Genomic DNA, 72040 nt, shown 5'->3' with positions numbered 1-72040 from the left:
AATAGTTAAAATATATACACAGATAAGTGTATCCAAATGACACTGATTATAAAAATACCAATTTATAAAATAGGGGTGATTAGTGGTGGAGCATTGTTTTATATCTCCAGAGCTAAAGACATAGCCACAAGTTCAAGTGTATTTGAACAGAATTCACAATTAATGTGGTGCCAGTCCATTTCCATTACACAACGCATTTGCCTGCTGGGAGAAAATGTGGCGGAATATATGTTGTCTGTTCGTAAATGGGATGCCGTGAAGCCAGGAGGAAGGAGACGCCTGCCTTTGTAGTCTACCTCAGGGGCTCATGCTCTGCACACCTTGAAGCAGAAGCAGAGCCAGAAAAGGGAAATGCTGTCCTCTGAGTCTTCAAGTTTGGAGACAAAGAGTTCTATTTACAAAACAGTCAAGAATGCAGGATATTTACCCTGACTAATGTCCTCTCTCCTGGGAAAACAAGCACCCGTGGATTTTTGAAATTAAAAAAGTTGATCTGGGCAACTGTGTTCTTTAAACAGACATGAACCATTATCCTAAGCCAGACACCAGGCACATTTCGGGGTGCCAAGGCAAGACACCCAGACCTCTGCTCCCTCGCGACTTACTCCTAGTTGGCAGTAGCCCAAGAGACAGCCCAGAGGTAGCCCGTGAACAGGGAAGTAGAAACGGGGCAGCGCCATGAGGGCATAAATCAAGAAGTGGGTAGATGAGTGGTGCAGGAGGGTCTCCCCAAGGGATGGCCTTTTAACTCTGACCTAATGATCAGAGACAGTCATGAGCAGACCTGGGGATAGGGATTTCCAGGCTGACGCCAAGGTCTCAGCCCAGGAATGGTCTTCTGCACTTCAGTGGGTCTGGAGACCAGGCAGTGAGTTGCCCCCGGTGTGAGATGAATGAGCTCAACAGGCAGCCATGTTAAGCTTAAGGGCTGAACCCCTTTGCCCCTGGTAAGGTCCAAGGCCTAAGAGGACACAGCCCTGCCTGCAACCCTGCTGGTAGTACTGACTGACATTTTTAAATAGGTTTTAATTAGGAACTCTGCCAAGATCATTATGTACTTCATTTTTATGAAGCTCTAGGAGATAAGAATAATAACACTTGTTTTATAATAAATAAAATGTGATGTAGTAAGATTAATTAACTTGTCCAATCACAGAAAGGAGACCGTGCTGTGAGCCCAGATCTGTAGGAACTAGGCAGAAAAATGAAGGTATATGAGAACAATTTTAGCTTTTTAATTACAAACTCAATTGAATTATCAGAAACTGCTCTGAGAATTGGCAGTGAGTACACAAAATAGCAACAAGAATGAGAACAGGAATCCATAGATTTTTGTTTGTTCAGAGGACATACATTTCATTTTTATTTCTGAGGTATACTGTCATTTAGCTGCTTTCTGTCTTAATTTTTTTTTTTTTAGAGAGAGAGAGAGAGAGATTAAAGTCCTAAGTAAATAAACTACCAATTCTGAGTTCTTGCGTAATCTTGACCTTTTAGCTGCCATGAACCAAAGTGTGATGGCTAGGACAGGGACACATGTCACCTCTGCCTTCCCCTTGTTGACAATTTGGCCTAGACATCACATTCATGGAAAGCAAGTGGCCCTGGTGCTTAGCCCATCCCCCATGACTCTTCCCACACATTAGCCCTGTCTGTGCTTTATTTATCTATTATGATGGTCAGGTTGACCCCCAATGAAACTCAAAATAATTCAACAATGAGTCGATTCAAACAGTGTGGCTTCTTTGTTGACTAAATTGGAAAAGCATCCGAAGTACTGGTGACACCGAAGACCACACCCAGTCTATGTCCTGGTGATGGTTTCCTTGGTTAAAATAAAACCGTGGAGATCTTGGGGCTCTTCCTCTACCTGGAGTTAAAGCTCCTTCCCTTGTCGATCTCCACCTGTCCTGCTTAAAAGGCAGGGTCACCGCCTTCCTTCCCAGAGAGAATCGTGTCCTTCAAGTTGGGGAAAGGTCTGTCCACAAAATTCTGTGGATTTCTTTCTTGACATCACATGCCTGCATTTGCACAGAGCATTCCACCCTGAGAGCAGCTTTCTAATTTCATTTACTTTCACTATTGTCACCACGTTTCCACAGAGTAGGCAGGAGCCACTGTCCTTTCTGCACAAATCTGAGAAGCTGCACAGGCCAAGATCTCCCCTTGCCTTGGTTTGTCCTCTCCCTTCCCTAATCCCTGGCCCACCCAAATCCTCAGGAATATAAATCATTCTGGTTCCTATTAACCTCTTATCAGTTTGTGGAACCAAACCATCAGTTCAGCCACAGGAACCCAGGAACCAGTCCTCCAAGGTAAATCTAGTAGAATGACATTCCATCCATCTTCCTGTTCAGCTCCAGTTCCGAATCATAGGTGGTGAATTATATACTGAGTTCTTGAATGTGAGAAATGAGTTTGTCCAAATCATAGTAAGCCAAGAGTATGATTAAAAACTTGTTAGTGACACACGAGTAGTTTTACTGGTATTTGTTTGAACCATTGAATTTGAATTAGCATGTACAGGCTATTTTTATATCACCAAACCTGCCTGGGTTCCATACATGTGTTTGTTTCTGAACATAATGGCCTTTGTTTATTTGAGGGAAGAGTGCACATCGAGTAGTATATTTCTGGAGAGAGAGCATAAAACCAGGAGAAATGGGCCAGCAACATGGCTTTCTGAGGAAAAGATGGTTTGCCATACCTGAAATCCTTCAGCCTCTGGAGCAGGGCTGTGATGCTCCCCTTCCTGGTGTCTTAGGATCAGGGAGAGAGTGACATGGGATGGAGCAAGAGGAGGTAAAAAGAAGAAAGGGAAATGAATGAAATCTAGTGCCATTAAAACCCAAGATAAATGACCTCTATTTATCTGACCATTGCTGGACACCATCCTGAAATTCTCTCTCAAAGGGAAGACTCCCCACAGGTAATATAAAATAATGGTACTCGATGAAAATAAAACCAAATCATGGGGATCTGTGGTACCCTGAATGAAGACTCTTCTTCACTCATCAGGTATAATCCCAGGTCCTTATGTCCCAAATTGTCTGAGACATTCCCCGTTATGTTGGCTGTCCCATATAACTTCCATCAACAGCATCCCTTTCATTCTCTACAGTCCCCTGGTTTGAATGATAAATGATATGGTTACCTTAGGTATAATAATGGCTATTCACAAATCAATTTACACTCAAATGGATGTGACACCTTAGAATTTTTCAAGATACCCACCCAGCTGGAAGAAGCACTAGGTAATGCTACTCCTTCTGCACTTCCCTATTTAAATCTGCCTGCTTGTCTTGAAAAACATCTGGAATCAAAATTAGAATCAAGGATCCAAAAACAATCATGACATCACCCAGTACCCTCTCTACTCTCAACTCAAAAGGCCCAGTTCTAAACACGAGCCTACTTTCATCTCAAAACAGATCACACACTTGCAACGTGACCCCAGGTGATTGACCCTTACTGGTGTTCAAACCATTTTGCTGGATACACCCAGTGGAAAACCACTGACAATTGGCGCTGTTCCAGAAGTTGTATTTTCGCTCCATTTGCTGCTGCCGAGAGATGTAATTTGAGGCTCATTTTCTCCATTTGCCAATCTTAGCAGTCCCAGAACAACTATAAGCAATTTCTTTGGTTTTTTTTTTTTTTTTTTTTTAGTTACACATGTGATTAATTTCTTACCCCTGTTGCTGAGTCGGCCAGCTATACCAGATGTCTCCTCTGCCCTGCCCTAGCACACAGGGCCTGGGACATTCGCATCCGTTGGTATCAATCGTTTTCTATGTACTAAATGTAACCCCACCCCTTTCTCTCCCACTCAAAAGAGCAAACCAAAACTCAATACAGTAACAGGCATGAGGTTATCGTCCAGATAATGATGAATCCACTCCAACTTTATAGAAAGTCATTCACAGATTCTACTCATCCATTCTTTTTTTCTTTTTTGGTGGTGGGTGGGGGAGGCAGGCGGGAATTGAACCCAGGGGTGCTTAACCACTGAGCCATATCTCCAGCCCTTTTTAAACATTTTACTTAGAGACAGTGGTCTTGTTGAGCTATTAGGGCCTCACTAAATTGCCGAGGCTATCTTTGAACTTGTAATCCTCCTGCCTCAGCCTCCAGAGCCACTGGGATTACAGGCATGTGCCATCGCACAGTTATTATTTCTCATAAGCTACTTGTGATACTTTCCATTCAATGCCTCTACTGCAGTCATAACACCCTTATGATGCTCCACTTGTCACCTGGGATGATGTATTCCAAAGAGAACAAAGTATCATTTCAAAAGTGCCACCTACCCAACACATAAAAACAAAAACCTCTTAGATTGATGGCCAGTGTCAGAAAGGAAGTTACCCTTTGACTCACTCATACAGCCGTTCATAGGATGCTTCAGGCTTCCTTTTGCAAGATTACCAATTCCTAAAGATATTCTTTAAGTATCAGTTGGGCACAAACGTGTGCATTCACATTGTCTACAGAAGAGTGACGAAAGTTTCTACTAGAATTTGGAATATTATACAAGACCCATGGGTCTAGCCAGAAATTGCAATTCAATTCACACATTTAGCACTTAGAGCCCTGCAGTAGGACCTTATGTTTGAAAAGTTACATAATTGATCAAGACACCTTCTCTCCTCAAGGAGAAAATATGACACCTACTAAAGACTGGAACAAACGCAACACCAACAATAACTAACCTGGGGATGGTGCAAAGCCCTTCCCATATGTTAACTCATCTTATTCTAAAAACAGGACATTCTAAAAAAAAATAAGATAGTAGCTACTAATGTTGTTCTAATTAGATGAGGAAACCGAGGTGATCCTTGGTTAAGTTAAATGACTCACCCAAGGTCCCACAGAGCTAGAAATTAGCAGGTAGAAAAATGGCAGAGTTGCCAGAGCCAGAGGCAAAGCACTCTGCTATGTGGTAGCACAGTGAAGGAAGAGCCTGCCTTTGGAAATACAAGTCTAGTGTGGGCTCCATGGCAGGCAGAGAACACAACAAATAGTCAAGGGTCATGCCATTTCCATGTATGCTTTAACAAGGCCAGGATGTTAAAAATGTGTCTTCTGCCTATGTCCTGGGGCCTGGGAGACTGCATAGCTTTAGGAGGATATACACCAAGACTTACACACCCACATAGAGATAATTATACATGGGTTAGAATAATTGTTCCAGTGGGAACCTGGTTTTAACCCCACTCCCTAGACCCCAAAGAAACAAGCAAGGCAAAATACTGACCAGCAGAGCGCATGCCCCATCCCAAGTTCCTGATGATCTAAGACAAGAAGACAAGCCACAGAGGCTTGGCGCTGACTGTTGGGCTCCCTGGGCCCCCCGACTGGATTAGCGCTTTAGAACCACATCCCCATTTACCACCCTGTGTACAGCACGCCATTATCCAGATGCTACCAGAAAACACCTCCTCACTGATGGAAATTCTTCTTCCTGCCCAGCCCTGCTCCAGGCCTGTGGGGCTGGGGAAGGAGCAGAGGGCTGGGAGAGTTCTGATGTTTCAGAGATGGAGCTTGACATTTCCTCCACCGCCTCAGCCCGCACCGCTGCCTGTGGTTCTCTCTCCACTTGGCCCTGAGCCTTTATTAACCCAGTATGGAATATGGCAATTTCCTAAGCCACGGTCATTAAAGTAAATACCATTGCTCCCCGTAAGGCTCCTTGTAGCTGCTGTGTTCCTCGTACTTGTTTAGCTCATGATATTCGGTGCCAGATTATTTTAGAGACAGTGTTCAGAAATCTCCAAGCAGCTAGACCATGACGTGCGCTGTTTCCCATCCCTCAGGGCAGGAGTCAGACTGCAGGGATGTTGTGTTTTGTGTTTGCTTTACATTCATTATGTGTTTCTTGCTGAGCCGGTCTTACCCACAAATATTGAAGACCGAGCTGACTAATGAGTCTCTATTAACACTGACTCACGTTGGTGATTATGCGTCTTCAGAAAAAGTACTTAATAAATACTATTAAAAGATTTTGCTTTACAGCGATGGCAATCATGCCAGATGTGATATTGTGTCATTAGACAAAGGCAGTCTTGAAAAGCTTTCAAGGTAACATTTAAAAAGTAATCCTTTATTAGGTTGCCTAGCTAGATGCCCCATAAGCACTTAAAACACAAAAGAGGTGTGAGTTCAGACAAAGAAAGCGCTACCAGATGGAGACAGTAATTACCCTGTCCCCAAACTCTGGGATTGTATTTACCTTGCCTTTTGCCTACAAAGTTGACAATACAATATCTGGCATTTCAACTGGAACACTCTGCTTCATTTTTCCTGCCGGTCCACATGTACTAATGAATGGGGCTTTTATTAACAGCAGTGTTAAGACAAGAATATTTCAGTCATGCTGTTACTCCTACCGCCTGATATAGATCATAAAGGACAGGAATAAAATTTAATTTGCAATAACTCTTTGGAGTCAGAGTAATAGTTGCCCAGGAGTGCTTTGTCAGAGCATCTTGGCTTTCCATTAAATAGTCAGCCACTAAATTCTTTTCAACTCTGGCAGAAGCAGCCAGGGAACACTTGGGAGCTCTATAAAAAGGCATTTTCCTAATCTTCAAATTGTTGGAAAGACTCTTTAGCATCTGTTAAAATATATTTTTTTCCTCCTAATCTGCTTGAAACTAATAGGGACAAAATTCTGAAATGTTTCTTAATTAAGCAGTAAGAAATGGCGAAGGTTCTGTGTGGACTCCCACATTGTGAACCATGAAAAGGATAAAGAATAGAGAGTTTCTAAATCCTCAGGTTTCTGGTTTTCCTCTGAATGCGTCTTTTTGCGATTATTAGGTCTTTTCTTATTTCAAAACAGTAAGATCCAAATGCAGAAAAGTCCAAACTAGGGAGGGTCAAGATTGTGAGAAATACAGGAAAATACAGCAAAGCCCCTCTGTCCTGGACAGGGGAGGGAAGAGAACTGCAGGGACAGTGCCAGGAAGAGGGCTCCTGCTTCTGCTCTGTTACCAAGAACTCAGTGGCTTCTGGAGGTGGCCCAGAGAACTGCCCCCTTGACGGCGCAGATGACGCACGTGTGAGAACTGCAAGGTGAGAGGTGAATGGTAGCCTGAAAGGTGAGCCAGGTGCAGGTGCCAGTTCTGCCTGAAGAATTTCTGTGCAGTTCTAAAGAATGCACTCAACACACAGCTGGTAAAGAGCAGGAGTCCCCTTCCTCAGAACCAGTTTGCAACCCCCCTTTCAAAACCCTAAAAATAGGTGGCTAAACCCTCAACCTATTCTCCAATCCACATTTCCAGCGAGAATTTAGCATCCCTACAAAATCCTAACCAGCAAATCCTGGGACCTTAGCAAGTGAGCCTCTCAATTAAGGCATGTTATCTAACTCAAACCACGGATCTGGAAAATTTCCCTGCCATATTTATTCAAATATGAGATCAGCAATAGAAATGAACTCTGGAATAGTCCTTTACGTTGTTGTATACACTTTTCTTTTCTATGAAACATGCCCTCAGGCTTTGGCCTAATTTTGCCCAAGAGGGTCAGGGAGAAGTTTTTTCTTCTCCCACATATCCCTTCAAGAATTACATGGAATAGGGTGTCCTACCTCCTGCTCCCTTCACGTCCTTTAGTTAGTCCTCGTTATTCATGGATCCCCTATTTTCAAATTCAGCTGCTTGCTCAAATTTATTTGTAACCCCCAAATCAGTTCTCATGGTGCATTCAGTCATTCATAGATGTGGGGAGGCTCCGAGGAGGGAAAATGAGTTGGCCAGCTCAGCCAGGGGGTGCCTACCTTCTCCCTGGAGCTCTCCCGTCAACCTGTCCTCACTGTCTACTGGGCGCCTCGTTTTTCACATTTTCATGTTTTTTGTTGGTGATTCTGTGGTTTAAAATGCCCCCCAGCGGGGCTGTAGGTAGAGTGCTCATCTAGCATGTATGAGACCCTGGGTTCGATCCTCAGCACCACATAAAAAAGAAACAAATAAAATAAAGGCACTCTGTCCATCTACAGCTACAAAAAAAAATTTTTTTTTAATTTTAAGAAACAAATAAATAAATAAATAAAATGCCCCTCCTCCCTCCCGCCAGCATGGTGCTGAGTGCTGTCTGGAGTTGCTAAAGTCAAGGAGTCTGTCTTGGGTCTCACATGGTAGATAAGCTTTGCTCAGGAATGTTCTAGTGTTCTTGGCAGGGAGTTTAACGTCAGTGAATCAACTCTGTATGTATTCAGAGTTGTCTTTAAATAGGAACACGCATAAAACAAACTTCTGTGTCAATCGGTTGCTGAAAATATCATGATCAGAGGCTCGTAGGCCGCTAGCCCTGAATTTCCCCTGAGGACAATGATTCGGAATTCACCAACTCAGACTTCCCAGGACTTTACAGAACTACCCTGAATGATGGAATCGACTCTATCTATCGTGAGAACTGTTGGCTTCATGCCTTCCCCGCTCAGCAGGCTCTGACCCTACCTGACAACATGAGCAGGGTCCCGAGGTCAGATCATGTCCATTCTAGGGGAGGCAGCTTCTCTAGGCTCCTCATTAGCTTCTTAGATTACAGGTTTTGTAAAAATGTCTTTTGATCTCAGCCACCATGGGACCCGAGGTGATGTTTCCCAACCTTGCCCTCCATGTATGTGGCTGAGCCTGCTGGGGCCCAGCGGAGCCCCGCCCAGGGCTCTTCACCAGCTTTGGCCCTGAAAACAAGCCTGAAGACTGAGAAAATCAATACCTCGGCTGCCTGTACCTCTGCTTTAAGGAATAAGAGGGAGGGCGATGAGCTTTCATAAGGAATATTCCAGAGTCTTCATCTAGATTTTTGTTGGTAGATGTCATCAATGCCTTTTTGAATGCAGGGAATTCTACTCCTACCTCTGTCTCCGTCGGGACCCCTAGCAGGCACAGTGACACCACTCACCAGGCCCACTGAAAGGAAAGGGCAGGGGGACGGAGAAAAATATAGGCAAACAGGTATGAAAATAGAAACCATTCACCTTTCTTCCGTGGTCTGTCTCTCACTGTGTCATAGCAGGAATTCTCAAAATTCGCTCTGTGGGGCTGTTCTAAGTAAATAAATAAATATTTGTGTGAATTCTATTGTCCACCTTTGTATTGGGCACTGCCAGCTTTAATGAAAATATGAGCGCTTTTAACTGAGGAAATAATTGAGATGACATGACCTGCGTCCTCTGGCAGGGACATGCCCACGTGTTCTGTCCTCGCCAGAACAATGACAATGCGGCCTACAGCCAGCTCCCAGTTTTCATTTCACTTCTTGGTACACGTTCTACCAATGTTTCCTACCTTCAGTTTCTGTGTGAGTAAAAAGGACTGAGAGGGTGGGAAAGGAGGTATGTCATCATTTTCAGGGTAAGTTGTTGATAAATGAGTAAGAAGAGAAGCAGCCAGGTTGCCTGGTCATTTGTGCACTCAGAACACTATTGCTGTCCTTCTGCATGGGACGCCAGTTCTCATGCAGATGGAAGCAAGGTCTGCCATGCACCCGCACCCCTGCTGACTAATCCATGCATGTAAAACGCTTACTAGTATTTATTTAGAGTCTCACCAAACCCCTGTGCATCACATAGGTCCACTGGAATTTTATGCACACAGGGCATTGCACGTGCCACATGAGAGAGGTGATAAGGGACAGCAGATGTGCATGCTCTCCATATATCCCCTGCTCACAAATATATTGTATTGTCCCATCAGACTTTACATACGAAGCACAAATTCAAATAAAAATATCAAGACAGTGGCAATAGAGCATTAAAGCTAGTACGGGGTGCTCTGAGCAAGGGACTCTTTGTGACTTGTATTCAACCGATTTGTGTTACTACAACAAAATACCTGAAGCAATTAACTTATGAAGAGAAAAGATTTATTTATATCACAGTTTGGAGATTCAAATCCAAAATTGGGCTGCCCCATTGTTTTGACCTCTGATGAGAGCACTGGGTGGCAATTGCCTGAGTTTATTTTGGAGCAAGCGCTCATATCTTAAGCCAGAAAGCCAAGAAAGACTGGGAGATGGGGGACCCAGAAGGTTCTACCACCTTCCCGTAGTGCTGCCAGGGGTCAAACCTTTAACACTTGGGGTCTCTGGGGACATAATCCATATTCAAACCATAGTACAGTAGTACAGGTCACACACATGAAGCTGGCCCTGGCACACGACCCAGGCTGGACCACGTGCCTGGAACCCATGTGGAGCTTCTATAATTATTTATGGAAAACACTCCCTAACCTAGACAGGGAAGTCATGAAAACAAGGCCCCGCTTCCTGGAAAATAATGAGCAACTGAAATGGTGAATGTGGTCATTCAGCCTGGGGAGGTGCCAGTGATCCAAAAGAAAGTTCTGGACCTCAACTGAGAGCTAACTGAGCAAATTACAGGAAGTTTCTTTAAACTGCACTGAAGTCTGGGACTGCAGCTCAGTGATAGATCCCTTGCCTAACACGCATGAGGCCCGGGATTCCATCCCCGACACTGAAAAAGAAAAAGAAAAGCCAAGCTCCAAGTCTTTGGAAAGAGACGAACATCCGCAGGTTTTTCAAAATCAATGGTGCCTACGGGGAATGATTGGAAGAAAAGAGGGAATCTCCAGAGTCTGAAGTGGAAAACTCTTCAAAGCACGAAGACTGAAGAGGGGCCACGGAGGTAAACAGAACAAGAGAAGGAAGGCAGAAGGCAGAGAGCCTGTTTTAGAAGCCGCCACGTCAGGAGCTTGGAGAAGGAGGGAGAGAGGTGCTGCTGTTTGAACTCGGTCAGTGAGAACAAGAATTTAAACTTCAGAAAAAATGAGAGGAAGCAATTTCCAGAAACTGAGTGCAGGTAGGGAGGGAAGAAGAGCCCAAAGTGATGTCGGCAGAAGGCTCCGAGGGGTGGATGAAAGAAAAGAGAGAGAAGCCAGAGGCCAGGACTGGTTATTAATTGATTGCTGGCTTTGCAGATTTGATTGTCAGTTGAAAAACCATTTGCACATCTTTTATCTGAAATGGATTGTGACTCACAGATGTGGATGGTGAAGGACAGACTCTAGGGTACTCTCAGGTGGCCCCCATGGCCTCTGGTTTCATGCCCCTAGGCCCCACTCTGCTCTTGGGCAGGTGGCGCCTGTGACTTGCTTCTAACCAATAAAAAGCTTCAATGGTAAAGGGAAGCACCTTATATGAAATCAAACTGCGATGCCTGTCTTCCTCAAAATTTCTCTCCCTTGAGGCTTGAAGAATCCAGCAGCCATATTGGGAAGCCCAGGTAGGAGGAAACTTAGGGCAGCATCTAGATACAGCCAGCAGGAAACTGAGGCCCTGGACTGGGAAGTAGATTCTCCCTGTGTCCAACCTCAGGTGAGACCCCAGCCCCCGCCAAGGCCTTCATCACAGCTTGGTGAGACCCTGAGCAGGGAAGCAGACTCTGCTGGGCCTGAACTCCAGACTCACAAGAACTATGAGATAATAAAGCCTCCCTGTTTTGCTCACTTGTAATGTGGTGTATATAACTAGTGCGTGTGTACAGAACTTTATAAAGTGGAAGTTGACTTTTGGGTCATCTCATTTTCCTCCTGATTTTATCTTTTCTTCACATTCTGCTTTCTTTTCCTTGCAAGGATAACAAAGTCCTAACTCGAGAGTCTGGTAAGAACCTGCTGTGACATCTTTTCTTAATGCTCGAAACATAATCATAATATTTTTTTCTGCATTTAAAAAAAAAGTATGAAGTACAGTGTGGAGGGGAAGGCAAGAGACCTGTTAAATCTTTTCATGGACAAAAATGGAGACAACTCACACTGTGTCTAAAGTGTTCAGTTATATACAATCTTTATTCCTTAGGTAAATTGTTTCTGTTTTCACACGACAAATGAAATTCTCACAATCTAAAACAGTGTAGAAAAATATTGTTTGTTTGTTTAAAAATATAAATTGTCCTGTAATCCCAGAAGCTCGGGAGGCTGAGACAGGAGGATTGCGAGTTCAAAGCCAGCCTCAGCAGTGGCGAGGCACTTAGCAACTCAGTGAGATCCTGTCTCTAAATAAAATACAAAATAAGGTGGCGGATGTGGCTCAGTGGTTGAGTGCCTCTGAGTTTAATCCCCGGTATCAAATAAAAATAAAAATTGTGTGCTAAATAGGAGAGTCTGTTCTGTGTTCAAAGTTAACATCAAGAGTCATTGAAAACTAAGGGGAGGGAAGTGGGGCTATGGAGTTGAGTTTTTATTTCATTCTTTTTTCTATGCCTTGAAGCCCAGGCTAGTTTACTATTGAAATCACTCGCATCTTCCCATTCTCAGAACACCAAACCTGACAAACAATAAATAAAAAGCTTTACTCCATCTTTGTGGGTTTTCTGGTTCCCAACAATTATCAAATCACAGTTGAAGACACTGCCCAAGGTTGCCTGTGTTCCCTGCACAATGAGGTAATAACTGGCATGACCAGCTACACACCCGCCACACACAGAAACTCCTCTATAAACAAGTGTGTGTGCTTTCCTGAAGGTTCTGTTGCTAATTATAAAAGCCAAAGTATTCCTAGGTTTCATTTAGCCACTAAGAAACTCAGAGCTAGATGTGGTGTCCAAATGTAACTGAATTACATCAGGGATAAGGGATCATCAATTCTTCTTTCCTTCTACTTGACGTTTGTTCTTTCTAAGTCTCCTTATACACGTTGCCTAAATTGATGCTTGCAACTCTGCAATAGTAGAAACTTGAGGGTCAGAGAGCATACAAGATTTGTCCAAGGTTAAAACTAAAAGTTTAGTAAAGAAATTTAGACACATCCTTCAGCTTCTTAGTTCAGGGTCTCTGCTGTTAAGCATGTTGTTTCTCCTTTTAAGCTTTGAAGGGGTCTTGAAGATTATTTAATCCCAAATCCCCAATTTTACAGATAGGCAAAGTGAGCTCAGAGAGGCCAACTTGGTTCCTCAAGATTACTCTACCAGCAAACAAAAAAATTAAAATTAGATTTCTGCAGTCAATCCCTGGGTCCAGACTACAGTCTACTGCCCCCTTGTGGTTTAATTGTTCCCATCTTCCTGACTTCTAGGGCCATGTTGCTGATTTCTTCACATTTAACAAGGTTTGGTGATCACCACCTGCAAGTTATTCCCAAACTACCATGGTAGTTCCAGCTGTGAATTTCTTCCTAAGTGCAACTTTGTATCTATAATTCCTATAGGTCATTAAATCAAATAAAGCCGTTATTATGTATTCATTCTGTTATTCAACCAATATTTACTAAGAGACTTCTTTGTTCTAAACACCATTCTGGGCACTGCAAATGAACAAACATCTGTGTCTTCATGAAGCTTACACCATTTTTTTTCTTCTCCCATCTCAAAGGGCAATGGTAACCAACTGTGCATGGATCCTTCCAGAACAGTGAAAGAGAGCTATCTATTGAACCATTTACCATTTTTCTTTTTCTTTTTTTTTAAATCAATTCTGTGTGTGTGTGTGTGTGTGCGCCACTGTGGATTGAACCATTGGACCAGGGGCACTCTGCTACTAAGCTACCTCTGCAGCCCTTTTTATGTTTTTATTTTCAGACAGAATCTCCCTAAATTACTAGTCTGGCCTTGAACTTGCAATCCTCCTGACTCAGTCTCCCAAGTAGCTGGGTACCACCACTTTCAAAATCCATACCACAGGATAATGAGAATTATAGCAAGAATAGATTGAGAAATTACTAGTGCTTTTTTTAGGGGTGAAAGTCAGACAGAGTCACATAATCCCAAGGTGATTTTTTAGTAACTCAAGAAGGTAAAAGCTAAGAAAGAAATTCTAGATTTTTTATTAATTTAGCAAGTGGGTCACATAGCAATTAATAGGGGAAAAAAAGGAGATATGATCATTTCTGGACCCCAAGATTACAATCCCAGTTGTGCCTGGTACTTTTGGAAAAATGCTTTTTAATTAGGGTTAGGAATTCAACTTTCAAGTGTTGAGTTGGTAACATCCATGACTGGTAAAATGACCCAGTTACATCTGCCTTTGATTTTTTAAAATTTTGTTTGGCAAAGAGAGAGAAAATTCAGTTTAATTTACTTAGATTTAACAGTTTAAATAAATACACATTATTTTGATGATTTCTCACAGAATGCAAAAGAAAAGTTCAGATTGGGGTTATAGGTTAAAATTAGCCTCAGCCAAATACCATGGGTCTGAAAGTAGCCATTTTAATTCTAGTGATAATAAATAACCAAAGAAGCTGGAGATAAATAAATATAAATTCCCAGAGAGTTTAAGAGAAACTAAAATTCTTAACTACTGTTGTAGACAGATTTTACATTTCTTTGACCAAAAGACCTGACAAGAACAATGTAGAGGAGGAAAAGTTTATTTTGGATCACTGTTTCAGAAGATTAGTCCATGGTGGGCCAACTCCATTGCTCTGGGGTAAGGCAGAACATCATGGCAGAAGGGCGTGGAGAAAAACAGCTCAGGACATGGCAACCAGAAAGCAGAGAGCCAAGGCTCATTCACCAGGGGCAAAATATAAACCCCAAAGGCACATCCCCAAGATCTATGTCCGCCAGGTACACCCTATCTGCCTACATTACCTCCCAGTTAATCCATCAGTGAATTCATTCACTGATTAGGTTATAATTCCCATAATCTGATCATTTCACCTGTGTACATTCCTGAGTTGTGTCACACATGAGTTTTGGAGGGGACACCTTTTGTCTAGACCACAACAATACACTCCACCATTTTGATATACTTGCTGATGATGTATTTTCAGGGTTTGTGTTGTATTTACCACTCTTTTCCTTTACAATTAAACCCACAGTTAACCTGCTTCCATTCTATCTACTGAGGCTAAACTTCCCCCACTTGATTTCCATTTTTGTTCTAAATGTATTAAGTTCATGAAACTTATTGGAATTAACGCCCCCCTTTCCTGATTGGTTTATTTGTTTTGTTTTTGCTCCATTTTTATTTGCTTTTTAAAAATATTGAGGAGTAAACATGAAATTAAATATTCAAATAGGTGCACAATACTGCAGGAAGGGGGAAACCTCAGATTCTGTGGGAACAGGTGCTGTGCGGCAGGCAGATGGAGACTGGTGCTTTGGGTTCAATGATAAAACCCAACAAGCAACCTGTAAAGGCAGCCTGAGAGTGTCAATGCACGATTTCTGGAAGAATATGTTTGTCTCCAACACTCAGATGTGTGAAAGGCAGCAGACAAAACAGCGAAATCAAGTTCACGACCCCTGGAAAGTGAACACCGCCAATCAAAGTGAGCAAGTATCTGGGCACACGGCTAAGCAGAGAGGGGACTCTGCTTCCTGTGAGTGAGGTGGGGGCTAGTCAGCCCCTGTCCTCCCTGTCCCACATGTTTTCTGTTGCTGTCTCACCCCAAATCCAAGCCAAGAGAAACAAATCAAGAAGAAGGCAAGCTCGAATTATCCAAGGCGCATCTGTGTTAAGTGCAACCTGAGTTCACCGTTGAAGTTCTTCATCTTTGGGAAAGAACTAGAAACCAGGAACCTTTTCTCTGACTTCACTAGCAGGAAAAATAAAAAAAATGTAATCGGTAATGAAGCAGAAGCACCATGTCAATTGCTTAAAGTTCACTCACATTTAACATTTCACACACCATTTACATTCCAGTTCTCTCTCCACCAAGTGAAAAAGGTAACGGCGCCCTTTGGGGCTTAGCTGGACGGTTGGCTCTCCTTGAAGCACCTCTCTCTGTCTCTCTCTTCCTCCTCACCCGGCGATGAGATGCATCCCCGGTGACCCACGTGAGCAGCAAGAAATCACACAGGTCCTTCCACCACAAATAGAGACACGAGATCAGGTTCTACAGCAGAGCCCCTGTTCAAGTTCTAGAGCCAGGTTTTCCTGCCTTGATCAGTGGAATTTAGCTGGCAGTGTTGCTTCCACTCCAAGCACTCCAAAAAAGATCTGACAAATCAACATTCACTGAGCAACTTCTCTTTTCCAGGCTACTGCAGGATGCATTCTGTTCCCTCAAATTCCTATGTTAAAGTACTTCAGACTGTACCACATTTGGAGACAGGCCCTTGTAAAGATGTGATTGAAAATGAGGCCATTAGGGTGAACCTTAATGCACTCTGACTGGAGCCCTTATAAGAGGAAATTTGCACACAAAGACACAGCAGGGACGCAGACACACACACAACACACACTGGGGAGGGGGACAGCAGAAGGATGGGAATCTACTAACCCAGGAGAAAGCAACTCTGCTGGTAGCACCTACATTTTGCATTTCCAGCTTCCCAGAAGTGAGAAAATACATTTCTATTGTTTATACTACCTCACCTAATATGCAGGCACTGTTTTGAAGAAGCTACATATATTAACTCAATTTATTCTAACAACTTTGTGTGTGTGTGTTAACAAGAAGAGCATTATTAATATCCTTTGCAGATAAGGAAATTAAAGCCTAGAGCGGTTAAAAAAATAAAAGTTTGGAAAAGATTACATGGTAAATAAGCAATTGAGCTAGAATTTAATTGCTTGTACTCTGTCTGCCTCCAGAGGCCAGAAGCTGAACCACTGAATGCTGCTGTGCCTGTATATTCTGAGGCATTCTTCACTGTGTGTTAAGGCATTGCTCTCTCTCTTCGTGTGCTTTAAAAAAAAAAAAAATTAGTTAAAGTTAGGGTTTATGGTATCTGGAAATAATAAATAAATACACAAATAAGCGAGCACCACTGTTTCTCCCTCTCTTTCTTATTTATTTATCTACTTATTTATTGGGTTGTTTTTGTTTGTTTTGTTTTGTTTTGTTTTGTTTTGTTTTGAGATTGAACCCAGAACGCATCTCCTCTCTCAAGCAGGCAAAATGGCTGCTGCAACACCAGAGCTCTCATCTTCACACATATGATTCAGAGGTGACACCATGGTCCTTTTGGCTTTATCTCCCAGAATTCTCAGCAAAGAACCCATCCCTTGGCTTTCTGTTTCACATTCATGACCTCATCACTGTGACCAAGGAAGGGTAAGGAGCAGAGTGACTGGTTTGCCACAATTAGGTTTCCACCCAAATCAAAGAGCTGAGGGTCTCTGGGTGGAGGTGGGGGGACATTTCCACCCCTTGTTCGAGGTTGTCTGTGGCCGGGAGAGAGAGAATGGGGAGTTAGCATCTAATGGGCACAGAGTTCCGATTTGGGATGATAAACTTCTGGAAACAAGTGGCGGTGCTGGTTGTAGCACGTCTACTGAATGCCACTAAATCGTAGGCTGTTTCAAATGTCAGATTTTATGTTATCGTTATTTTGCCACACACACAAAAAAGGAATTAAAGAGTAAAGGAAAAAATTCTCCAAATGCATCTCAGCAGCTGAAGCCAGTTGGCATCTCACCCCCTGAAGTGCCCCCTTGCTCTTGAAGGCACCCTCAGGAGCCCTTCCCGACCACTGAAGCAGTGCCCGGGCCCCCGGGCAGGGAAAGCCACCTGCCAAATGTCCCCCGAGAGAATCACCTCCACAGCGTATTGCACAGCACCTTGTGATCGGGCTCAGGAGACATGATGCTATTCATGGGAGCGGAAGACCCTTATCTTGGACTCCCAGAGATTTCATACACGGGAATGATTAAGGTCAAATTCCTTTTTGGTGGTTTAAATGGGGGGAAAAGTGCCGAGCTGCTTACCTGATATTTCCTAGTGGCATTTCAGTGTTCTATGGAGGGAATGAGTTGGGGGATGGTGGGGAGGCTGAGAGATACAGCAGCTGCACCTAAAGAGTCAGCCTTCTCCTGTGACTATGCACCGTGAGGGACATACCCAGAAGCCCCAGCAAACCTGGAGGACACCAGGGGCTTGCTTTCGGACAGCTACAACAAAGGCCAGCAGATAGCTCTGGGATAAAAGCCCCTCGATTGCATCTTTTCTCCAACCAGGGGAAAACCAAGTCCGAGGCAGCCATCTAGCTGCAAGGCGAGTTCATGGTAATCGGACAGTCTGAGAGGGAGTTGTCTAAAAACAGTGAATTTATATCCTTTATGCCCAGCAGAATGATTTTTATCAGGCCTGCTTTTGTGCAGCTAAACTGGAAAACGTAGATGGTGACAGTCAGGCAGAAAAGGAACAAATTTGCATGTTACTGGCTTGTAAGAGACCTTTGATGGTTGGAGAGGCCTGATAATGCTGTCAAAAGCCTGGCAGCCTGAGCGGCACCTGAAATGCACAAGATCTTCCCTCAGAGTGGCTGACAGCAAAGGGTGCAGTCAGCACGGGATCAAAGAGTTGAGAATATCTCAAGTAAAAATGCTAAAACACAAGGCACAGAAATGCACAGAAAGACAGTGACCGTGAGTCTACAAACTTTCCCACACTCAGAACCCTAAAATGATGAAGGAGAGGAAACGTGCAGCTCACATACAAAGTTTGGAGCTGGCAAAGGCAGGAGCTGTGAACTGAAGAAGAGAGTCACCACTACACAGAGAGCTAAAGGCACAGATTAAGATTGAGATTACCGCCTGGCATGGTGGCACACGCCTGTAATCCCAGTGGCTCAGGAGGCTGAAACAGGAGGTTAGCGAGTTCAAAGCCAGCCTCAGCAATAAGCAATTTAGCTAGACCCTGTCTTAAAATAAAACATAAAAAGGCCTGAGAATGTGGCTCAGGGGTTGAGTGCCCCTGGGTTCAATCTTGGTACCGGAAAAGAAGGAAAAAAAAAAAAAAGATTGAGATTACATTTCTGTTTTCAAGGTTAATCATTTCCTTGTATAAATAGGTCAAGTGACAATACGCCAACATGTAGGTTTCAGCAAGCTTAGCTCCTTGATTCAAAATGGAAGACTTCTGGGACCCAAAGATATTTTTTAAGAAAGAAAAAACTGCCAATAATCAAGACAAAGCTTACCATTTAAAAAAGCAGATGAAAATATTAGAAATGAAACTTACAATAAGAATGTCAATAATAAATTTGCTGCTTTCCACATGGAGTCTTCAGCAAAATGTGGCCCATAATTCCTTAAGTAGCCACAGGAAGGAAGTCAGTGGTTCTCCCTGAGGGAAGACTGCCTCTGCAGGCAGCCACGTGTTTTGAATTTGGCCCCCTGCTTTCTCCTCTTACGCAAAATTTCTCAGAATTGGCAAATAAATGATCTGCCCCTGGGTTTCCCCTTCAATCTTTGCCCATAAATGTGTCCTAGAAAGGAAAGCTTTACAAAAACCAAATAGAGGCCGTGTTTTCCTTATCATCCAAATCCCTCTTTTGTCCATCTAACTTAACTCACAATCGGCACCCAATAAATATTTGCTTTTGCCACCATCGTGACAGTAATCCAGATTGGAAGAGTGAATTTCCTCAGTGAAGAATGTTTTCTGATACTGCACACACTCACACCAAACTGATTTCAGTTATGGTTAAATCAGATATAGATGATAGATCAGATAGATAGATATCATTCCCAATTCATTGATCCAATATTTATTCTAAAAACTTTTCAAAAATTTTGCTTCTCCATAAGTTTTTAGGAAAGACGTTTTCCAAATTTCCAGCTACAATACAGTCATGTAAATAATAGTTAAATAAATTATACCTTCTGAGTATTTGCCAAGAATAAAAGAGCTTTGTCCAGCAGGTTGAAAGGTTACCCCAACTTTTATGGCTTGCTGCAAACATTTACATTTCAAGATAAATGACAAATGAAATTCTGAGAGCCAGCACTGGAAATTTCTTCCTTCTAAACATCATGCTTTGTCTGTTCTGATTTCTGAATTTAGGGCAAATCTTCCAGTCCTCCCCTATCCCTATTTGGTCAGGCAATTAACCATTGTGGAAGAGAGCAATAAGAACTTGACCACATTGTGCAATTTTCTAATCAAACACAAGAGGGCAGGTTTTGCTTTATGGTAAGCCTAATTCCATCTGCTAGTAATCAAGATGGTCATTGTGCTAATTGCAAATTCAGAAACACTCAATAACATACAGAGTGAATGAGTATTCATGCTGGGTAACTTTGGCAATGAAAAGTCTATTGTTTTAATAAAGCCATGCTGAAGCCTTTCTCTTTAGCCTTATTTACAAGACAGAGAACAATTACACTTAGAAGACACTGTAATAGTTTTAGTGCATGATTATAAACTGCCATGGGAGCATAGAAAACAAAGAAGAGCCAAATTCCATCATGTTATATCCAAGAAGTCTGACTTCAATGGATGTGGCAAAGAACACAAGTGGGCTATTGGTTTCTCCAGAAAGGTGTAGTACAGGTGAAAATATACACAGCCTATAGGCCTTGAATAGGCACTTTATATTTTCATCTGCTTCATTTTGTTTAAGGAAACTTTAACACATTCCAGAGCTTACAATTTTCTAGTGTGTCATTTTCAAGATTTCTGTAAACTACCTGCCAAAACATAATTAAATTCACAGAGGTTATTTTCAGCTTGAACTGCTATTACAGCTGAAGTCCAAGTACACTTGGCCCTCTGCATCTGTGGGTTACACTTCAGCAGATTCCCTAAGGATGGAAACTATTTGGAGAAAAATTGCGCCTGTACAGAACATGCAGAGTTCTTTTTTCTTGTTGTCATCATTCCCTAAACAATACAGTGTAATAACTATTTCTGTAGCATTTACATTGGACAAGTAACCCAGAAATGATTTCCAGTATACAGCAGGATACCAGAAGTTTATATGCAAATGCTATGCCATTTTGTATAAAGGACTTGAGCATCCTCAGATTTGAGTATCATGGTGGAAAGGATCCTAGAAGGAATCCCCACCCACATACCCAGGGAAAGCTGTCCCAAGTGTTCTTGGAACCAAGTTTTCCAGAGTGTTGCTGCTTGGGTCCATCAGTGTGAGAGAGGCCCTGGTTTGCCTGAGTAAATGATTCACCCATTAACTCTCTCCACTGAAGGACATCAGACAACGGTGGGCCCTAAAGTGACATGTGTAAGAAATTTGGGGAGAAGTTAGTGAAGATCTTAATGTTCTATTCTAGTCCCTCTCAATGGAAAAATTAAGACCTGCCAGTGGTGGGAAGGAGATGTATTTAGAGAGAAAATGAGGCCAAAGTGTCCCCTTGTGTTAGGTTGCATGGAGTGAAATGCCACCCCATGGAAGTACAACTCAAAATCTGAAGAATAAGTGGTTGTTAATTTCATAGCTGGGAAATAAGACCCCACTCTCACGTTTTACCCAGTACACATTAAAACACATGCCAGAGACCCTCAATGTAAAGTTCTACTTTGTGACTGGCTCATGTATCCATTCATTCATTCAAAAAATACTTATAGAGTACTCAGGATGTGCAAGGCAGTGTAGAAACAGAAAGACTTAAACTTTGGGATTTGCCATTGCATTGGGCTAAATGATTACCTGTCACTGGGCAGGGGAGGTAACTCTTATGCACCCTGTATCAACTGGTCATTGGAGCTGTAGAGTGAAGTGTACCACAGACCTCCAAGTTCACATGGAGATGTGCAAGTGAACACTGTACAACCATCACCCACTGGCCCCACCTTCCCTTTTCTGGAGGTCTCCAACAGATAGATAAGTCTCACCTGGAGGATCAGCAGGGAGCTGCTCCTATACTCATCCTCCTTCACCAGTGACTTGAAGCAGCTGCCCACCTCAGGATCAGTCATTCAACCAGGGGATATTGAGCAAAACCCCTCACCTGGGAAAGGCTGCAGTCTCCTTTTGTGACATGAACAGTTGACATCCAGAAAGCAGCCATTGCTCAGAAACTCACCCAAGAAGCAGCAAATCAGTTTGGGAACTAATTTTTCAGACGTGAAGTCATGATTTTCTATTTTCTACATATTTGTATTTCAATATATGTATGAGAAGTGCCCAAAAGATGGAAATTAATCAAAATTTTAAAATTAAACTAAAAAAATAACTTCCAAACAACAAACACAATGTGTAAAACAACATTTATTTTTATTTTCCTCTTTAATAAGTCTTCTAATACTTGTTAGTGTGAGATTAAAATTATTCATCTGAAGTGTCATAACAAATAATGTTATATCTTAAGCAAGATACAAATAAACGTCAAAGTTTTAGACTTAGAAGATAATTGAATTCATGAAGGAAAGATGTTACTGGATTGCATTTCACTTCTGAATCTCACCTTTATAAAAGCATTTCTATTAAGATCATAATTTATCTACATATAATTTTCCCAATACTCAGGATAAGCATATAAAGTGATCTGTTCATTTTCTTCAAGGTTAAATATTTTTCTCCCTCATTGAGAAGTACAGTCCTGCAATGCCCAGTGACATTTTCTGAGTTTATTTGCATAATATTCAATGTAAGTTAACTCCAACTTTTTATTCTGTAAGTTTATCCTACCTTTAGAGTAGTTAAAATGCATTCTTAATTGATTTGCTGTAAGATTAGAAAATGTCACAAAATTTTATTCCTCTTCTATGAACTACAAAATTAGGAAATTATTTCTTTCAGGAAGACTTTATAAAACATAATATTTATAGAAAGTTGCACAAGTGTAATTTGATTACTATTTATCTCTACCTCAAGTAGGTCTTTCTTTAACTGAATCTTATGAAAATATGATGTATGAAAACTCTGATATACCTGAAAGATAAACTAGAGATGGTTTTTGCTTTATAGAATTAGTCATACTAGTTCATCTATAAAAATGTGATTTTCCTGGGTGTTTTTAACATATAATTGATTTATATAGAACTTTTCAGGAACATATCTTCCATGTACAATTATATCTTTATTTAATGTATTTCCTTTTTTTTTTTTTGTTTAAAATCAGGAGGTAAAAATGTGTTCCCCAACAATCCTGAGTCAGAGCATGAACTTTCCAGAAAGGACCATATGAACAATGCATGGCCATGTTTTCCATGAATACTGTTAATAGCAGAAATCGAGATCTACACATGTGGCACTGTGACTAAAAAGCTCAATCCACAAAGGACACCAGGTTACCTGGGTTGTTATTGCTGAGCCTACTCTCAGATACACCTGTAACTTTATGAGACTCACCTTCCAATTTAGTAGCAACTGAGTATTGTCCATTTCTCTGGCTTTAGAATTCACTCCAGAGTAAAATGCTGTTTCTTTTAATCTTGTCCCTTCTTGGTCCCCCAATATGTGGAAGACAGCTTCATGGTCATTGTAACAGAGGGGCAGCAAGCCAACAGAAGAGCCAGGCTCTAGAACTTCAGCCCTACTCTTGAGACACAGACACCAGGAGCAGATGAAATTTGCTTTGAAATTTCAATAACCATTAACTTGTCAGAAGTGGGGAACATCAGGATAAGTCTGAACATCATAGCAAAAAGGGCCTTATTCTTATTTCTCACGATCTGACAATTACTTAGAAGAACATAGTCACTTAATTCGGAATTGTTGTATTTAAAACAGATGGTTTGCTTCTGAACAATAAGACTTCATTGATTAGTATTCATGAGTTACTATCAGTACAACACAACATTAATGAATCTAGAGTCAACTCTTTAAAAATAAGCCTAATGCATTACATGTAAAAACAAATTTTTCATTGGAAGTTACCTAGCAAAGGAATTGGTTGAGGATAAGCCAAAGGAGACCTGAGAGTAATGGGACACTAATCAAATTGTCTCACGCTTGGGATTATAGCCTCACCAGGCTTCTCCAGTCAGTCTTCCCTGGAAAGAGTGATTCCATCCTTGTTAATAGGTTTAGAACAGCATGCTAATTAACAAGGAAGCACTATAATTTTATTCCCTTATCTGTTTACTTATCACTATAGCATCGATGTTTATCCAGCTGTAGAATCTTATAGTAGGTCCATTATTAAGAAATGCACATTTTTAATACATTCTGTGAAGTCTAATGTATAAAGAAAACTGACTTAATCATTATTCATTCTTTGGAAAATAAGATCTATTTTCATCTTTAACACTGAGGAGGAAAAGATAAAGAAAAAAAAAAAAGATGCCCAAGGAAGACAGACTGGAGGGCATCTAAAGCATCACTTGAATTAAAAGGGACCTTGGAGATTCATCTCGTACCTGCAGCCCTGCTATGCTTTGAATGTGGCTGGAGTGTCCCCACAAGGCTTCATGTTGACATGCAGTCCCTATTGTGAGGTATTAAGAGAGTGGAGGCAATTCAAGTCTGATGTTTAGAAGTAGAGCCCTTGAGAAGCAATTAGAATTAGGTGTGACCACGGGGGCACTCCATGATTGAGTCCTAGAGATTCTAAAAGGAGGGAGAGAGAATACATAGACACGCTCACACAGGTGTGTTCCTTGTCTCTTGCCATGCACTTCCAGGGGACTCCACCAACAATAAGGCCCTCACCAAATGTGGCCCCTGAATCTTGCACCTAGAGAACTGTGAGCCAAATAAAACTCTTTTCTCTATAAAGTTAGACTGCCTTGGGTATTTTAGGATAATAATGAAAAGCTAATTGATACACACTTCTCACCTCCATGCCAAAGACACTTGATCTAAGCAAAATGTAACTACAATCTTGTCCAGGTCTCAAATTGCACTGTACATTTCAATAAATCCGCTTAATGATTTCACTTATTTATTTTGGGGGGCTTTCTATTTGGAGAATTCTTATCAGATACCACAAACTGTCAGCTCTACCTCAATTTGACAATAGAGATAGGACCCAAGCACTTTAGCTGCAGTTTGTTAAATAAAGCAAACCAGAACCTTTAGCTAAACATCTTCTGTATTGGGGATGATATCACTAGAGGGGAAGCTATGCCAGAGATCTTCAACTAAAGAACAGTGAAGACTTGTCCTATTATTTTAAAGGTCAGAATACCAACTCTTCTTTAGGGTAGAGTCTGAGCCTCCTAAGCGCCTTCTGTGTATCTCTTGCTGTTTAGATGAGTCTCCATCAGGGGTGTGTATCCTTTTCGAAGCCTTCGGTATTGAAGGTACATCAGCAGCACAAAAAGACCCACCATAGCCAGCAGCAGCCCTGACACCACTAAGAGTGTCGGACTCCAACCTGGAGTTTCTTCCACTGAAATGAAAGCAGAATACAAAGTTCCACAATCAGGATTTCCATCAGCTGAATGTTCTCGGAAAAGGGAAGAATAAACTTATTTGTCTATCTGCTTTTGTGCAGATAAACTCTCTAAGGAAGTATATAACTATTTTATAAATTAGAAACTCATTTGTAAAAATGCATGCTAAAATGGTATCTGGGGAATTACAACTCCTAATTATGCAACCATCAGGTAGGAATATCTGCTTTTGTCTCTGCATTTTTTATAGATGATAAATGAGAACGGGATCAGACTGGCTCTTAAAACAAGAGACATTCAATAGCAGAATTAGATCGATCTGTAGCCCATTAAAATAGTTGTAAAATCTGAATGTTCCACATGGTAAATATAACCCTCTACAAGCACCCTTCCACAAAATTAGTGATTTTATTTTTAATATATTTAGAACTATTTGTCATTTCTTCAAAAAAATGTCCTTTTCACTATTAGCTCTTCTAAAAATTCAGTCCCTTGTTCTATACCCTACACCCACCTAAACATAGTATTACCTTCCCTGTTGTTTTCACAGAGGCCATGGCCCATCCTGACCAGATTCCTCCGTTGTTGTTGTTGTTGTTATTATTATTATTATTCCATTCCTCCTCCCCCTTCTCCTTCCCCCCCCCCCACACACCCTATTTTTTTGTACTGGGGACTGAACCTAGGGTTGCTGAACCACTGAGCCACATCCCCAGTCCTTTTTTTTCAGTTTTATTTTGAGACATGGTCTCTCTAAGTCCTTAGGGCCTTGCTGAATTGCTGAGGTTGGTTTCAAACTCAATCCTCCTGCCTCAGCCTCCCGAGTTACTGGGATTACAGGTGAGCACCACCATTCGAGACCAGTTACATCTTCTTAAAACAGATTTTTATTCTGCCATTTCTTTATTAAGGCACCCAAAATGATTGCATTTTAGTATTGTCCAAATCCTCTGCCTAGCTTTTATAGTGATCTTTTTTTTTAAATTGTGTTGGAATACACACATGAAATTTTACCATGTTATCCACTTTTTAATTCAGCTCGTTGGCATTAAGGACACTTACATTGTTGTGAGGCCATTATCATCATTTCCATCAACTGTCCCCAGAACTCTTATCTTGTGAAACTGAAATGTTGTATCCATTAAATAGTAACTCCCCATTCACCCCTCCCCAACCTCTGAAAACCAGTCTCTGTCTCCTTGAATTTGATTATTTTATATTCTTGAATAACTGGAATCATGGAATATTTGTACTACTATGTCTATCTTATTTCACATTAATAAAGGTTTATTCTTGTTGTAGCACGTAACAGAATTTTCTTCTTTTTAAATGCTGAATAATTTTCCATTGTATTTATATAGCACAGTTTTTTTATTCATTCATTTATTGATGGGCACATGGGTTGCTTCCACCTTTGGTTATTGAGAAAAATAATGTTATGAACATAAATGGACAAATATCTTTTCAAAACCCTTCTTTTGATTTTTTTGGATGTATACCAACAAGTGCAATTGTTAGATTATAAGGTAATTCTGCATTCAGTTTTCTGAGAAATTCCCCATAGTGGTGTGCCATTTTATATTCCCATCGGCAATGCACAAGGGTTCCAATTTCTCCACATCCTTGCCAACACTAACTATATCCTGCTTTTTTAATAGTAGCCACCCTAATAGGTATGAGATGGTATCTTGCTGGGGTTCTGCCTGGCTCTTGAGGGCCTTGGTAATCAGCCTTTTTACAGGTCAGACCTTAATTCACAGTAATCCCCTGTCCAGGTCTTTCTCTACAGCCAGGTGTAGAGGAAAAGGAACACTCTTTACACTCTATGAAGGTTTGATAATTTGAGTTTATAAAACAAACTAACAGAGAAGAGATTAACAAAAGATTCAGCACACAAGAGCATATATGTGCAAGAGAGTCGCAGGAGGCATGCTGAAAGAAGGGCATCTTGATGCTCACATACTCTCTTTTCAGGAGAAAGGGAACTGGGGCTATAGGTCACTTTGGGGGAAAGAGTGAATGATTTAAAGAGAGATTCCTACTCCCAAGAACGTACAGTAATCTGGGACAAAGTTCTCCTGGCTCTGACTGGGCGTCACCTCTAGTCTTTGTTCTGCGAGTTCATCTTCTGGAGGACCTGCCTTCAGGTAGAATGGGGAACTTCAGAGACAGCCCTTCCAGCAATTTGGGAGAAAAGGGGTGGAGATGGCAGGGAGGGGGCAGGAGAAGGACAGAGAGACCTCGGTTCTCCTTTAGCTCAAAGCATTTGGCCTGCCCGTGTGTCTCACTTCGAGAGACACTTTTCTGACCCCATACAGAAAACACGTTAGACCACATGTGCCTTTCCCTGTTTGTCCCCCTCCTTCTTGAGTCTGACATATACCCTCACCTTCCTCTCCTCTGCATGTCTCTTCAAATCTCGTTCAATGTCCACCTCCTATAAGGAGCCATTCCCCAGTCCCTCCCCCCAGAACAGGCCTCCCCAGAACAGACCCCTTGGGCATGAGGGTGACTTAGAAATGAAGGCAATTAAGATTCAGTAGATGCATAAAGAAGCCTTCCTAGGGCCCATGCAGACCTTGCTCAGACAGTCCTCCTCTTCTGGTAGTTTCCTCCACACATTTACCTTCCTAAAGAGTGCCTCGTTTGGAAGTCCAAACCCCTTCTTCCTTTGACTTTCACATCTGCTGGTTCTTTGCACAAAACAGTATGGAAGTTCTCAGGCCTACCTACTTCTTTGGCTCTTCACTTCCTTTCTAGAAAGCTCCCCCATGGCACATCCAAACTAACACCAAATTAAATTCCTGTGCTGTTGATCGTCCTTCTGTCCTGCTCATTTGCTGGGCACCACTCAGTGAATGGGAGAGATAGAGAGGAAAATGTATTTTGAGTCCCCTACTATTTACAGTTAAATCTGCCCAGGCAGGACTGTAGATTTCATTGTCGAGCCAGTAACTGAATATGAATTTGCATCTTCTGACGAGTTAGCACATTATGGGCATGTTTTGGACTCAGATGATACATGTTGATCAACTGTCATCAGAGGAAATCGAAACAGGTCAGAGTGTACATTCCAAATTTTCAATTATTATTTTGTTTCATCCCAGAACAAAGACAGAGAAATTGAAAAGACATATCCTCAATTACTCAAAGTTACTTCAAAGAAGAATAAGGAGATGCAGAGCTAGATGGAAAAACAGGGGACAGATTCTAGTGCCTGAAAGACTCCCAGGTCAGAGAAAGATGGGGGGAGCTCAGAAGTCACCTTGATCTCTTTGTAGACTGAGATTTGGGGAAAATGAAATAGATACAAATGGGAAAAAGTGATCAGAAGATTGTTGTTGTGCATATTTCTTGAAAATTCAGATATTTTTGTGGTTTGTTTTTGTTTTTTTGTTTTTTAATCTTTCCTGTCTCAAACTTTCCTAAAATTCTTGAAATGGCATGTGAAGCCATATTAAGGTCTGGGCAAAAAGAACACAGTATTTCCTGGTACATGCTCACAAAATATTCTCCCATTTTGAACCAAATGAGATGAGTCAATAAACGTTCTATGATTTAAAACCATGACTCAGAAAACATTAACTTATAAACATCACATAAAGCCCCACGTAGCCCAATCTGCTGGCAGGCCAATGTCAACCATCATAAACCTACCCCCGCAGGGTGAACAGTACAGGCAGATGAAAAAGACTAATCCAGTTACAAAGAACCTAAGTGTGTAAAAGACCCACACAACAGTCTGTCTGTATTCAAAAGTGTGATGGTGTGTTACTCATCATCAAATTTTTACATTCATTTTGGTCTTTTAAAATACTGCCTGATATTATTTCTTACAACAATTACTGGGCTTTGGGCCTCCCTTTGAATTTTGGGCTCCAGGCGAATCCCATAACTTGTCTCACCATAATCCCAGCCCCACCTTCAGGCAAGGATCCCTACATCCTGCTAGTCCAGGTCACATGTGGCTAGTTCATTTAGACTTTATTGGTTGGACTTTTGAAACAGCCATAAAGCAGTTTTCGATTCATTTGATTAATTCTGATAGAATTGTCAAATCAGGCAGAGGAGTCAATAGTTCCTCTGTGAAATAAGGTCCCTTAATAACTTTCGGTTTCCTAGAACAACAGGGTGCCAACTAGTGCCTTTCTGATGTTTAATTGGCAGTTTAACGACTCATCTTGTTAAATACATATATTTCAAAAAATAGCCAATAAACTTAACTAGGCCTGAATGCTTCAATTAAAGGTCTTGGTTTACATTACATTAAAAAGAAAGAAAGAAAGTAAGCTCTTTTAGAAGTTGAATGAATCACCCATGTAGAAGCTGTATTAGCTACCTGGCAGATCAATGGTGTAACTGTAGCCAAGTTGTTCTGCAGGTAAAAAGAGTTCCTCGTTGGTGACCGGAGGAAAGAAAGGAACCAAGTTATACATCCGATTGTGGCCAATGGGTGCCAGTTCCTGAGGCCAGGCATCCACAGGAGGGTTGTATCTTCTCATCCACTCATCAAAGATGGCATCAGTAAAGGAATGGAGAACCTGCAAGACAGCACAGCATGGTGTTTAACATGGAAGGGCCCATTCCAACCAACCAACCAACCCGACTGGAGCTTTCTCCAAATGGAATAGAGCTCTTGTTGACCCAAGGAGCTGCTGTGTGCCCAATTCACCCTTGACGACAACATACGCACTGGAATCTCTTACTGAGTTTTCAGGGATGGTGAACATCTCTCTCCAAACAGGATTGTAGACCCTTCGTCAAGTGAACAAATGAAAGTTCGTGTTGCAGTTTTAACATCGGTTTGTGAATATTTGAGGCCTTCACAGTGGATGTGTTGATTTTAATTTCAGAAAAAAAAAATATGTCAAGTATGATGAGATCTATATGCTAGTAAATATTCAAATTTTTTGGTTTAATAGGAAAGAGGAACAGGTGACAATATTACAGTACTGTAATATAAAAAGATAGTAACAAGCAAAAAAAGAAAATCTCCATGTTTTTTAAATGAACTCTTAAATTTGCCTCATCAGGAACACCCCTCCATTCATTTTATAAACCCTTCACTTGAATTCTTGGTGCTATGAAAGCAATAGGGAATCTAAAGATGTTGTAATGCAGATAATGCTCATTTTTATTTTCTCCGAGAAGCTGTTAAAGTCCTTTTCAAATACTGCAATAATTAACGTGTTTTAAAATATTAACAGCAAAATTTCCATTTGTCCATCCCTGACTCTACAACAGGATGTAAATGCAAGACTCTGTATCTGGTGATTAGAGTTGGCAGACTGCAAGTTCATGGAGCTGAGGGAAGGTGGCTGCTTCTCTTTCCTCCTTTCCAACCATGCTGCTTCTCTTTCCTCCTGTGCCCCAGGGATTGACACCCCAGGGCCACCACAGAAGTCCAACGGTTCTAAAACAACCATGCTGTGAAGAAGCCCAAACCAACCCCCATGAGAAACCCCATGCAAAAGTCCTGAGACTCCTGTACCATCTGCCACCACCTGGTGCAAGTACACAGACCCAGGCACATCCCATAACTTGTCTCACCGTAATCCCAGAACTGCCAGAACCGCCTGGCCAAGCCTTTCTAGAACTTCTGACCCATAGAAATCATGAGAAATGGAAGGATTCTTGATGCTTCGAGCCACTAAATGTTGTGATGACCTCTTAAGTAACGAGAACTGCGGGGAAAGGCCTGGATACAGTCTCAGGCTCCAGCTTACTCTAGCATGTGCAGGGAAAGGTTTCTAGGTCCCCAAGGAGAAGAAGCAAGACTCCTCCAGTCCTCTAGGAATCAGAACCAAAATGGGAATTCAGAGGTGATCACTTAAGTCACAGGGCAGACACAGACACAGGTGCACATGGAAATTCCCAAGTTCAAACTTAAGGTAGATGGTAAAAATAAGAAGGTAGGTCTATCTTTCTAAATGAGATAATTCCCGATGGCAATTTTGAAAAATGTTATCAAACTTGTTATTTTATGAAAATATTTATTTATCCTTCCTTTGCTCCTACCAAGGATTTGAAGCCACATATAATCAGAAGGTGGCTTTCAGATTTTCCTAAATAAGCCATAGGTAATAGACAGGAAATAGTTCAACAGCACACAGGCTTCTACTCAGCTGGCTAAGTTCTTTTACTGAGAACATATTAATGAGGCATGAGAAATTATCTCCTGCCTAGACTGAAAGTAGGGGACCTCTTCAATTCCTATGTTGAAATCCTAACCCCCAATGTAATGGTGTCAGGAGGTGAGGCCTTCAAAAGGTGAAGGTCATGAAAATGGAGCCCTCGCTTTCAGGGATACGAGGACACAGAAAGAAGAGGGTCCTTACCACACATCAAGCCTGCTGATACCTTGAGCTCGGACTTCCGAGCCTCCAGAACTGTGAGAAATGAACATTTAATAAGCCACACAGTCTATGGTATTTGTGTGATATCAGCCTGTGTGGACTAAGACACAATCGTAGGGGAAAAGGACATTTGAGCAGTAACAGTGTCTTCTAGGCAGAGCTCGGCAAAGATGGTTTGTTTGCCATTTTGCTCTAATTTTCTCTATTCCCTATCTACATCACTGGACCCTGATCAGACAGAATAGAAAGTATTTTTCCAGCATTTTGAAGGAGTTTCATCTGAAACCCTCACTTCTTCCTAGATGTGTATAATAGCACTGTATCCAGATATACATACAAATGCATGAAGTGTATACAACATACACTGTCCAAGATACACTATCATATAGAAGAAAAATAGCCAGAGCACTAGAAATTCAGTTGTTAGTCCCTTGAAAAAGAAAAGCCTTTACTTTATGGATTAAACACTGAACAGATAAAAACAGAAGACTCCACAGGGTTCTGCTGAGAGTGTGTCAACTTTAGAAGAAGGGACCATTTCAATATTCATCCATAAGCAATGTGGCAGGTTGAGGAGATAGAAGCAAAGTAATGTGAGAGGAGAATCTCCCTGGAGGCAGAACTGTCCCCAAGCCACACTTGGCCACTAGATCATCAAAACTTTAGAAAGGATCAGTGCTAGAATTCTTAGATTTGTATTTGAGTTGTGGCTTGCCACTTGTTCATGCCTTATTTCATAGATAATGAAGTGTATACAATGCATCTCTTAGCCCAAGCTTAGTTCTTCTCAGTAGAGTACATGTAAGGAAGATTATAAAGCCTAGGGTTGGAAAGGACATCTTCAGATGACATTTAGCACCTGCCAAATTAAAAAACAAAAACATCCCAGACTGAGCCCACAGAAATCCTGCCACCTGGAGTCCTTTCCAAACAGGTGGTCTGCCATCCTCTCTGATACCTCAGCTCTTCTAAAACTCACCAAGATGTTTGCTGCTCAGGAGAGAGTGGCTGCCTGTCTGTTACTTTAAAACTGCATATTTTTAAAAAAAGTAAATAAAGAATTTAAGAAACGTAACTACGTATAATAATACCAGTGGCCTCATCTTTTCAAAAGCCATGAAAAATTATTCAGACCTACCCTTCTCCAATTAGTGTTAATTCTGATTAACATGATCTAACAGGACTAAATTATCCCAGCTATAATGAAAGCAATTGTGAAGAGATCAAGTTAAGAATTGTTTAAACTGACAAGAGACAAAATTGCTGTTAGAAGGCTGGACGTGGGGAAATGTAGGAGTAGGAAACTTCTTACAGTCTCTGCTGAGCCTCTTACTGGATGGTGTGCACTTGAGCATTCCTTAGCCTCTCTGGATTCTATTTTCCCCATATGTAAAAAACAAGAAGATTACTTCACCATACACAGCTTTGTGGAGTTGAGAGATTAAATTTGCATTACACCTAGCACAGTGGCTGTCACAGAATAAAGGCTTAATAATGTATATAACATTCTCCTAACCCTGAGCCTCACACATACTAAACACACACTTTCCACTGTCTACACCCCCAACCCCTAACAGAAATTCACTGAGCATCCACTACCTGATGGGAACATTTCTAGAGGTTGGATATGTTGTCAATGATCCCGTTCACTTCCCACAAACTCATGAAACCTAGAAAATACATCTTTTTATATGACCAGATTATTAGGTTTTCCAGGAAATACGATATCTAAAGAGAATGTTGTATTTTATTATTTACTTACATGGAGAACAAACCATTTCCACTAATTCTGACTCTATTAAATGGTTTTTTGTTTTGTTTTGTTTTTCTTTTTCCAGAAGTCCTGATCCTACATGAACAGACAGACCACAAGAAAGGGAATGCAAACAGAATTTTTTTCTTTTTCTGGTACTGGGGATTGAACTCAGGGGCACTCAACCACTGAACCACATCCCCAGCCCTATTTTGTATTTTACTTAGGGACAGGATCTCACTGAGTTGGTTAGGGCCTCACTTTTGCTGAGGCTGGCTTTGAACTCACAATCTTCCTTTCTCAGCCTCCTGAGCCACTAGGATTACCAGTGTGCATCACCACGCCTGGCCACAAACAGAATTTGAGATGGATAAAATGATGCTAAACTTCACTTAGAAGGAGAAGAATGCACATTACAACTCACAGAAGTACCATTTTACCTGGCAAAGATGAAAAGGTAGGATAACTAATAACAAAGACCCCAAGAGTGAGGGAGCTGTGACTCTGATGTACGTGTGTGCAGAGGGTAGGTCCTTTGCCTTTGGGAAGCAATTCTACAACATCCATCCAATATCAGGCGTATTTATTTGCCCCTCAACCCAGGGACTGCATTATTTTAAAGTCCAAGGTTATTTGTTGGAACATCATTTGTAAAGCAAAAAAATCAGAAGCCACTAAATGCAAGCTAGAGGTGTTGGGACTTCAAGAGGTAATTAGGTCATAAGAGATCCACCCTCATGAGTGGACCATGCTTTTCTCATAGCCGTGAGTTTGTTCTTACTCTCAGGGGGGCTGGATTATTTATTGTGAGAGTGTGTTTCCCCCACACCTCAGCTCCCTTAACACATACATCTTTCACACCTACCAACTTGCCTTTCATTTTCTGCCATGAGTTGACTGTATGAGGCCCTCATCAAAAGCCAAGCAGATGTCAGTGCCAAGTTCTTAGATCTCCAGAACTGTGCACTAAAAAAATCTCTTTCCGGTATAACTGACCAAGCCTCAGGAATTTTATTAAAGCAATTCAAAATGGGCAAAGACAGTGCCCAGCAATAGGAGACCAGTTAAAAATTTCAGGATAAATCCATACAACAGAATGCCATACAGCTGGGGTTGGGGGGGGGGAGGCAAAAAGAAAACCCTTAACGAACTGTTACAGGGATCTATAATTATAAATAAATAGATAAGGAAGGCACAGAAGTATCTATGGTATGTTCTATTTTAATAAGTATGTAAACCTCTTTGCTTCTGTATATATAAAATACATCCGGAAGATTAGAGGAAAAAATTATAATGGGTGGCTGGAAGATAGTAGTGATATAAGGACTTCATTTTTTGAATTCTCATGTGAATTATCTATTTAAAATTTTTGAGATTAAAAAACTTAGGGAGGACTGGAAGTATATCTCAGTGATAAAAGGCTTCCTTAGCATGCATGAGCACCTGGGTTCCGTCCTCAGCACCAAAATTGAATAAAATAAAGAATTCAGGGAACTATGCAACAACCTTAAAATTCGATAAGCTAAAGGAAGATGAGATATTATATGAAATGTGTGCATGATAGCTGCAACTATATAAAACTTGAGAAAATAATCAGAAAACTGAGATGAATTATGGACTTTAAAAAAAATTTTAACCAACTTTTCTGTAATTATAAATAATGAAAAAGGCATTGACCTACTCAAAATAAAAAAATTGACATGAAATAATGCTATTCTGATTTTGAAAGCTGTCAGTCAAATTATGATTTTTGTTATTTGAAGAAAAAGTAGATACTTTTTAAGTTCTTCACTCTTGGGGAGAATAAAGCAATATACTTTACTTCTTTAAAAAAAAAAAAAACTTCAGCTAGGGGCTGGGATTGTGGCTCAGCAGCAGAGTGCTTGCCTTGCAAGTATGAGGCACTGGGTTAGATCCTCAGCACCTCATAAAAATAAATAAAAATGAAATAAAGGTATTGTGTTCATCTACAACAAAAAAATAAAAACTTCAGCTAAACTCAGAAGTATTTCATGCATGTTATTGAGAACTTTTCATTTTCCTATATTGTAGCCTCGGACAGTAGAATCAGAAGTGGTCTTACAGGGTTAACTCGGAAATCTATTAGGTATTTGTTTTTAGAAATTTATTTTTTTCTTGTTTTATATTCCTGAATTAATGAATCTAACTTACCCATTTGACTATTATTGCTACGAAATAAAAATGGTAATAAGACTTGTGTAACTTAGTCCAGGTAGAATTTCAGTGTAAAAACTGAAAAACAAATACATGAGTTTTTTAGTGAGTAGCAACCATTAACTGGTTCTTTCCAGACACTAAGAATCGAAAGAACTTAGAGCCCACCAAACAATCTCACTAAAAAGGATAATGGTGAAAATATGTCACCACAATTCCATCAGAATGACTGCTATCAAAAAGAAGATAACAAGCACTAGTGAGGACCTGGGAAAGGGGAATGCTTGCACACTGTTGGTGTAAAATCAGTAACACCATTATGGACAACAGTACAGAGATTCCTCAAAAAGTTAAGTATAAAACCACCATATGATCCAACCCACCTGGGTATATATCCAAAGGAAATAAGCTCAGTATGTCAGAGAGAAATTTGCACTCACATGTTTATTACAGCACTATTTACAATACCCAGAATGAAATGGAATCTCTGTAAGTATCCAACAAATAAATAAATAAGAAAAATGTGGTACATACACATAATGGAATACTATCCGGTTATCAGAAGGACCATTTTTATCATTTGCAACAGCATAGATGAACTTGAAGGATAGTATGTTAAGAGAAATAAGCCAAGCACAGAAAGACAAACACCTTATGGTCACATTCAAATGTACTTTTAAGGAATTGGGAAGAATGTTACTAACCTCTAACACAGTTTCCCTCTTGGCAGTTAAAATATTTAACTGTATGATCTACTTGTTTCCTTTATTTTTTTCTTTTTTTGGATTATATCTAAATTTAATATTGAAGGCAGCACAACTCAGCATTCCTGTGGCTTAATCTTATTTTTCATGATAACATGTGCATTTATTTCAATTATCTTAAAAATTATTAGAATTTCAGAGATTGGTTCAGAGTTTTTCTTATATTCTAATGTTCTGCCTTCTTTTACTCATGATTATGATCATACACAGTGTTGTACTTCTCCTGCTTGAAGATATTTCAGGAAAAATCATTTTAATAAATGTCATAAGCAATATATTTGCATGAATTACCTCCTGAATTTGAAATTCCAGAAGCTATAACTCTGTAAACTGACACACTTTAACTTAAATCTTAATACGCAAAACACAATTTAAGGCTGAATTGGCTTCTACATAAAACTGTTTGTAAATAGCCTAAGGTAAGAGGTGTCTTTCCAGAACCAGTGTCATTATTCCTTCTGAGTCTTCAAAGAAAGTCTGTGGCTTTGGTTTATTTATGTGTATATGATAACATGTCTCCAAAGAAAGCACAATTTCAAGTATCAAAGATATTAAACATAATGAAGACCAACATGATTAAACAACTAATATCTTTGAACTACATGTAGTCATGGGATTACTTACCCATGAAGTTTTTTGTTGTTATTTTTGGTTATTTATTTATTTAGTTAGTTATTTTTAGTTTTTGGTGGACACAACATCTTTATTTTATTTTTATGTGGTGCTGAGGATAGAACCCAGCGCCCCACGCATGTCAGGCGAGTGCGCTACCGCTTGAGCCACATTCCCAGCCCCCATAAAGTTTCAATATGGGTTTTCACCTCACTGTAGGAAAAGAGTAATATTAGAGATAGTCTGATTGCATGGAAAGGGCATTGATTCCCCAGAGTAAGGGGCAGCAAAGTAAAGCCCTGGACGTTATGTTAAATGAAATACTCCAAGCACAGAAAAATATCATATGGGCCCACCCCCTGTTTTTCTAAATAAAGTTTTATTGGAACACCACACTTGTTTGCTTATGCATCATCCATGCCTGCTTTCATACTACCGTGGCAGAGCTCAGTAGTGGCAATAGGGACCATCTGGTCCCAAAAGCCAAGGATATTTGCTGTCTGGGCACTTGCAGAAAAATGTTGCCTTCCCCTGTGCACCTGGTAGGCTTCTTCCAAAGAAGGAGCTAGCAGTTCTAGAGAGGTGGGATGCTGAAAACCAAATTACTAGCACCACCATTATTTCTTGTAGGAGTAGAGAAAAGTTTGGGATCATTCTCAATTTGTCAGAGGAGTCCATGGTTCCATTAATAATATTTTTGAATTCTGGGTGAGAAGTATTATGACCATGTGTATAAATCATGTAGTTGAAAATGTACGTTTTAATAAAAAACATATTTCAAGACATATAGTTAGATAAACAGCAGAGAAGGCAGACACCAGAAGTGCTCATGCTGAACACTAAAGGCTGAGATGGTAGCCCAGAATGTGATCTGAAAGCTCAAGTCAGAACTGCTGGACAAGGCAGGCTGCAAGATGGGAAAGGTGGCCGTGGAGCCCTCGCAGAGAAGCCCTCGGCCTGGCTGCAGGTGGGACCAACAGGCCACACTTCTGACAACCCCTTCATTTACTGATACCACACAAAGCTGAGCAGAGAAACATATGTTAGAAGGAAGAACCAGCTCTACCAACGGCTTCTATTGCAGGATTTCCTGGATCTCATTGGGAAGCTCCAGAAAGATGCTCAGAACTGACAGACTCCATTCTTCATGACACCAGGCAAGCTTAGTCACTGGAAACTGCACTTTTACTCTCCTGAATATCTCCTCTTTTTGTACCCTGGGTTCAGCAAAAATAATAAATCACTTTTGAAATACCTCTCATTTTGTGCTATCAGTCAACCGCCTCAGGGTACAACTGTCTACTATGAAGAACAAGATAAGGAACCCTAATTAAGGTTTGGAAATGCAAACCCAACTCATAGTTCTCATTCCTTCCCACTGATTACCATAAAACACATTATTATTTTTATGATAACATTTGCATTGTCCTTAACAGTTTCTACAGCATCATCATATTATCCTAATCTACACGAGTTGCTTTAATAAGCACAACACTTTTTATCACCACAAGATCAGGTCAAACAGCAGCTCCACATCATTCAGTGACATTCCCAAGGTTGCACAAGTAAGGACTAAAAAAATCAAATTGGCTCATAACCCAGCATTCTTTTTACTATGACACGTAGCCTCCCAGGAACCCCCAAAAAATAAAGTGCTATTACCTGATAGTTTGAGGATGCGTTGTGCTGTAGACCAAATTCATATGTTGAAGCCTCAACCACCAAACATGAAAGTAACTAAGGTTAACTAAGGTCACAGGGATGAGGCCCTGATATGTTAGGATTAGTGCCTTTATCAGAAAAGACACTGCAAAGCTCACTCCCTCTCTCTCCATCATATGAAATCACAGTGAAGAAACCCAAGAATCGTTCACAAAAACCAGGTCAGTCAGGACCCTGATCCTAGACCCCAGACTCTCCAGAATGGTGGGTATAAATGTCAGTCATTTAATTTCTCTAGTCCATAGTATTTCATTAGGGCAGACTGAGAAGACTAAGACACATTACTAAGATTAACGTTGAGGTGAAGTAAACTCTGGAAAAAGGAACAGTGTTTTGGGCCATATTCCAATATAAACTCAGAAGCCGGGCAAAGTGGCACATGCCTGTAATCCCAACGATTTAGGAGGCTAAGACAGGGGGATCCCAAGTTTGAGACCAGCATCAGCAACTTAGCACAACCCTGTCTCAAAAATTAAAAATAAAAAAATAAAAAGGGGTGAGATATAGCTCAGTGGTAAAGCATGCCTATGTTCAATCCCTACTACCCAAACAAAACAACAAAAAGGACAAGAGGTGAAATTTCTTCTTGCAATTGCTCCCAAGCCATCTAAGACATGTAAAGTAGAAAACAATGTTAAAATAGATAATGGTAAAATGAATGCCTGTAAAGCAGACCCTTTGTTGGGGTTCAGTGGCTGAAACATGAGAGGTTATGTTATGTAAACCTCCTAAGCCAAATTTACTGATCTGTACCTGAGAGGATCAAAGAGGACCCCAACATCTAGGAGGTGGCCTGCTACCATCGCCCAGGCCTCGATGTCCTCTAGTCAGATGTAAATAATTCCACAGAACATCAGACATGGCACTCTGTGATGGACCAGGACAAAAACCAGTCAACTCCATAGCCACATCTGAACCTAGACAAAATGTGAACATGACCCAAGCCACAAAATACCCAACTCTTACCTTCCTGACCACTGATTTACTGGTAACCTAAGCCTAGTCCTTCCTCCCTGCGCAGAAGAACTATTGAGGTCTTCGAACATAGAACTACCTCTGCTTCCTGACATCATCTGATCCAGAGCAAAACTCTTTATCTTTTCCCCAAAATCGCCTATCACATGCCCAGTCCCATCCGTCCTTTCTAACATCTGCTGCCTGAGACTCTCCACCATCTTCCATTCTCTCTACATGAGGAGTAATAAACCCACTGTGCTCAACTACAGTAGTGAAAAACAGAGGCTCCATCCATTCCAAGTCCCCAATGGACGAGTGAAACCACAGAGAGTAACAAACCCTATGCACAGTGTTTTTTTCCTATACATATGTACTTATGAAAAAATTTAACTTATAAAGTAGGCACAGTAGAAGATTAGCAAGAATTAACAATACAGAAAGTATAACAATAAGAAAGGAAGGTCATATGAATGTGGATTCTTGAAGTACCTGGTACTGTACTAGCCCTTCTTTCAAACCATGCTTCGCCATGGCTAACTAACCTGTGGGCAAGGGGCTAACATACAGCTGTGCTCCCAGAAGACTTTGGCTACAGGGCATTGATTACCCGGCAGCTGAATACCGTGGCCCTGACTGGCACTCCCTAATTTTGTTTGTCTCTGGAGAAACCATTGGTGAACATATCTTACAGACAAATAAAAGCTTGAAATTCTAACCTTTACATCCCATTGTCAAGTTTTACCATTTTTTTTTCCTCTTGTTTTAGAGGGAGACAGAAATTAGACTCAAATGTATTGAGGGAGTTTATCACACGTGGGGTGTTAAAGAACCATGAAGCCCCTCCTGGTTAAGCGCAAAACTCTCTACTGTTGTCTTCCAACTCAGAGGTATAAAGCCAAGAAACAAAGTACCACAAATGTGAACTTCTGTTTTTTTGCCACTGTTGAAGGTGTTTATCAAGTTGATTTGGCCAGTACCCCATCTCCATTTTCCTTCCCTCTTTAAGTTACCAGACCCTTTCTTTCCTGCAGGTAATTAACTCATTGAACACGGTGGTTAACCCACTTCAAAACCACTCATTTAACCAACAAGAAACCATTTGTAACTACATTAATTTATGAACTCAACTCTGGACTGTAAACTTCTGGCCAAGGTCATCCAAAAGCTACTCATCCCAGAAGCATGAGGATCTGATTAGGGGCTTCCAATACCAGCTTGCCCACCCAAGGGTGTGGATTATATGAGCCTATGTCACCTGGTTCCCACAGAGGATGAAACCCCACCAGACCTTAATGTTATTGAAAAATAAGTAAACCTGACATGTTCTCTAGGAACTTCTCCATCTTATTCTCAGAGTCTTGCAACATACCACAAAAACAGGATCATTGGCAGCTGAATGTGGCTGAGCATTTGTCCCGTTCAGGAAGGCGTGGACCAAATTGTGAAGGTTGGCCACTTGAGAGTCGATTGTCCCATCTGCTTTATCAAATCCTTCCAGGGCATTCCTGATAGAAACCAGAACATCAGAGATATCAGGCAAAGATGGAGAAAGGCCTCCTCTCATGGTTTCCAGCCTAGAAGGCCACTTCTAATCCAGGGCATATGAGAGGCTCTGTCAAGGCTACTTGAGTAAGCCCAGACCTGTGATGTTAATCTTCCATAGGGAAGGGATTCTTAATCCACACTGCTTCTGCCTCTGTCCAGGTAAATGTTATCTTCAAACTCCATGACAATTATTTACCTTCATACCTGCCTCTCATGCTCTTGAAGGTCAGGGTCTGAGTTTCCCCTCTTTTTTTAATAGCTGAAGTCAAATATCCTGCCATGATGGTGTGTGACTGATAAATTAAAATCCAATCTTACCTATGCATATTTCTCAACTAAACAGATCTTCACCTTGACTGTAATACATAATATCCTATACATATCCCAGTATTCCCAGTATCTTTCTTTATGCCTTAGGAAAGAATTTCTCAGGAATTTTAATTTTCCATATCCTAACTCAGTGATCCTTATTAAATCTAAGCACACCTGACAATCACTGGAGAGAAAAATCACCCCCTACTCCTAGAGTATCTGATTCAGGAGGTGTGGGCTGGGTCCCAATAATTTGCATTTTTCTAACCAATTCCCAAGTGCTACCATATTTTGGGGGGAGCACTCTCCTAACTCTAATCCATAGGAAATGCAAGCTAATTTAATAGTATTTTTGTCATAATAAAAACATGCATGTTCCTTTTAAAAACAATATTAAATGTTGCCCTTTACCTACCTTTGACGCTACTCTGCTGTATCCAACTCCCGCACAGAATCTGGGCCCTGCTACACCTACACAGCTTCTGCACTTCAGTTGAGCCTACTATGCCTTTGGCCCCAGACAAGTTGTACAATTTACATGAACTTAAGAGAGAGAGACTCTAGTTTTGGAGAAGACCATAAATATATCCACCATCCCTTTTGGAAGTCCTCCTCCTCTTCATTAAAATCTTATTTCTATACCACTTCTCATAATTCTTCATAAGTCTTTTGGGGTGGAAGAAAAGTAATAGCTGGTCTTCACATTTTGAGCATTGGAATGCCATTGCTGTGCCATAATTTGAGTTGAATTGATAATTTAGACTCCAATATTAAGGTCTGTGACACATAGATTTCTAATGTGAACATTAAAAACTAAGAAAAAAAAAAACAAGGGGCATGGGTATTTTTAAAGCACTTTATTTAACAAGATGCCATGGTCCCAAGACTATACCTAGATAAAGAGAAAAATCAGAAATAAAAAAGGTGCTTTTGGACAGTTGAGTTCAAAGGGAAGAAACTCTACGATTGGCTCCAGTGTGTGGATGAAGACTTCCCTGGTACGGATGCCTTACTTCCTGTGATTAAACCCCTCTCCGTTACTCAACTTGCAGAAGTATCCCAGTCCCTGGATTTCCTTCCAGGCTACCTCAGGTGTTGTAAAAGAGCTTGAGCACCAACCTGAAGCTGAAGGTGGAGTTCTGGAAGAAAGGAGGACTGTCAAACTTGGGGAGAGACAGACAGTCTTGTACATTTTTTAAGGTGGGCAGTTTCTCACTATTTCTTCCCACTCGGTTTCTTCTCAGCAAACCTTCATAAGTGCCATTACACAGGGTGACCCGGCGGTTGTAATCATCCAGACTAAGATTTAGAAGATTGAAAAATAATATATTTTAACTCATGAATATAAACTTGGGTCCAACAATCATATTCGTCGTTATGGTAAAAATTTTGTTAGTTGCTAAAAATACTACCCCTGAAAATAACTACGGATCAAAAAGTTTAAGAATGTAAGAGGCACAAAATATGAATACAAGGGTAATATGATAATAATTACTGTTCCATTGAAAAGACAGTAAGAGGCCCTTTGAGCAAGATGGCAACTCCTATGATGGGCATTTGGATCTGGGATAGCACAGTTGAGATCAGGAGGAGCCACATTACAGTGAGCCAAGCCACTTTTGGTGGAAGTGGCTATGTAGATCTAGGAAAGCATCTCAGGCAAATTGCAGGCAAACAGAGATGAACAGCATAAACACAGATGCAACTATACAGAGGAAAGGTTAATCAAAAAATTATTTTTACCCAGGTGCCGTGGCACACACCTGTAATCCCAGAAGCCCGGAAGGCTGAGACTGGAGGATCATGAGTTCAAAGCCAGCCTCAGCAACATCAAGGCACTAAGCAACTCAGTGAGACCCCGTCTCTATATAAAATACAAAATAAGACTGGGGAGTGGCTCAGTGGCTGAGTGCCCCTGAATTCAATCCCTGGTACCCTGTCAAAAAATTATTTTAATGTTAAAGGAGATGGAAATGTTAATTACCTCAATTTGATTATTACAAACTATATAATCTATCAAATTATCACACTGTACCCCATAATTTATACAATTAAAATAATAATTAACATTTTTAAAAGAAGGAACACCATCTCCATAAATGTGCGATGGCTACATGACAAGCAAGGGGCTGACAAGGTCTCATGAAACACATTCTGCACGGCCATGGTGACCTGGAATTCCACCTTCAGACCACTGGTTCATTGATAGAGCTTTAAAGAGGTTACTGTGTGAGGGTTTTTAAAGGGTTTTTGTTGTTTGTTTGTTTTAGTTGTAGATAGACATAATACCTTTATTTTATTTATTTATTTTTATGTGGTGCTGAGGATCAAATCCAGGGCCTCACATGTGAGTTTTAAAAGCTAAGGGATCATGTCTGGTGTGGAGAATGGAATGAGCACACACACGGACAGAAGCAGCCAGAACCCAAACACTAAGCAAGAAAGGCCTCCAAGTCAGCATTTCCCAAAGTGTGTTACAGGGAGATGGGCTGTGAAATAAGATCTGATCAACTGAGGTTCCTCTTGAAGAATAATAGTACATTTATCTAAGGATAGTTAAGGCTCAGAGATGTTCTAAAATTTTTTTTAAAAAACTCTTAAATTCAGCTTTTTCTAAACACATGATCACAAACACCTCTTGACACATCACCTATTAATATCCAAGACACTATGGGAAATGGCACTTTATGGAATTAAGAAATTCAGATAAAAACAGATGGGTCATTCCACTTATCATGGAGCCTGGAGCCCTGTCTTGCTGTAGGACATGTGGAGGATGTGGAAGATGAGGTCCCTGTGGAGGGGCATGGGGCCTGGGCTCCTAAGAACACATGCCTGTTCAGGCTCAGTGCTGGCCATGGGCCAGGAGGTGTGCTGAGCTCAGTGCCCAGGTGCAATCTAAAGATGGAGAGGCAGAGTAGTGGGGTTAAAAGGATGCAGGGGGACTGGGGTTGTGGCTCAGTGGTAGAGCGCTTGCCTTGCACGCTTGAGGCCCTGGGTTCCATCCACAGCCCCACATAAAAATAAATAAATAAAGATATCGTGTCCAACTACAACTAAAAATAAAATGGGGGTTTGGGAGAAAAGAAATGAATAAAGGCAGGCAGAGGATCCTCTTGGAGAATTGTTTTCTGAGATACAATTGTCCCTCCTTATCTGCAATTTTGTTTTTCATGGATTCAGTTACCTGCAGTCAACTCCAATCTGAAAATATAACTGTGATACACTAAGGAATTAAGATATTCTGAGAGAAAGAAGACATTCACATAACTTTTATTATAGTGTTGTTATACTTGTACTTTACTATTACTTATGGTTAATCTCTTACTATGACTAGTTTAAAAACTTTACCATAAGAATGTCTGTCTAGGAAAAAACATGGTGCATATAAGATTTAGTACTAGCCAAGGTTTCAGGCATCCACTGGAGTCTTGGTACACATCCCCCCTGAAGGTCAGATAGCTGTACTGTGCCCAGAGACAGAAATGGGTTCAGGGAGTCTTTGAGGAAAGAATGATTCCTAGGCTGCAGGTCACTTACTTTCTTATGTGGTCTTTAGGGGTTCATAGGACATTCTTTCTGGGCCCATGTCCCCCTCAACTGCATCTTGTGGTCCAGCCACACCAGGCTGCTTCCAGAGACTTTCCTAGTTTCACACATGATGTTCCTTCCATGGAGGACACACTGCCACCCTCCCACACTCTCCTCACCCTCCCTGATACCTGACTGAAGTCTGTGCCTTCTTGGGGACTTGTCCTGACTCTCTTTCTGGCTTTGCATGTGCACCGGTTATAGTACTTCTCAGACTAAATGGTAATTCATCTACAAGAAATCTATCTTGCTAAATACAAAAGTATATAAAAAGGGAGGCAGTACTTGCATTCCTAGCAGTATCGCATCCCTAGAACATGATTGGTACTTTGCAAAGGTTGACTGAATGCAGAAACTACTCCTAATTTTAAAACAGTTGGTCTCAAAGTGATGGCCAAGCATATTCAATTCACAAGTGTGATTTTGATACATGTACTTTTTTTTTTTTACTAAAGAGCTTAGAATTTTAAAAATTCCACCTCCCAAGGGAAAGTTATTTTCAGAAACATTAACAGAACCCTACGTAGAGTACATTAAAAACAGAAATCTAGCCAGGTGTGGTGTTGCATACCTATAATCCCAGCAACTCAGGAGGCTGAAGCAGGAGGATTACAAGTTCAAGGCCAGCCTCAGCAACTTAGCAAGTCCCAAAGCAACTCAGTGAGACCTTGTCTCTAAATAAAATATAAAAAAGGGCTGGGGATGTTGCTCAGTGGTTAAGCACCCCAGGATTCAATCTCTGATAACAAAAAAGAAAGAAAGAAAGAGAGGGAGGGAGGAAAAAATCATTCTAACGAAACAACATCCATCTTTCAGCCACAGAAGACAGTCTTGTCATTACCTGTCACAGACAACTTTCCAGCTGGAAAATCTTGAGTTCTCACTGATCAGAGTGGGATCATCTTGTCTTGCTGCCCCCAGCAGCTGGTCTGTGCACACATCACACTGGTTCTTGCCAGTGGCAAAGTTCCAGTATGGCAAAGCAAAGGACGCATTTCCAGTGAGTCGCTAAAAGCAAAGGTCAGGTCCAGTCGTTAAATTTCTTCAGATGCAATGGGAAGGCATACAAGGTAAAGATCAGCAGGTGTCTTGACCAAATGCATTGTGAGATTAAAGGTATGACAGATGGCTGAATAAAGAAATACATTAATGCAATATTGTTCGGCCTTTATAAAAAAAGAAAACCCCACCATTTGCAACCATAAAAATGAACATAGAGAACATTATGCTAAGTGAAGTAAGCCAGATAGAGAAAGAAAAATTCTGCATGATCTCATTTACTTAAAAAAAAATCAAATACATAGAAACTGGTGGTTACCAGGGATGGGGCAGTGGGAGGCAGAAGGGAAGATGCAGGTCTAAAGATACAAAGTTGCAATTGTGCAGGATGAATTAACCTAGAGATCTAAGGTACAACCTGAGGACTGTGCCTCATAATATTGTACTATGTACTTGCAACTTGCCTATACAGACTTTAGATACTCCTAACACTCACTAAAAAGAAAGTTAGCTATATGAGATCCTGAATATGTTAATTTTCTTGACTGTACTTATCACTTTACCATGGATACCAAGACAAGCATGCCAAAACATCATGTTGCAGGGCTGGGGTTGTGGCTCAGTGGTAGAGAGCTTGCCTGGCATATGTGAGGCCCTGTGTTTGATCCTCAGCACCATATAAAAATAAATAAATAAAATAAAAGAGCTATTGACAACTAAAACATATTAAAAAAAACATGTTGTACAGTACTCATTAAATACATATATATATATTTTTTTTTCTAATTAGAAGTATCAAACATATAAGTTTTGACCAACCTGCAGATCTCTTTCCAGCCACAACAAATGATACCGGTGCCAGGTAACAAAGGCAGGCCCTTGGTGTGAGAAATCTATGGCCTTGTAGGGGCGCCCTGGTCCTAAAATAATTGGGAAACATATTAGAGATCACAGAGTAGGATATTTAAAATGTTAACCCTTATATGGGATGTGACTATACAGCCACAACACTTTAGAAAAAATATATATATTTATATTTTATGTTTATAAAATATATATTTATGTTTATATGTTTATGAAATATATTTTTAAAAGATAAAATATATTTTTTCTAAAATTTTATATTTTTTCTAAATATGGCTTTTATCTCTTCAAAAGCAACAGTAGCAATAATGACAAAGGAATTTCAGAAGCCACTAGCATTTTAGGTTAAAATCCCTTTTATTTCCTAAAAGCCTGATTTTAAGCAGAAAGCCAGAAAATTCAAGTCATGCTCAGCATCAAGAGCCCCATTACACAACAGCAATTCATTAAGAAGAAAAGTGTATCCAAAGTGTAGACCATTAGGAGCAAAATGAAATATATACTTTTTTAAAAGACATCTTCTAACCCATTCCTTGCAAATGCATAAATTGATAAGGGAAGCATTAATTAATAGTATAGCAACTTCGACCACACTTAGTCCTAATGCAGCTTTTGTATAACCAAAAGAGAACTTTCGTGGATTCATCCTTGTCCATCAATCAGCTACAACAGCTAGCTGACAAGCATGGTTGCCGAGACCAGAGAGAGAAAACTACATCCAAACCAATTTGGCTGGCCACTGGAACTGCCAATTCAGTGAAACGCTTTGGGCAATTTAATGCCTTCCTTCTTCCCTCTTTCAATAACAGCTTTTGATGGTTATGTAGAAACTTTAGCTAACTTTAGTTCTTTTTCAAAGTACCTATAATAACTTCAGAGAGCTGAACAGACATGAATATAAATTTAATTCCTAGATATGACCAGAAACTAAAGTTTTCTTTTCCTCTTGAGAGACTACCCTCTCATAAAGCAAAAACTCCTCAGAGTGATGAAAGGAAAACTATAAAGGTTGATAGCCGGAAGAGCCACCTTCCCTATCGATAAAGAAAGACAGATGCTTACCTGAAAGGCAGGTTTTAAAAAGACTTATACCAAAAGCAAACTGCTATTGCTGCCATTGGCTACAAAATTGCAAAGTCTTTTTTTTTTAAGTGTTTTAATCTAGCACAAAGTTTCAAGTCCTCCAAAAATAATAATGAGGAGGCATAAGAGACAGGAATAAGGAATGCCACAGGTGGGCAATACCAAGTGAGAAGTGCACCATTTCAAGTGAGTTCAATGTCTCTATTCACCCTCATCCCAATGAGGGAACTCCAAAGTAGGACCAGTTGCAGGTATAGCTAAGCGTGTACAGCTGCCATGAGAAGAATCTAGAATGCATCGATTCTCCTGGAACAAACTGATGGCTTCTCTCAACTGATAAATAACTCAGGATAAAGCTGCACCTATTTGGTTAATGAGGTTCACAGAAGACAGTCTTCCAGTCCAACTCCTGTCCAGGACAGGGAAGGGTCCTTGGTATTTCTCAAGTATCATTTGCATTTCACGTTTTCTCAAGCATCCAACGTAACCGTGGTCTGCAAGGCCAAACAGGAGGAACTCTAACATTGTTGTGACCCAGCTTGTATTTTTCCTTGACAATACAACTCCAAAAAGCCTGGGCATTCCTAACACAGCCTGGGAACCATGAGTGATGATATAATTCAAAGTCTAAAGACCCGGGAGTTTAAAGCACTGTCCACCTCCCACAGGAGAACTCCAGTTCTGCACAAAGGAGCATCATGTGCTTTGGCACTTGTTTGGTTAATTCCTCTAATTGGAAGAAGAGGTCAGAGAGGGCTTCCATAGCCAGATTTGTAATTTTTTTTTTTTTTCTGGAATGGAAAGGAACTTGCTCTCACTTCACCGACTCATGCCTTTGAAGATTAAGGGCTTCATAGAGAACAGCTTAGACTTTGAACCAAACAAACTAGAGGAGAGAACCCTTTGAAATGTCTGTAGCCAACATACAGGAAGAAACTGCTGCCTTCTGCCTTCAGGTAGCATTTGGTGATTCTGTGACTTTGATAAACCTAGCCCTGCCTTGAGGTTGCTCTCTTGTTAATTAACTAGTGTCAAAAGACTCCCTACCCCATCTCCCCAGCAAACGCAAACCTGTAATAAACCTTAAGCCAAGGGGAAAACCCACCTAATAATGTATCTCTAACAGAATAATAATGCAGCCACACAAAAAAATCATAAATGCTGCAGTTGGCGATCTGTGGCTCAGTCCTACTGGGCCCAAGCAGGCCCAGCCAGTGCTGGGTAGTGATCACGTAGTCAGGGTGGCTCCTCTTCTTGGCGAGGTCTAAGGCACCCAAGAACTGCTCCCTCTCCTGAGGAGTCAAGGAGTGAATGTTCCGTCGAACAACTGGTGGCTTCCTCTGATTACAGTTGGGGCCGGTCCAGCCAAATTTGCAGTCTCCACAGTTGTAGCCAGCAAAGTTTCCTAGTATAAAAAGGGAAAGATGAAAGAAAAAGTAGGTCATATAGTTTGGAAGAAATTTCTGAATTGGAATCTGGGAGTAGAATTGAAGAGAACATGAAAGTGCTTAGAAAAGGGTAAAGACAAGTCAACGTGTATGTGTAGCGTGCACACAGACACACACACACACACACACACACACACACACACACACACTGAAGACCAGGTGAAGCCTGGCAGGGAAGCAAGCCAATGAGAGAGGCCTTAGAAGAAACCAACCTTGCTGTTGACACCTTGATCCTGGAATTCCAGCTTCAACAAATGTGAAGAAATAAAGTCCAAAACAAATCACAGTCACTTGACTTCCCTTCGTCTCCTCTCAAAATCCAAGTGAACCCAGCATCAGAAAGTCAGCTAGAAATATTCCCAGCAAAGAAACGGGGTATGAAATGCATGAGCACTGTTATAAGCTGAACTGTGGCCCCTCAAAATGCACAAGGACCCATCCCCAGTACCCCAGCCTGTAACAGTACTTAGAGCTCAGGTTCTTACAGAGGAAATCAAGGGCTGGAGCTGAAGCTCAGTGAAGCGCTTGCCTAGCAAGTTCAAGGCCCTGGGCTCAATCCCAAGTACCAACCAAAATAAGAATAAGAATTTTTTAAATAACATTAAAAGGTAATTAAGACAAAATTGGATCATGGGAGTGGGACCTAATTCACCATGATCGGTGTCCTTGTAAGAGGAGATAAAGACTCATGCATGGTTGAAAGAGCTGCGAAGACCCAGGAGAGGACCGCCATCCATGAGCCAACCAGAGGGACCTTCCGAAAAACCAACCCTGCTGGCATTTCGACCTTGGCTTCCAGCCTCCAGAACTAGGAGAAAGCAAGTTTCCACCGTTTAAGCTCCCCCTGTCACCCCAGCCACCCCAGCCACCCTGTCCCCACTGTGGTACTTGGTTCCCATAGCCCCAGCAAACTGCTGAGTGCTCTGTGGCCTCTTGCATACCGCACAACGTGTTCTAACCTGTTCCTTACAAATGCACACACCCATGGTGCATACATTGGACATGTCCCCTCTGATGTCCCCCCATGCCGCCTCGGGATGTCCTCAAGGAGCCGGCTGACCACGTGGCGCACACCATAGGGCTGGCTCAGAGCCGTGCAGCGACATTGAGAGTGAAGAGAATGCACCTCGAGCAAAAGTGGACCCATAAGAAGGAAAGAGACAAGCTGCCCGCCAGGCATTGGGGTGAAATCTGACATTTAAATGCTGGTTTACTTCACCAAGGAGCCGGCCTTGAGACGAAATCGAGGGTGGCTGGCAGGTGGAAAAGGTGAGTTAGCGGCCCTGACGGGCAGGTTCCCAGCCAGCAGGCTGTCCCCGCTGCCTCTGATTTCGCTCTCGCCCTTGCTGCTTGTGGACATCCTCAGGTGGCGAGGAGCCAGGGAGCAGATTTAACTCCTGTGGGTGGAAAGGCCCAGATGCTCCTCTCGCTGAAGACCAGCCACTCTCACCCTCTCCCTCTGCCACCAGAGGTGCTTCTGTGCCCCTCCCTGTGCCTGCAATACTTTTGCCTGTCCTGCTAATTCTGTGCCCTGGCTACCAACCAACCCGTCCCTGCAACTTCACAAGGGGTTCTCCACACTGTCATTCCTCTTTTTTTTTTTTTTTTTTTTGGTTTGCTTGTTTTGTTTTGTTTTATGGTGGCCTTGAACCCAGGGCCTCACACAGGCTTAGCTAGCAAGTCCTCCTGTAGGATCCTTTAAAGGAAACAGCATGAACACAGAATCATTCCCCTTTGTACTCTGCAAAGAAAATGCAGAGGCTTCCCTTTTCATTATCCCAACAGATTTTTTTTGATAGAAAAGAAAATTTCATTAAAAATACAATAGGTAGGGAGAACTAAATATAAAAATAGTTAGTTAGTTGGGTCCTATGCTGCCTTGTTACATACAAAAATATTTTATCTACTCTTAGAGACGTTAGTTTTTTGTATTTTCCTGTTTCAGTACCCTGCAAGAACATAAGTAAAAATAGGCAAAAAAATACTTAAAAATTATTTTTCCAGGTTGAAAATCATGTTTTTTAATAGTGTGAGTTAAATAATGAAATGCATGTGGATGACTGGAATAAGGCACTAAATACATGGTATTTATTAGTAAGAATTTATTGAGCAGCTACTACACTACTATTTGCTTTACAGGATGCTTCCAGCTTCGTGTGACTTGAAATCTATTCATTCTCCCCCAAGCAACCTTACTAAAATTCTACAATCTCTTATTTTTTAAAACAAATTTGATTAAACCTAGGCTGGCAGATTTTACAGTAAAAGGAAATTTTTCAACATGAGATTGAGCAAAATTCTGTGCCTGAAGAATATTAACTATCCAGAGGAGAATTTGGTCAAACTTCCAGCTGTCTTCCTGGAGTCGGGTTAGATGATGGGAGGTAAATGTACAGTCCTTGCTCTACAATTGGAGAGTCGTTCCTTGCTGCAAACTGCTAAGAAACCTGGTGATATTGATGTGTCACTGACCACACAGTCACACCAGTGCAGGAAGGATGTGGACAGTGAAGGATGTGGGGACCTCAGAGGGGTGCAGGGTATATGTCCTCTCTGTTCCATTTTTTTTAATCTAAAACCACTCTAAAAATATTTTTTTAAAATGCTAAGAAATAACACACTGAAGGTTTATAATGGTAAATTCAATACATACCAATAGATAAAGGTGCAAAATTTGTTTTTGAATCTTGGGGGTCAGGTTGTTGACGTTGAGTAATTTGCAACTTTATTCGGTGAATTTTGCAACTATACACTTTCTTTATTGTGATTGCTCTTGGTTGGTAGAAATAAAATTATCGATAACTGATTATTTATGCAGCAAACAATTTCCTGACCATCCTCTACTTGTGGAGCAGTCAAACTAGACATGCCTTGATCGTGGGCGAGGCTGTGCCTAGGGGAGGATTGGGCACAGGAGGTATGGGCAATTCCTAAAGTTAGCTAATGGCTAACTTTACAGTGAAACTAAAATTGTTCTAAAAGTAAAGTCCGAAAGAAAAAAAAATCTCAGCACGCCTTCCTCTGTGCTCCCATAACTTTTTGTACTTTGATTCAGATGAGTTGGCAACTTTGAACTTCACCTCTCAGAGCCTGTGGTCAGGTACAAGAGTTCTATCTCACCCAGCTCTTCTGGAAAACAAGTACATTAATACACAGAGCGCACGGCTTGGTGCTTGGTACAGAGTCTGTCTTAAGTGGTAGCATCCCTAGTATTTTTAGATGTCACTAATCAAAAAGAATAGCAAGTTTTTGTCTCACTGATCACTACACCAGGCACATCTTAAGAATGACATTGGGTTCATCCCCCTCTCTGTGTGCTGGCTGGGCTGGCATTGGAAGAATCAGTGAAAAGCTAAATATAAGGCTGTGCCACCACGGGGTGCAAACACAAATAAGGCACAAGGCTGGTGCCTGATGGAGATGAAGGGCTTCTGCCCATTGAAGCATCCCTCGTGTCTGTGGGAAAAGTGAAATGGGATGACGAAGACCGCACGATTAGCCTGACTCAGGAGATCACAGCTGCCTCCCCACCATGGCGAACAGCTACCAGCTAAATGCAGAGGCATTTCTCTGCATCTGAGCTCACCCGTGACCCAGAGATTCACTCAATTAAAAGAGAACGATTCTGTTTCAACAGGTCTCAGAGAAAAACCACCAGATCTCTGCAGCCAGGTCTCTTTCGTGGTTGAGCTTACAGATCTGGCCTAAAGAACTTGTGGAGATGATGAAGTCGATCGGAAAGTGTAAGGACGTGAAAACCCAGCACCAGAAACATTTGCTTCTTTCATTCTGTTTCCTGGTAGGCTCTTAGGTCAATTTAACATGATTAATTTTCTTCCCTTAAGCTACCCGTAGTTAAAAGAGAGAGAGAGAGAGAGAGAGAGAGAGAGAGAGAGGTGGGACATTTTAGAATGATCATGTTCTTACTGGGAAATGGAGGGGGTGGGGATAGATGATACCAATCTACCATTGAGTATGTCCTTGAGCAAAAAATAAATTTAAAGAGTCAAAGTTGTCTGCCTACTTAGGACTGGAACATCTGAACCCCACACGTTCCTACACGCACCGCATCAGCTCAACCTCAGAAAGCTATTAGGCTAAATAGGCTTAACGACCCCCGATTAGTGAGTTTACAAGGAACCCTAAATAGCCTATTCCTTTTAATTAGAGATTCTATTATTTTAATAACAATACTTTATACTTACCTAGGTCCTTTCATCTACAGAGCTCAAAAGGATTTTACAACTGCGGTTTCATCATTATCCCCATTTCAGAGATTGGAAAATGGAGGTACTTAGTCACTTGTACAAACAAGAAGTGCTCAGCCAACTGCTCCAAAACTATTTGGTACCCAAGCTTTTCAAAAGCCCAGAGACACAGCTGCAACTGACATGTCCTCATAAATGCCAACTGGCAAGCAAACCTTATAAGGTGAATGGCTAATGCCAAAATTTACTGAAATTCAGCTCTTCCTGACAATTAAGTTCAGTAATTATGCTGTGTTACAATTTATCCCTGCAGAGAATAGTGAAGTTCTCTAAGGGGAATTTGAACATTAGAATTTAGGGGATTTTTTAAATCTCAGAATTTGGATTTGTTTTTACTTATTATGCAATATTATTTTGACCAGCTTTATGCTTATGGAAACTATGGGATATTTATTTTCCAAGTAAACTTTAAAAATTCAAAAAACATCAACAAAAGCTAACTTATTAGTTGACTGCCAAAGCTAATCAGCATTTCTTCCTTAATAACTTTTGGAGGATGCTAAGAGAATTTCAGGGGCTCCATTATGAGGCTACCAGAAGGGAAAGTCTTTGGGAAGCACAAGATCGGGTTTAAACTCTAAAGACTCCCCTCAAACCATGAAAAAAAAATTATCCCTGAAGGTGAGTACCTCACTCCAAACAACTGGAGGACATATGTCCTGCTTTGGGACAATTGACCCATCACAGAATGATAATTACTGAACACTTTTCAGCTCAGGCTCTAAGCACTTAGTCTGGTGCCCTAAGACTCAAAGAAAAAGTCCATCTAGCCAACATAACCAAAGCCATTCAAGGTTGGTATGCAAGCAGAATGGAATATTATTCAGCCTTGAAAAAGAAGAGATGCTACCATTTGCCACGACGGGGATGGACCTGGAAAGCATTGTACTAAGTGAAATGAACCAGTCACAGAAAGACAAATACTGCATGATTCCTTCTGGTGAGGCATCAAAAGTAGTCAAAGGTACAGAAGTAGACAATGAATGGCAGGAAGCTGATACACAATGAATATCAAGTTGCAACAATACAAAGTGAGGAAGTACCAAAGCTCTGCTGTACAGCACTGTGCCTGTAGTTAACAAGGTACCATGCACTTTCAAATGTGCTATCAGGGAAGCAATTGTGTTAAATTATTTTACAAAAGCAAAAAGCTAAGAGGCAGAAGAAAACTTTTGAAAGTGATAAATATGTTTGTTACCTTGATTGTGGTGACTGTAACATAGATATCCATATGTCCAAATGCACCAACTTGTATGTATGTGCAGTGTTTTGTATGCCAATTCTGCCTCACTAATGCTGGTAATAAAGGAAAATTCTAATAAATTAATTTTTTTAAAGAGAGAGGGAGAGAGATAGAGAGTTAGAGAGAGAGATAATTTTAATATTTATTTTTTAGTTTTTGGCGGACACAACATCTTTCTTTGTAAGTGGTGCTGAGGATTGAACCCGGGCCGCACGCATGCCAGGCGAGCGTGCTTCCGCTTGAGCCATATCTCCAGCCCCATAAATTAATTTTTTAATATTTATTTTTTAGTTGTAGTTGGACACAACACCTTTATTTTATTTATTTTTATGTGGTGCTGAGGATCGAACTCAGGACCTCGCACATGCTAGGTGAACACTCTACTGCTGAGCCACAACCCCAGCCCATAAATCAAATTTATAGCTACAGCAAACCTTGTTATCTAAGAAAACAAAACATGAACTTGCTATGGGAAAGCATGACGGTCCTGAGTGAGTCAAGAAAAAGTAAATCACGGAGGAGAGGTGAGCCAGAGCCGAAGGATGGGGCCCTGGGGCGGCCAGGGCCTTAACAGTGGCTGGGAATGGAGACCACGTACCCTGAAAAGGCTCTGCTCCTTCGCACAGGTCTGTGCCCATGTGATGTCCTTGCAGCCTGGACTTACAGGCTGGACTTAATTCTGGCTCATCGTCTCTTGAAGAAGGGGGTCCCTTTTGTTCTGAGAGTAGGTCCCTGTGACCCTATGTCCCTGCCGTTATTCCTTCTATCCTGCATGCTCTATTCTTTCCACCTCCACCTTTTAAAAATACATTTGCTAGCCAGGTCAAAAATATGAGGGAGATATTGATAAGAAGAGTTAACAATTATATCTGATTACCAAAATCTGCCCCAGGAGTCTATAAAATGGAGATTCCCAACTTTTGAAAGTGGTGGCACTTTGTCACCTAATACTATAGAAGTATTTTAGGGATTTGGACAAAGACATGCCTACATCCGCATCACCATCACGGCTACCTTCCCTTAGTGAATCCTCCTCAGACCCTCATGTAGCTTGATCATTCTCCTGTGTTCCAGCATCATGTGAGAAGACAAGGATAAGGTGTTCTCAGAAGGAAAACGTCTGATGCAGCGGCCACCAAAGCACAGCATCCAAGGACTTCACTGCATTTTGTATTTGAAATGACCCACCAGCCTCTGGATGGTGCATGGCTGCTAGAAACTGAGGGGACACACCATGAGGAGGACTTGAGATGGTCCAGAAGAGCCAGAGGAAGGAGCAATACAGAGATTCCAAAGAAACAGCTGTGACAGAGACCAGCATCTAAAGGAGGGACACTGAGCAGATTTGGTAATGGGCACAGTTCAAAATCTGGACAAGAGTGGTGGGAAAAATAGCCATTGTCACCTACTAACAACCCTCCCCCCCTGCTCACTGAGGACGCCGTCTTGCCTCGTCTCCCCAGAGCTGGCAAGGTCACAGCCCAGGCATAGCCGTAGTGAGAAAGACAGAGCCTGTTGGAGCCGTTCAGATCTTGAGAAACGCTGAGGCCAGGCCTGCGGAACACCTGCCTGCCACTCTTGCCCCTGTCCACATGCCAAGCTGCACGCACACACACCCCCCATTCAGCATGTGGGAACCCATTTCAGGAGAGGGCACCGAATCCATCCTGAAAGGACTTGTTCTGAGTTTCAAAGCCTACTCTCCAGCTCTTTAACTTCCCCCCAACAAACAAGCCAAAGGTATGTTGGCGTGCATTCAAAACCAGGCTTGGCCCATGTGATATTTATTCAGTTTCCATAACTGGATACACAGGAGGATATGATATAACCAGGACTCACTGAGCTACAAAACACATGCAGGTTGCCTCCCGAGGCCTGGTCTGACAGTCTGTGCTAACTGTCCCGTCTCAGCGGAGACCCTCTCCACCAAGCTCTGAGCATGGCCCAGACCTGCCCAGAGGGGCCTCACCTGTGCACTTGCAGGTCCGGTTGAAGAACTTCCTTGGCCACTGCTCACGGTCATCCCGGTTTCGCAGGACGTACGGGCCACTCCAGGGACTGGTGTCAGCTTGCACCTCTGCACACTGCCCGCGGCCCTCCTGTAAGCCACAGACGTTGGCTGGATTGGCACCCAGTGGTGGGCAGCACTCCTTGTTCACCAGGTTGTCCAAGGTCATGCAGACCCGGGGGAACTGGGCCCAGGCTCCAGGCAGGATTCTGCAGCCCAGGCACCCCAGCAGAAGCCCCCACTGCACGGGGCTCATGGCTGAGAACTGGGAGGACCCGGCACACTCCTCCTGTCTTGCCTTTCTCCTCCTTCCACTCTTGAATCCTTGAGCATCCACTTGTCAAGTCTTTCTCTTTTTTTGGTATTTATCGTTTTTGCGTTCTATTCCTCTCCTCTAAAAAAAAAAAAAAATACCCACAAAATCAGAAGCTATGTGTGTGCCCCTGTGTACGTGCACACGCACATGTTATTTTATGATTCAAACAACTAACACAAATTTAATTTCATTAGAGGCACCTCTAACAGCCCAATTTAATGAGGGTAGCACTTCTCACCATCCTTACCCCGTTAAATCAGGCTTTGTCTAATTGAGTTAATTTACAGAGCGCCCCAGTCATACTACTTATTATGCTGGTATTTCTAAGCCTCCCTCTTTCCTCCTTAGTCCTTGACTTTAATTGCCTTGAACTCAGTTCAAAAGCCAAACACCGTGCTGCCTTTATTCTTTCTGGCCCGCCAAGCCACGGGGCCTGGTGGGGTTTGTGTAAGGGCTGGGAGAAGCCATCATTAGGGGGATTAGTATTAGAGAAATCCTCATCGTTAGCACATGACCCAAAGCGCACAATGAAGGAGATAAAGTTTCTGGCTTGGTTTCAGGAGGGCAAAACCATCCTCTTTATTGGACCCATGTGCTCCAGCCAAGCTTGTGACCTCAGACTTCCCAGGGAGTCAATAGATGCAGTGAGCTCTTCAGTCAAAGGCTCTTTGCAGACAGGCACGCATTGCTAACTACATCGCCCTCATGACTGCTCATGATGTGCAAGAGAGATCACCACGGGAGGTCACACAATTTCGAAAATAAAGAAATATTTATTTAGGGCTGGTGTACAATGAGTTGCTTTGTTTCAAAATTATGAATTCTCTTCCTTCCAAATAATCATTTGTTCTTCTCCTGTTCGGCACAAATAGGAAGCAGACTTTTTAAAACATTTACGTGATCTCTCCCACCTCGGAAATCCATGATGGCCATTATCTGGTTACAAGGAAGGCCAGGGAAGAATCGGGAGGGAAGGCTCCCAGGTGAATCTGCTCATTTATATTAAAGCAAGGCATCATCAAGCGCCAGTCTAGAAAGCACCTCCCCGGTGCTCCTGGAGGAGGCAAGCGAAGCACCAGAGGGACAGAGATGTCACCTATCAGAGCATCTAATACAGGACTGTATTAGTGCCCTAGGGTCTGTACAGACCGCTGACTGACACTGCCCTCAGTGTTCATAAGAACACTTTCTATCTGGACAGAAAGAGAACTGAGGTTAGATTTCAGAGCAAGTTCTGAAGGTAGGAAAAAAAAAGTTACAGGTATCCACCACCTGGATTCCATGTCCCTCACCATTGATATTGAGTTGTTGTGACTAATTAAATAGCAGTTCTCAGGTCAGGCTCAATGTCAATGCCTGCCTGAAGCTCAGTCCCACGGAATCATAATCTGAGCATCTTTATACGTTCTCTAGGCAATCCTACTCTACAGCCGAAGTTTCAGGCCACTGAGTGAGAACGAGGTACAGCCCCGAAGCCTGAGAGTAGTCCGTCTCCTCGGGCTCCTGTAACAGATGTTCACAAACTGGGTGGCTTAAAACCACAGAAATTTGTTTTCCCACAATTCTGGAGCCAGAAGTCTGCAACCCAGGTGTTGGCAACGGGCTGGTGTGTGTCAGCACCCTGCGTTCCCTCCAGCACCCTCGCCCCTTCCAGCTTCTGGTGGCTGCCCGAGGGCCTCGGCTTCCCTGGCTGGAGTCTGCAGCACTCTGATCTCAGGGCATCGCCTCCCCTGTCTGTGCCTCTCCTCTGGGTCTGTATCTCATAAGGGCACTTGTCACTGGATTTAGGGCCCTCTCGGATAACCCAGGATGGTCTCATCTTAAGAATCTTAATTACATCTGCAAAGGGGACTCTTTCCAAATAGGGCCACATTCACAGATTCTGGGACATGGACATATCCTTGGAGGGACCACCATTCAATTCATGATGTCAAGACTGGGAAAAAAAATGAACTTGAATGACACTAGAATCATGACATCTCAGAGTAGGAAGGATATTCTGGATCTCGCTCTGACGACTTCCTGCCGGTACTGAAACACTTCGGAATTTTATTTTACATTGTATGAAGCTTTGGAGTTCCAAAAAAGTGAGAATCAAATTTCTTGAATACTGACTGATAGAGGCAGCAACGTCACATCAGAATGCCCCACCCCCTTCAAGGTCTAGGTCCTGGGATCTCTCTTCTTTCATTATGACACATGCTAGATCACTCAGCTCATCTGAGGCTCTAAATGCAGGGTGTCATGACTCCCTCAAATTGCATCTCTGGCCTGACCTCAGATGTGAGCCCCAGATTTGTCTATCCAATTTCCTATTTGACCCTTTGGAGGTCTAGACATCTCTCATTTAGAATGTTCAAAGCAGGACTTTTTTTCCTCCTTCTGTTTGTCCTCCCTTGGTCTTCTCCATCTTAGTAAACATTTGAGTCAGCCCTTGAATCTTCGACTCTTACCTTACCCCCTTCCTCACATATGCTTTCCAACGTACTTACCATATGATCCAGGGTTCTTTCCATGCATTACTCTAATTGTGGTCTGTGGATCACATGAAGAGTGTGTTACTGGTCTGCATCAAATACAAGGAGGACCAAAAGTGAGAGCCAGCCTTTAGAAACTTCCATAGCGATTAGCGGCACACACTGAGCACATGATCCGTAGTCTTATTAAAGAGGGCAGAAGCCAGCTCGTGCGTGGTCAAATTTGCACAGTGATGATCATGTGGCATGAGCTGCAGATGGTCACGTGCATTTGGATTCCAGGTTGGTCTGTGATTAAAAATAGTTTTTTTTAAAAATTCCTTACCACAGACCGTTTGAGATCTGACTTACAAGATCCTCCGTGATCTGCCCCTTGCCCCTTCCTCTTGCTCTGCACTGGCAGAATAGTGCCATCACTCTGTTACTCAGATGCATCCCTCCTGTTTCCACCTTGACCTCTGTACTGCTGTTCCCTGTGCCTGGAATATTCCTGCTCAGAAGAAACCTCCTTGTCCTTCCTTGTTATTCGGGTTTCGCTCTTAAGCACAGCCTTCCCTTACAGCTCATCTAAACACATCTACACCTACATCTAACCACCCGCTTTCTTCCATGTTGCATTGTTTTATTTTTTGCATAACACCTATTTATTCATGTATTATGTTGATTTTACAGTTGAGGAAACCAAGGCTGCAAGACCTGAGTTAGCAAACTTAGAACAGTTTTTCCTGACCCCAAGGTCATGATCTTTTTACCCTGCAGCATTGCCTCATTCATGGTCCTGGCAAAGTCACCACAGTGCCTCAAAATAAGGAACTGAGGGAAACTTAAAATTCTTCATCTCCTACTCTATGCAATGTACAGGGATAAATTTCCTTCCTTGCCTTCCGTGATCTCATTTAAATTATAAGGAACTATTTAAATTTAAACGCTTCTAATTTAAATGAATTGTTTTAATATCACTACAGAAGCCCTCAGCAGATCAGAATATTACTAAGAAATCCTCATTTTGATAGACGAGATTGATGGTACTTGAGAGAGGGCGGGGTCCCTACGAGCCTGGCATTAACTGAATTACCTTTGGATATCAAGCCGTCAGCCTTTATGAAGGGTGAGAAAATATGTAAAGCTTGTAAGGTAATTTTTATGTCATCTTGTACACCTTTCAGTGGACAGGTTTCTCTCAGCACTCAGCATCCAGAAAAGCTGCATATCCTCATAGCAACCAGCTTGTCCTGAGCATTCAGGGATGTCAATCTCATGAGTTTCTTTCTTTGCCTTGGCCACTTAGGAGGTGTAATGCCAAACCAGCAGCCCCCACATCATGCAGTATTTCTGCTGATTTATGCAGTATTTAGTTGGATATTTTCCCTCCCTTGAGTTCCTGAGTTCTGGGATTCTTATTTTATCTTTTTGCAAATTTATGTATTTCTCCAGCTGTCTCAAATCCTTTGAGAAAGGAGGCAGAGTGTTACATACATGCACACTTATATTTCTATGTAAATCTAAAAATAATAAACATCCAGCCAAATCATTGTTGGTAAGCAAGACACAACTTAGAAAAGAATTCAAGGAGAATCCCTGAGAAATTGATGTACATAAACTCAGATCTAAGGACGTAAGCCAGGAAGATCCCAGATCATAGTTGTGGTTGCAATTAAGCATTGCCTTATTTACATGATGGAGACTCTGCTGGGAATTGAATAGCAGAATCCAAGAGGAGGTAGTTCAGGGTGTATTGAGACTTTTTGTTGCCAAGAAAAGCCATAAAATCAAGGATTGTTAGAAAGAATTTTGAAACCCAGTAAAGAAAGGCAACTGCATTTTATGGAACTAAATAAACTGAATAGAAAAGTACCCTTTTCACTATTCCTTTTACCCTCTCTTTTAAAAATTGAGGCAAGACTCTAAATGTTTAAAAAAAAAAAAAAAGATGTCCTGCACATTTTCATTTTGCATTTCAGCATGTAGCTCCGTCTTGCCCATAAGAAAGATTCAATGCATGTTGATGGAAAACGAATTGAATTAGGTACTTTAGAGAATTAAGAGTGGGTGAGGCAGGTTGGGCCTGCAAAACTTTGGAGCAGGATGACAACCCCCACCGTCCCTACATTCAAAGGAAGAAATGGCTCCAAACCTGGTGAGCTATTGAATCGGATGGTAAATGTCTTAGGGCCGTTGCTAAGATTAATATGAGAAAGCGTGCGCATCTTTCTTCTGCTTGACAGCAAGTCGCCTGCTCTTTTCTCCCATGCCTCTGAATGTGAAAATCCTCCCCATTTTTTAGCCCCCTGCTGGACTCTGTCAGATGCTTTTTGATCTATTCTCCGCTGCCACATCATGGGGAAATGAGATTATTTTTTTCCTGTGTCCAAATTGTTTTCTAAATGCTGGGCGTCTGTCCTGATAAGCTTTTGCTTTCTACATCTAAGAGCTTTTCTTTTCCTTGTGGTGTGAATTGTTCTTCAGGGGAATTAAGGGTTAGGAATGGGCTGTGTGGTTTCCGTTTTGTCAATCGAGTGCATTTTCTCCCTTTTGCATGACTTTATGGGTAGTGGGTCCTTCTGATTGTGTGTATACATCAAACACACCTTTAATTTCACATTTTGCATCGCTCGTCTTTGTATTCCTCTCAGTTCTTTGTTGAGCATACTTGTGCCCTCCAGTGCCCATTTTATCTTCTTGGTTTTTATCCTCCATCCTGGCACATGGGCATCCAGTTTGTATTTTTGTTATGTGTCCCCCTATAATTTAATGACTGCCTGGGATAAGTAATAGAGATGCTCCTCCTTCAGAATACGCATCTGTGGGAGGGAATAACTCCCCTTCCTGCCCACTTCTGGACAAGCCCAGCACCTATCACCTACACATTTGCAAGAGGCTATACCTGTCTCTCGACTTTGGTACTAACACAGATGCCAGGGATTCCAAGTGTGCCATTAAGATTGTCACAGGGCATGTGACTATGAGATCAAAATGCTAACATTTGCTGGTACAGAGAAGGGATGGGGAACATATCCATGTCTGTCTGTTGGTGCCTGTCTGCATGTGTAAATATAGAGAAGAAACACAAGAAATGTGTTGTGTGGCTGTTCCTGGGAAGAGGGCTTAAAGACGGGGAACAAGAAAGGAAGGGAAACATTTTTAATTCATGCTTTCATACTTTTTGGTTTTGAACCATGTTCGTATAGAAGTTACTCAAAAAATTAATAAAAGAAATTCAAGGACGGGGGCTGTAGCTTGCCTAGCACATGTGAGGCCCTGGGTTCGATTCTCGGAACCACATAAATAAATAAAGGTATTATGTCCATTTACAACTAAAAATATTTTTTTAAAATTTATGATGATGAGTATTTGTGAGGATAACATTACATAACTAGAGAAAGTTAATATAAGTGCTAAAAAGAGTATATTTCGATCGAAAACCCAAGACAAGGACAAATGCATCCTAAAGTTTATAAGGAGAGACAAATGACCTGGAGCCAAACTCATCCTCAGTTTCTTCATCTACAAACCCCAGAGTATGATCTCTGCTTCATAAAGCTTAATGGTAAGAATGAAATATGGCACCTTTTATGTTCTCCAGCTGAACGTGTGGCACAGTGGGACAGTCAGCACTGGCACCCAGCAAACGGGGACTGTAATTACTCTTATGGCCATACTCTATGGTAATAATCTGTTCAAGAGGCTACACCGGTCTCTAGATTTCTTAATAATCTATTCAGATTTCTGCACTGGTAAACCATTTTCTTACCCGTTTTTGTCCTATGGGAAACAATTAGACAACTGCCTCTTCAATGGGCAACCAGGAAGCGGGGAAATCTTACTAGCGTATCAAAAAACCCATCCCACTTCTACACACACACACACACACACACACACACTTATACACATCTCATCTTAGAATCTACTTGTAAGAACTTTTTATAATATTTTTCTTTCTGGAAGCTAAATCATTATTTCCAACTCCAGCATAATTCAAATATTCTTGCCCATAACATGGTACTTCTACACAGAAATGAAAGTAATCCTTCTTTCTTAGATTCTGCTGAATTAATTGAATGACAGTATGTTTACAAGGATGCTATTCTATTAGGCTTAGAACTTAGAAATTTCCACCAGTAATTATAACAAGTATCTGTGAGGACAAACTTTAAGTCAGTCACAGAGACTATGGGTAAACTACATATGAGACCAATCATTAATTTCAAGAGCTGACAAAAATGAATTCTATCATTAAAAAGAAGAGAAAATTTTCTTCAAAAAATTCTTGACCTGCATCTTATGCTTTTACACCAAGCTCATTATTTTATAACTGCTGTCAGAAAGCGTCTAACCATGGTGTCTGTCTGACATTGTCTTTGATAATGAGTCCTTATTTAATCTCATCTGCACTAATTCAGTTACTTTTAGTGGAGCATGCACGCACACACACACACACACACACAAGACAATTCTAAACTTTCAATTCATTTTATAAGCAGTAGAAAATATGTCCTTACAAATCATGGCAGACAGCTGCCTAGTAAATGCAAATACTGCTGTTTTGAAATTTTCATTTCTAAAAAGGATTCTAGTGAAAGAGAAAAACAAACCAAAAAAGTAGTAAGTACAAACCAAACTGAGATGATTTCTAGAAATTTTGATTTACCCTCAATTGAAATTTAGAATGATGTCATATTTTTATAGACATGAAATTAATTAAATTTATGAAAGTCCATTGTCTGTTTATATCATGGAAATGGATTTCACCTTGGGTTTGAAAAGTTAGTAGAGAGGTGCAGTCATCACGGAGGGGAGTCATCCTCTTGTGGAAATATTTAGTCCTTACCAAAGACCAGAGTGAATGTGAAGCTGTGGGTGAGTGAGTAAAGTCATGGTACTCTTGGGGACTGGGGACCACAGAGGGTGAAGAGTTAAAGAGTAAAGGAAAATGCCTACATTTTTAAAATAAATAAATAAGTCTCCCTACATGTCTTTGATAGACCTCACAGATGGTGTGTTAGTTTACTGGGCTGCCATAACAACGCACCCCACACTGAGCAGCTTGAAGGATAATCACTCATCATCTCACAGTTCTGGAGGCTACAAGTCCAAGATAAGAAGTTGGCAAGGCCATGCTCCTTCCGAAGGTGCTGAAGAAGTGTGTTCCAGCTCTCCCCCAGCTTCGGCTAGTTCCTTGGCTTGGAGAATCTTCACATGGCTTTCTTCCTGTGTTTGTATTTCTATCCAATTTTCTGTTTTATAAAGACACCAGTTTATTGGATGAGGAGACCATCCTGCTCCACAATTGCCTCATCTTAGCTAATTACATCCATAACAATGCTATTTCCAAATAAGATCATGTTCTGAGGTACTGGAGGTTTAAACTTCAATATATATATATATAACTTTGAGGGGGCACAATTCAGCCTGTAATGGATGATAAGTGGTAGAAATGGGCATCAAAGCTCATAAGCTCATTCTCTTCCGAATCATGTCACCCATAACACATCTGCAAATTTGGGGGTTTAGAAAAAGTGTTAGTATGGGTCACATTGATGAAGAAGAAAAACTGAGGAGACAGAAGAAAGTCTTAGCTGCTTTCTAATGACACAAGGAATTCTGCTAATCTTACTGAAATTCCAAAGGGTGAAGGGTTAGCATCTACTTCCGTAAAGGTTAACATTCTTCAGCCAGTACCAGGAGCCCCAAGTCAGCATTCTCCAGTAAGTATTATGCATGGTCCCTTTGAGCCATATCATCTCATAAATTTTACATCTAAAGGAGAAGCTAAAGATCATTTAGAGCATCACTCTTGGTTCAGAAAACCAAAGCCCATTTAACTTACTCAAGACCACAGAGCTAGTTCGTGATGGAGCCTCAATATCCATCAGTCAGCCAACCAGGGGCAAGTAAAATATGAACATCTCTTCCTTGATATAGACGTTATTTTTCCTTCTCACCTTTGTGTCAAGTATCTCATGTATGAAAGCCCCTCTTACCTAATTTTTCTGCCAACTCAGTAGTTAGGGGTGGACAGATAACAAGTATTCAACAATATCTATTGTATTAAATGAACTTGTACCTGAGAACAGAGAAGCTGTATGCCTTTAAGAATAAACTCTTCAACTGAATGTACAGGTAGGTGTACTAGGGATTTGCTTGCCCCTCCATCTCTGCAGAAAGGTCCAGAGAGATACTTTGCTTCCTTCTGAGTTGGAGGTGGGTTGGGTTCTTTCTAGTTAAACCTTCTCCTTCTTCTTTCTTAGATTCTTCCTTTGAACCAAACTCATGAGAGTCTCCTCATGTGGCATCTGCTCTTCTTGCAGGAAGTATGGACACCTCCTGGTCCCCCAGGACAGCATGATTGGTGGTAGCTGGGGACTGCATTCACCTCCTATTGTCCCTGTCCTTCTGGTGTTTCCCACTCCAGGTAAATAGAATTATTCATTCCTTCAATAGATTTTTTAATGTAAGCTTGCAATTATAATCTAGTTGTGTATCCCTTATTGGAAATGCTTGAAATCAGAAGCGTTTCAGATTTCTGATTTTTTTTTTAGATTTGATAAGACAGAGGGATGGAAGGGGGTTAGCAAGGATGGTGGAATATGATAGACATCATCATCCAAGGCACATGTATGAAGAACCAAATTGGTTTCAACATACTTTATATACAACCAGAGATATGAAAAATTGTGCTGTATACATGTAATAAGACTTGTAATGCATTCTGCTTAATTTAGTTTTTTAAAAAATCAATTAAAAAAAAAAAGAATGGACCCGCTCTCAGAGGGACCAAGTTTCAAGTTACTTAAAAAAAAAAAAAGAAGAAGAAGATTTGGGAACATTTGCATATGCACAATGAGATAACTGAGGATGAAACTTAAGTCTACACAATTTATCTTATACACCTTATACACAATACTTGAAGATAATTTTATACATTTTTAAATAATTTTGTGCCCCCACCAAAAAAAAATTCTTGGAGTGAAATTTTCCACTTTTCGGTATCATGTCAACACTCAAGAAGTTTCAGATTTGGAACACTTTAGATTTCAAATGTTCAGATTATGGGTGCTCATCATGTATGCATATTTTATAATCTAGTTTTAACTCACCATTTAATTATATACTTAAAGTGCATGTCCATAATTTGCAGCAAAGTTCAGAGCAAAGAAAATCTATAACCTGCACTCAATCAAAACCATAGCAGTCATATCAAAACACAGCCATCACAGAGGTGGCAGCATCCAAGGGGTGTATCATGCTTAGAGGTTCATTGTATCAAACTGTGAAAATGCTTCATGTCTGTACTCAGGAGAGTGGACACTCATTTGCATCATGACACTGGAGAAAATAACACTTTTGACTCTTTTCAGAATTAGTATACTTTATAAAGTGGTCTTTGATAACAGGATGAATCTCTGACTCTTTATTATTCATTACCATCCCAAGGAGATTTACCAACTTCTCCAAGTATATTCAATCTAGGGGAAATGCTTATGCTGAGTGAAAGATGGCAGACAAAAAGAATATATACCATATGATTCCACTGATATAAAACTCTAAAAAATGCAAATTAACCTCAAGTGACAGAAAGCTGGCAAGCGTTTGCCTGGGGAAAGGGTGGCAGGCAGGGCTGTGAGGAACGTGGTAGGTGTATTCATTATCTTGATTGTGGTGATGGTTTAACTTGTGTAATCCTATGTGAACAGTCACCAAGTTGTAGACTTGAAATGTGTGCAATTTGTTGTACATCAATTATGGGGGGACAAAAAGGAGCAAGAAGCAACCAAGCTATTCTTTACTAGACAAGTAAATAAACTGTGCTACATTCCTCCAGTGGAATGTTATGTCAGGATAAAAAGAAATGAGCTAACGCATGTGAAATGGCATGAAGGGATCTAAATGTATATTGCGACGCAAAAGAAGCCAGTCTGAAAAGGCTGGGTACCATATGATTCCAAGGACATCCTGGAAGTGTCACAACCATAGAGACAGTAGAGACCAGTAGCTTCCTGGGGACTGGTGGGGAGAATCAGGGGTGAGGGGAAGGAAAGGGTGGATAGGCAGAGCACAGGGGAGATTTAGGGCAGTGAAACCATTCTAAAAACCATGCATTCCACATAGCATCAGAGTGTACATTTTAGTGAGTATTGGCAGCACTTGTCAAAATATAAGGTGCAAAAATGTGAAGAGAAACTAAGAATAGAACACAGGTCCTTTTTGGAAGAGGTCATAGCACTAATTGTATAGACTTTCAGTTAAGAGTTCATTGTCACCCACTGTAACTCTGTAAATCACTCCACAATTGTAGATGACAGAGGATATTATAAGGGAGAAGGAGACAAGGTTTAACTGTATGAACCTTTCTGGAGCAGTGAGTGTAGCATATTTCAATTATGAGGTCTTTATTTTAAATCTGGTTATAAATAATTTGACATGGCACCATCTCAGAATTCCTGCAAAGATGACCCTGCAGGACCAGGGAAGCTGCATGTGAAGGCTGTTGTATGAATGACAGTCCAGGCTGGCCCTTCCCAGCAAGAAGCATTACACCTGCATGCCTCCAGTCACTGACAAGTGGTGCTTCTCTCTGCCTTTCCATACCCTATTCACTCTGCCATCAACATCCACTTATCTTCAGGGCACGTTGCTGTTACCCTACCCACTCTTCTGACCTCATTCTGAACCCTGTACTTTACAATCCAGATTAATCAACTCAGAGCTTAAAAGGAACTTTCTATACAAGTTGTTTTTGGAACAGATTCTGGCAGGTTACCAACATGTCCACCCATCTCAGAGACTTCACAGTGGCATGTTGATCTTCTTCAAATATGGGCTGATGGTAAGGCATATAATTTGGATGTGCTAAGGCAGAGAAACATGAGGTGTGGAGGAGAAAAGATATTTATGTGGGGTGTATTTTAGGCTCAATATGCTGAGCTTTCCCTTTTAACTGCTAAAGCACCAAGATTGCAAAATGTATGAATATCTGGTTGACAATTATCTATATAGAACCAAAGTCCTTCTGCTAAGCTAGGAAAAAAGTAGGGATCATCTACTGGCTTCTTTCTCAGGATTCAGCAGAGCTTTGTCCTGTTTTGATCACAATTTGGCTTTCTTCCTGGTTATTCATTTAACAAACATGTACTGAGAGTCTGCTATGGGCTACGCACTGTGTGAAGTCTGAGGACAGACCAAAACACACAAACACTACCAAAGTGAGATAGCAAAATCCTAAAGGAAAGGCACCTGGGAAAGTTCCATGGGAGCCCAGAGAAGAAGGTACTGACCTCCCTACATTTTCCATTCCTCTCTTCGTGTCTGTTTCCTGTTTGTGGAATATTTGTTTAGCTTGAAACAGTCTCTGTCAAAAGTGAATATTAGCCAGGCACAGTGGTGCACACCTGTAATCCCAGCAGCTCTGGAGGCTGAAGCAGGAGGATTGAGAGTCCAAAGCCAGCCTCAGCCACAGTGAGGTGCTAAGCAACTCAGGGAGACCCTGTCTCTAAATAAAATACAAAATAGGGCTGGGGATGTGGCTCAGTGGTTGAGTGCCCCTGAGTTCAATCCTTGGTATCCAAAAAAAAAAAAAAGGTGAACAATAAACCAGGTTAGTTGAGTAAAAATTACCGTCCCCTACTATAATCTGACATCTTAAGCTAGATTGATAAAATTTAGAATCAGAACATCATTTAGGAAGTTCTTATTTGGATTTTCTACACCTAGTCAGCTGAATTCCTTATCTATACCCATATAAAGTACAACATTTTCTTCCACAAGAAACGAAGGAGTTGGTCTTTTTTTAATGCATGTCTTGTGGCTTTATTTCTAAGACTGTCAAGTAATATACTATTGTTGTGAGGACGTGTTCCAGTCTCATGAAGCTCGGGGCTCTTGGAGTCCTTGACAAACAGCGCGTGGCTCTTGGCTGGGAGACACTCTTTTCCTCTATGTTGTTAGTCATGTGATTTCTATGCAGATTGTTTTCTTGAGCCCATCCCGGTGGTACTTCTACTCTTTGAGTTTGTGATGTTGAGGTTTTTCATTCTTCTTTCCATATGAAAAGCACAATTATTGAGGGACCCCAGTAAAATATCTAACCCTGAGATTGCAGATTGCTTTCCTCAATTTGGTGAGATTCTATTTTGGTTTCCCTGTAGCACCTTGAGGCAAATGCCACTCCCTTCAGACAACAATGTCCACTTTCCATAGCCCACTCCTGCCATAAGAGACCCTGTACCTCACATAAACACACAGGAGCCTCAGAAGCAGATCTGTGCATTGTGCAGACCTAGGGGGGCACTCGCCTGCATGTTCACTGCAGGAAACCCACAATAGCAGCTTGCAACCTGCTTCTGTACCAGGACCAGAACCAGGGGAGATGCACATCTCAGTGCTGCCACCATCGATACCCAAGGCCAGGGGCTCCTTTGGATCCACGAGGAACCTGTTGAGAATGGAACCAACTTGTGTCTCATAAATGCTCTTTAGTTGGACGTTGGGAAATCTTTCTCTTGACCCTGTGTCTTATCTCTGCCATTTTCATTTTACTTTACCATGGGGAAGGACAGGGATTGACTTCCTCCAACGAGTACTGTCATATCCCTCTCGCCCTTTCCCAGCCAGACTTCTTGAGAGAGTGTCTACACTCCCAGCCTCGGCTTCCTTTCCATTCACTCCTCAACCTCCTGCCTCTGGGCTCAGGCCTCCCTCCTCAACACTCAGCTGCCAGAGGCCGACACACTCATTGTGACTGAACACAGAGAACTTGGCCACCCTTAGCTTTGCAGTTTCTTGACCCTTCTTACCTTTCTTAATGTACCCTCCTTCCTGGGTCACTGGATACCTCGTTCTTCTCCCTTCCCCCTTCTGTTTTAATATTCCTCAGTCATCTTTATAGTCCTTTCTCATCTACCAACCCTTCGCTGTGTCTGTCCTTTCCTGTCCTCGCTGCACTGCCCCTAAACCTGAGTCCCAGCCCATCTCTGCTCTTGCAGACCAATGATCCAGCTTCCAGCGGTTGTTAACCAGCTGCCGCAAAGACCAGTTTCCTCAAATTCCCACTGCCATAGTGACCCAGTGAGACCTCCCAAAGGTAGGTTTACAGGAAGAAAAGCTTAGCTTAATGAATGAAAAGGTTGATTTATTGAAGACTTTTAAAAAACACTGAAGTGGGTCAAATAGTGTCCACCGAATAAATATGCCCAAGTCTTAAACCCTGGTCCCTGTGAATGTGACCTTATTTAGAAACAGGGTATTTATAGATGTAATTGAGGATCTTGAGATAATGGATATGGATGAGCCTAAAGCCAAAGACCAGCGTCCTTCAATGAGAAGAACAGAGGGCTGGGCGCGGTGGCGCATGCCTGTAATCCCAGTGGCTCTGGAGGCTGAGGCAGAGGATCATGAGTTCAAAGCCAGCCTCAGCAATTTAGCAAGGCTTTAAGCAACTCCGTGAAAGCCTATCTCTAAATAAAATACAAAATAGGGCTGGGGATGTGGCTCAGTGGCTGGGTGCCTCTGAGTTCAATCCCTGGTACCTTAAAAAAAAAAAAAAAAAAACAGAGGGACACAGGAAGAAGACCATGTGAAGACGGAGACTGAAGTGATGCTACCACAAGCCAACAAAAACATGGAGCCAGCAGAAACTGGAAGAAAGAAGGAAGGCAGTGAGGTCAGCCTGCACCTTGACTTCAGGCTTCTGACCTCCACTACGTGAGAGAAAAATTCTCATTGTTCTGAACCACGTAGTGTATGGTAATTTGCTACAGCAGTCCTAGGAAACGAACACAGATACAATCCATTATTCTCTTTTTAAAAAATTGTTCATATAATTATCAAGCAGAGGCCCTGGCTTTCAAAACAATTAGAGTTATTGATGAACAACCTGTTTGTTGTTTACCTATAAAATGAAATGTGTTGGTTGTGCATAAGTGAGGTAAACATTTTCTTCCTCTCTTGGTAATGGTCTTGGCTTGGTGAGCTCATTTATCATAGTCAAGGATAAAATAAACATTAGTCCATCCTAATCCAAAGCCAAATCTGCAAGATGAGAAATTAATAAGATGCTGCCGTAAAATGGCACAATCCTATTTTACAGAATGTGATGCTCATGTTTGGTATGCGAGATGTAATTAATCTTCAGCTAAAATCATATGTTCCAAATTTATGCTGTTTTCTGAATGCTTCAAAATGTTTGGAAAGCTGCATACTGCTTCTGTTTGCTTCTCAGGGTGAGCTCAGCAGCTTGACTGCAGGGAGATTCTTGCTGTCTGTGAGCACAGATAGAGCTTCTCAACCAATGCAGAGCCCTGCCTGGGCAGAGCTGGGGTATGGCTTTTGATCCAGCAAGGTACTTGCTCCTGGCATTCAACAGACAGGAGCCAGAATGGTCCCACCCAAAATGCCCCAGAGCACCACTGTGAAAAATAGTGGTAAGGCCTTCCATTGCAACATTTGTGACATGGCAAGGTGATACCATTTGCCACTGGGTGATTGAAAAACAATCGAAAGTGACTTGTAGGGCTGGGGTTGTGGCTCAGCAGTAGAGCGATGGCTTAGCACATGTGAGGGCCTGGGTTCAATCCTCAGCACCACATGAAAATAAATAAATAAAATAAAGG

General features: G+C 41.4%; 1 protein-coding gene across 2 annotated transcripts; it reads right to left on the bottom strand.

Moving 5' to 3' along the window:
- Positions 1-24762: 24762 nt before the first annotated feature.
- On the bottom strand, positions 24763-56895 carry Dct (dopachrome tautomerase). Of its 2 annotated transcripts, none has more exons than XM_026400190.2 (8): positions 56601-56895; positions 48778-49077; positions 46545-46645; positions 45568-45734; positions 42255-42434; positions 40648-40783; positions 29279-29480; positions 24763-24941 (listed from the first exon to the last, which is right to left on the bottom strand). In XM_026400190.2, exons 1-8 carry the CDS (start codon positions 56893-56895, stop codon positions 24763-24765), a joined length of 1560 nt encoding a protein of 519 aa, XP_026255975.2. The 2 variants fall into 2 exon arrangements, with proteins under 2 accessions (XP_026255975.2, XP_026255981.2); XM_026400196.2 differs by having other exon boundaries at positions 24763-24935.
- Between the last annotated feature and the right edge of the window lie 15145 nt (positions 56896-72040).

Source organism: Urocitellus parryii, chromosome 2 (assembly GCF_045843805.1).
Source record: "Urocitellus parryii isolate mUroPar1 chromosome 2, mUroPar1.hap1, whole genome shotgun sequence".
Lineage (NCBI taxonomy): Eukaryota > Metazoa > Chordata > Mammalia > Rodentia > Sciuridae > Urocitellus > Urocitellus parryii.
The sequence above is the reverse complement of the archived record's forward strand: the minus strand, read 5'-3'. Positions and strand labels throughout refer to the sequence as shown.

Excerpts from the sequence above, each read along its gene's own strand:
- Dct (XM_026400190.2), bottom strand. The coding sequence starts at position 56,895 with ATGAGCCCCGTGCAGTGGGGGCTTCTGCTGGGGTGCCTGGGCTGCAGA. Across the intron at positions 46,646-48,777 it reads TGTTAGAGATACATTATTAG|GACCAGGGCGCCCCTACAAG; the intron begins GTGGGTTTTCCC and ends CAATTATTTTAG. Across the intron at positions 40,784-42,254 it reads AACTCCACCTTCAGCTTCAG|GAATGCCCTGGAAGGATTTG; the intron begins GTTGGTGCTCAA and ends GGTTTCTATCAG.